The sequence below is a fragment of the Micromesistius poutassou genome (genome assembly GCF_964030765.1).
Source record: "Micromesistius poutassou genome assembly, chromosome: 14".
Classification (NCBI taxonomy): domain Eukaryota; kingdom Metazoa; phylum Chordata; class Actinopteri; order Gadiformes; family Gadidae; genus Micromesistius; species Micromesistius poutassou.
Genome location: NC_140284.1, coordinates 8,256,962 through 8,329,050, shown reverse-complemented (window position 1 = coordinate 8,329,050; position 72,089 = coordinate 8,256,962). Strand labels below are relative to the sequence as shown.

At 44.0% G+C, this 72,089-nt stretch overlaps 1 protein-coding gene across 1 annotated transcript; it reads right to left on the bottom strand.

Annotated features, from left to right (window-relative positions):
* Positions 1 to 15,309: 15,309 nt before the first annotated feature.
* Positions 15,310 to 65,043, bottom strand: LOC311358807 (contactin-associated protein-like 5; the record flags this gene model as incomplete). The annotated part of the gene is made up of 24 exons (XM_084478920.1): positions 15,310 to 15,503; positions 16,174 to 16,254; positions 17,156 to 17,359; positions 18,342 to 18,429; positions 19,335 to 19,468; positions 22,271 to 22,495; positions 24,020 to 24,259; positions 27,271 to 27,489; positions 28,838 to 29,008; positions 29,714 to 29,841; positions 30,743 to 30,899; positions 33,205 to 33,405; positions 36,014 to 36,133; positions 37,886 to 37,992; positions 39,630 to 39,792; positions 40,148 to 40,291; positions 45,763 to 46,042; positions 47,184 to 47,327; positions 48,132 to 48,316; positions 48,943 to 49,155; positions 52,803 to 52,950; positions 58,874 to 59,067; positions 64,620 to 64,730; positions 65,037 to 65,043. 24 exons carry the CDS (start codon positions 65,041 to 65,043, stop codon positions 15,310 to 15,312), a joined length of 3,858 nt encoding a protein of 1,285 aa, XP_084335046.1.
* Between the last annotated feature and the right edge of the window lie 7,046 nt (positions 65,044 to 72,089).

Here is a 72,089-nt window from a genome sequence, read left to right as displayed (position 1 = left end):
AATAGGGCTGTGAATAATTCACGACAAGCAGGAAACGGCTCGTGTTCCTAGCCCGACACACACACACACACACACACACTAAACATGGCCACACACACTACTCACAGCCATACACACACACACACGGCTGCACACACAAACACACGGTTGCACACACATGCATACACGCACACACTACACATGGCCACACACACACACACACACACAAAAAATGTTGCTGCCAACCACCTCCTTAAATAACCCTTGCGAGATCACAGACAAAACAACAAAGGAGAAGCGCTATAGGCCTATTCTTTGACACGCAGGTGAGTTCCCACAATAGATGTAATTACTTTACAATCTGGATATTTCCCGAGGGTTCTGCTGAGAAAAACTTACTAAAAGTGCCAGAGCACTTTGTGAGCCACGTATAATTTGCTCCCAAGGTTATTTCGCCCGAGCAACTACATCTTGGTTTTGGAGCATCCGGAGGTTAAAAGCGAGACAGAACAGCAGCATGTAGCCTAATAGAGTGATTGTGTGTGTCTGCCTGGATGCGGGTTGATCCAGGAATCACATTTATACAGAATCATTTGCAGGCCCTGGTGCTGAGAAAACATTATTAACAGTTCAGGTTCATTACTCAGGCTCTGTTAGCTCTGCCTGGTAAGACTACTAAGCAAGATGAGTCGAGAATATCAAGCTTGCTCTGTAGACAGACCGGTAGGGGGAAGAAGCAATGTCACAGCAATCAACAGGGCTAATCTTGTTAATTAGAATTCATCTAACCGCCCTCGCCATACTGCTCTATTAAATAATGTCTTAATATGATTAGAATTATATTCAGGGTTTTGCATGTGCGGGGAGCGGTGGGGCGCGGGTGGATGGGGCTGGCCGAGCTGCGGTGAGCGCGTGCTGTTATGTCTGAAGTGTGCAGCAGATGGAGCTCTTGTTGTCTGTGTGAAAACGCAGTAAGTGCGTGGCCATGAGAATGTTTGGATGGCAGGCAAGGTAACGGAGGTCAGACTTTAGAAGGTAAGAAAAAAAATAAAAAAGCAAGATCAGAAAGAAAGTACAGCATTTCTTGTATTGTAACAAGAGTAGTTTGAGTTTTGACTCTAATGTCGGTTACAGAGCAAGGGGCAAAAGCAGTGCCATGAGCAGAAGAGTAATACAATGTTTCAAAGCCCTCATGTTGAGTGCTTCGAGCCAATGTGCGCGCTGCATTAAAAACATAACAAGATTGAGATGTCAAACCGTTTTTTTTTCCGTCCACCGAATGTGTCGGCCAACAACGTCTTGTTGCGTCCATTCACCAAGAGTCTGGAGGGGCTGTTAATACTTTAATGCTACACAACATCAACCAAAAAAAAAAACTATAACAAAAGTCTTGCTAGCTTGAGAAACATGACAAATTGTGTTGTTTTTCATGTTGTTGCAGTCTGATGTGACGGCAGCGTTCTCTGTCATATCTCCTGACAGGTCATATAATAGTGTTATTGATAATCTGTCAGCCCGGGACCCTTTAGACGTTGCTGTGGCCGGCGGTGATATGTGACTGATAGGACCCTCGTGTGTGACATGTAATGCAGTGTGGGTTGGGGATCGCATAACATCAGGCTTTCAACAGGAAATGGAACCTTGTGTAATCCTCAGTAGGAACACCCAGCTTGGGGTTCTTTATTCAGATGATATTCAAATTATAGCAACAACCCAGCTTTTTACTTCCATCACCTCAACCGGCAGGAATCGAATGGTGTTTTATGGTATTCTCCCGAAGACTTTCTTCTGTTTAACCAGTAGTAGGAGTCGACGGAAGCACTAAAATAAAAAAAAGGAATATAAATCAGCGGAGGAAGGTTAGACCTTGTCAATCAAACAGCAACAACAGTGTAAGTATAGTGTCTGCACCGGGAGTCTGAGTCCGCTTCCGAGATTGGGCAATAGTTAGTAATAATGTTGTGAAAAACCTTCGTCCTTCAGTTTGAGTACCTCCTTTGAGTCAGACTGAAGAAACAAACCTCCTTTTTCCAGCCACGTGTATCCATCTTTGTGTCATGCCTCCAGATCTTGGAGGCATGACACAAGTATTTTTATTTGGTATTTATATATACACAGCCGTCCACCCACCTAGCCCTCTCATCCTCTGGCTGCACCCCTCTATACCTCCCACCACCAAATCAATGATTTAAGTTTTCCGTCGCTGCCTGCGTCTTGAACCAGGCCCCCCATGAATGATTGAGGTGCCTGAAATGCGGTGTTCCCTTCCACTGTATGGGCGCATTAGGTGGCATTGGTTTTCTGCCCCGGTTGTGGGTCGTGCACTGTGGGGATGTGGCCGGCCAGCGGACAGATCCAGGGCTCCCTGGTTTAGCTCAGCAGGGACCCAGCAGTCCGCCTACAGGGGGCTGTGGGATAAAGGTGGCTTGCTCCCTTTGTGCCCAACACCAAAGTGCATGTGCATAGGAGCTCTCAAAGTGCCATTGAGCCACCCGGTGCACTCAATGCGCTTGGTCCCTTTTTTTGCTTTGGACAAAAAGCGAAAAAAGTAAATAGCTACAGTGAACCCAGAACCCCGCTCTATATTGTTGTTCTTTGGCTGTCTGAAGTTGCACATTGTCACAGGAGGAGTAATACGCTAGTATTCTGTGAAAGGATACCGGACTGTGTGAAAAGAAACCAATTCTTATTATTTTTGCTCTATCTTCCCGTCTGTCTTCATGCTTTCTTTCCTTGTTTTCCATTTCAATTCCATTTCAAAATCCACTGTAGGTATGCAAGGATGTTTACCCTTGTTTTTGGTTGTTTGTTGAACTAGCAAAACCACAGGGACTGCTTGTTACATAAGCTTGCCCGTGTTTGTGGCCGTTTGTGATCTGCCTCCCTACCCTATGTAGTACCCATGTCTTGAACATCTACTAATTAATGCATGGTAATCTAGACTTTCAGAGGGGAATTTGCATTCAGAAGGCCTTGATCAATATACGGATGACAACAATGTGAGTGGATGGAAATTTCCCTCATTATCTTGTGACGGATATAAATGATGCTGTGTGGCAAATTAAGTTATTTCCTTATATTTACCTTGCACCCCCTCCCCCCCCATGTTATTAGCTCCTCTCAAACTTGAGAAGCAATAACATTGCCAGATGAGTGATTATATATATATATATATATATATATATATATATAAATGATGGCGGTTCTGCACGTATATATATATATATATATATATATATTTTTTTTTTTTTAAGAGACCTTAAAAAGCCTGCTCGAAGGTGCATTCAGGGCTCTCTTGGCTTGGGTGCAAGGAGAGTCCAGCCGTTGTGGCTGTGCCACCCGATTATCTTTTAGTTATTTTACAGAAAGATACTTTATGTTTGATTAAAAGTGCCTTTGTGGCTTAACAACCCAGAGAATCGCGTGCTGTTTGAAGGAAGGCGGGTTCACTCCCTGAGCCAGGTTGCCACATATGGTGGAGAATGCGGGCAACTCGACCAAGCTACGGACAATTTTTGGGAGCGAACGCCGATGCCGCCAGAGACGAAGCAGCCAGAGATGATGCCGCCAGAGACGAAGCAGCGAGAGACGCAGCTGGAGACGAGGCCGCGGGAGACGAGGCCGCAGGAGACGAGCCAGGCCGGCAGCAGAAGCAGCTACGCTACACAACGTGCAGAACCGCCACTCCTCCAAGAGGCCACCCGAGGCTTCAGCAATGGGTGGAGGAGTGTGGCAACCCGGCCCGTGACAATCAACGTGATGCAGAGCACCTCGGGCCCAAAGGAGAGCAGACCTTAAAAAGCCTGCTCAAAGGTGCATTCAGGGCTCTCTTGGCTTGGGTGCAAGGAGAGTCCAGCCGTTGTGGCTGTGCCACCCGATTATCTTTAAGTTCTTTTACAGAAATATACTTTGTTTGATTAAAAGTGCCTTTGTGGCTTAACAACCCAGAGAATCGCGTGCTGTTTGAAGGAAGGCGAGTTCACGCCCTGAGCCGGGTTGCCACAATATATACATGTAATCATTCATATGTGTGTGTGTATGTGTATTTTTATATGTGTGTGTATATATATATATATATATATGGTGATTATATTTCTAGAGAGAGAGAGAGAGAGGTGATTGGCATACTACAGACCTTAACCAGAGAGACACACCAACACCTGGATTTCGGTTAAGATACCTATCTATTAGCCCCTGCAAACTATGTCAGCTCCACATTTCACCCAGAAGTTTTACCCTGGAATGCATTTCAATAGAGGGGCAAATTGCATCTTATCTAATATATTTAATGTGTTTTCATCTCAGGTGATATCGAATACAAAATATTATAGGCATTGCATCGCCGGAATTTCACTCATGCTAGAATTGGCAATGTATCAAAAGACTATTGAGTTACACCCACATACAGACGCATACATTGGCGTGATCCCATGCGTGCACAGACACACACACACACACACACACACACACACAAAGATGCACACATCACATGCACAAAAATCACATGCACACACAGACGTATGCACACACACACACACACATTTGAAAATCAATATCAGATGAATAGCTTTGACATCCAACACTGCATCTCATTAGAACATTGTCTCTGAGTCAATACAATGTCACGCCGCATTCTATTTTTTATTTGCTTTGGCTGCTATGTCTGGAAAAGAATTCAACAAACCACGGTGCTACGGTGGCAGCAGATGCTAATGTGGAGGATGTGAAAACAAGAGGATGCTACGTGGGCTATATTTGTCCACCATATCGACGGCGTCTTTTGTCTTTTCCTGACTATCCGCGGCGAATCGAAGGCACAGAGGTTACACGTGTGGCGTGCGAGATCAGAACAGATGCTTCCCTCCACGCCGGCCTTTTCTCCTCAGGGCGGAACCGACGGCGAGGGGGGGGGGCTAAAAATACCTGAGCATAACTGATAGCCCCCACTCTAGTGGGCACAGGTGTCTCTATCACTGTGTCACACCTCCAGCTGTGAGAAAAGAGGCGGGTGTGCTGTTGTGCATGTGTCTTTGCGGTAGGTGGTGTGTGTGGGGGGGGTGACGATAACAAAGGCGATGGGTGGTACTTAATGTAATGGACTGCATCGCAGTGACCAGGCAGCCCGTAACCTGATATGTGATGGTTGTTGTTTAGTCGTCGCCAACCTCCATAATCAGCCGCTGTCGTCCACTTCCACCCCCCCCCCCCCCCCCCTCTCATCCTCCCGGCCTCCATTAAGTGAACATATTTGTTCGACACCGATGTAGAAGCAAAAAAATTATGAACAGAGGGATAATTACTTTGCCTCTCTCATCTGAAATTGCCTGGCCGATTCCCAACCGCTAATAGCACGGCGCCATTTTCTTATTTTTCCAAAAATCAAATGGAGCTGTTGAAAATGATAAACAATGCAATGAGGCTGAGCGTCAACGTGATGGATAGCGTGGCGGTCTTCGTGGTGCATTAATGGCGCCGGGATTTAATCAGATGCCATTTTCAAAAAACACCCAAGTGCAAAAAACAATTAGTCCCACGCGGTGGAGGGAACCATCTGCACTGAGCCTGCAGATGGCAAGTCTCGCGAGACGCTACAGTGCTCAATAAAATATACTACACAAGGCGTGTTGGAAACAGCTTTGCCAATTAACTTACCAGTTACTAATGTCAGACAGTCGCTGCCACTTTACATCACACTGTCATCTATCAGCTATTCTTCTCAAATGTCTGTCCACCACTTTTTCTTTCTCAACACATATCTTTAAATACATATTTTAACTCAACTGGTTTCAGAATTATTATAAAATTACGACAAAGTCGGCCTATTTGAGGTACAGTCGTATGCGTGGTTGTTGTTTCGATGGTCAACAGTGACTGTCTGTTCTCTGGTATAAGAGAAGCGGCCTGTGATAAAATAACTGTAATCTGGAGGCACGACACTGTTTGATCTCCCACTCAGATAGAGAGACCCTCAAAGTGATTCATTACTCTAATTGCTTCTGGATAGACAAATTGAATTAATAACGCTTTTGCATCCTTCTCCCTTTTAACTTTTAACTTTTAATGATTATTTTTGATTATATCGTCTAGGCCCACTGAAACAGGGGGAGACGTTGTGGAAAATATATTGCTGTACAAAAGCAGAGTCAGGGAGCTTCAGGGTAGATGTATGATCCTGTCTTGGAATACAAACAATGTTTACTGTTGAATGTATACTATTCTCTACTAGAACACCATATATACAAACAATATGCTCTCCTAGTATATTGGATATACTAGTAGAGTACATTTTTGGTTTGAATCCAAGACAAGGTCAGATAACTGCCCTTGTCCACTGTATTATATATAGTCGCTGTTGTTTTTTTTATTTATTATTATTTTTTTTATTCTGAATCAAAGTGTCCACAATACAAGAAAACCATAATCTAAATGGACTGCAGACAAAATGTGTGCCTCACATCACCCATTCATGCACACATTGTGAATACACACACACACACACACACACACACACACACACACACACACACACACACACACACACACACACACACACACACACACACACACACACACACACACACACACACACACACACACAGAGAACAACAGTGGTGTCAACCATGCAAGGAACCAGCCAGCTCGCCAGTGAGTTGTCTGGCTCAGGGACACCTCAATACTAAGCTAGGAGGAGCCATGGATCAAACCAACAACCTCCCAGTTACCAGACAACCAGTTTCACCTCCTGAGCTACTGCTTAATTCAATATTATCAGCTATTCTCTCGAAATACATATGGGTATTGCATGTGCATGCTTTGTGTGTGTGTGTGTGTTGTATGTGTTTGTGTGTGTTTGTTTGTCTGTGTGTGGTTTATTTTTATGGTTTGTGTGTGTGGTATGTATGTGTGGTTTGGGTGTGTGTGTGTGTGTGTGTGTGTGTGTGTGTGTGTGTGTGTGTGTGTGTGTGTGTGTGTGTGTGTAGCTGTGTGGGCTTGAAAAGGGCAGACCCTGTCCCGGGCCTGATGGATGCAGAGTAACTCCACGAGGGCGGTGTAAATCTGAACTGGGATTGATCGGGTGAAGGGGCCACGGCAGCAGCATGACCAGGGAACACACGCCTTCTCTGCTACAGTAGCTCTTACACGCACTCCCAGGCCCTCGCTGGGCCCCTGCTCATATACGGTATCACTGCAGTCTGAAGCCCTGTTGCAATACACACCCTATGGAAATTGAAAATAAAATTATCAAGCTAATGTGCTTTGATTGTACATTCTAATGGATTGTTTATTTGTCAAGAATTGTCTTGAAACTCAATTGTGTCTGCATACTGTGTTTGTGAGTGTGTTTGTGCGTGTCTGTGTGTGCGTGAAAAGTGCGTGTGCGTGCGTGTGTGTGTGTGTGTGTGTGTGTGTGTGTGTGTGCATGTCTACAGTTCTAAGGACAGAACAGCTGTCATAACGGTACGGACATTAGGTGCAATTAGTACTTGAAGTCTCTGAAAGTGTAATTATTAGGCGTCATGATCACTTAGAGATGGCTTCTGGGCACCAGACCGTTTACCTTTTAGCAACCCTGTGACCTTTCAATTACGTTTACGCATAGCTTAACATGGCTTCAAGTACACATGTTTTGACTGGACTCTCTATGCAACTGCAATGTTCCTACAGCCCAGTACTCTGGTAATGAATAGATGGATTTGTGGGGAGTGTGGATAACATGGATGTGCCGATTTTTCGCTTTGCTAATAGGGAAAGAAAAGACAATTACATGAGAAGTTTCAAGCTTGGATAAAGTCACACGCAAATGCCCACGTGTGTGGGCACGTACGTACACACACACACACACACACACACACACACACAAATACATGAAAAACATAGTCAATTGCTCTAAATTAGATCTATTAGTATCTCACCTCAAGAAGAGGATAATTAGCAAATAGGTCCAACTATGTAATTATCACCATTATGGAATTGTGTGTTTGTGTGTGTGGTTGTGTGTGTGTGTGCGTTGGATGGGAGTAGGCATTGAATCAGAGTTTTAGAGAGAGAGTGAGCGAGTGAGAGACATCCATTAACTTAAAAAAAGACCATCATTAAACTCCACGACTGCTTTTATGACAAGCACGTCACAGCAGCTGTGCAAGCCCTTCAACGCATTCATACCTACTCACCCCCCCCCCCCCCCCCCATGCTCGTGTTCCAGTTTCACGAATCATAAAATAAAAAAGTCTACTTTCCATAACTCCCTGCTTTAGATTCCAACCAGCATCCCCTGATAAGCCCAGTGCCTCTCACACAGCCAGGCCTCCCTGCACTCCGAGCCCCCCAGCCAGTAGGGGTGGAGGTGCTGTGGGAGGACAGAGTACTAACCAGGGGTCTACCGCCATCTGGTCAGGGGAAGCAAGCCAGGAACCAGAGCTGGGAGGGACGGGGGAGGACCGACACGGGAGAAACCAGTGTGCTCAATTGTTTGTGTGGGACTCTGTGGGTCTGTTTGGGAGGATGAGTGATGGAGGGGAGCTGCTTTATGAGGGTGTAGCCCCAATACGTGCATTAAGTCACCCGTTTCTTTGGGTTATTGCTCCTCCAGGTTCCTTGTTCCTTGTTCTCAGAAATGAAAAGGAGTGCCGTCCCTTTGTGTGTTTCGTGTTTTGATTACATTCAGATAATTTGTTGTATATATAAGTGTCGGCAAAATGTTGCAGTAATTTACAAAGTGAGATACCGTCCATGTTTGTTCGTTTATTTATGAACATAGGGTCATATTCCTTTATATGATTAATGCATACCTCGTGATAGTGTCGCCATAGCGATGATAGTGTCACCACAATGACTTCTTCATGTTCCAGATACACAACACTGAACCATATCATTATCCTCAGACATGTAGGCCTGGCTTTATCTTCTGCGCTTCATATGCTAATGTCTATGCATTAGCACGCGGGGTTCACCACATTCAGTTTAATGAGCTATTCAATGAGTTATTCATAGAAGTTCATATTAATACTTAATACAGAAGCATTTCAAGCTCTGCATTGCACTGGAAAACTTTCACAAGGCTGCACCGTGTTCATAACTTATGTTATAATTGTTAATTGCAGAGAAGGAAAAAAAATAAAAAATGAAAGAGATAATCATTTGAGTGGGGGATGAATTGATTGTCACACACTTCTTTGATAGCAAGCTGGAAGACAACAAGCCTCAGTCTGACACTCACATGGACAACACTGTTTCATGCTGCATGTCTTTGTTGCAGCAGAAGTCCTTGCTCCTGCTTGCCCCTAATGCTGGGAGAGAGGCTGGCAGTTCAGCCTTCTTCCTTGTGTACGCTGCACATAAGTCATATGTGGTGTGCCCAATCTAACACAATCACACTCATCATATTTCTCCTATGCTTCTTTGTTGTGTGAAGAAAACGTGTGTGTGTGTTTGTGTGTGAAAGAATGTGTGTGTGAAAGAATGTGTGTGTGTGTGTGTGTGCAAAAGATAATGTGTGTGTGTGTGTTTGTGAGAATGAGAGGGATATACTGAGTGTGAGGATGGGAGAGAGAGAGAGAGACACAAACAGGCATACAGAGAGAGAAATTAAATACGTGGCAGGCGACCATCAGTAACTAAATAGGCAGCTGTAAATCAATCTCAATTGATTGAAAATTAACACTCGCTTTGAGGTCGTCACTTACAGTAAGTGTAAATTATATTATTATAGTCATTATGTTACGATTACTGCCGCCTTCATGCCCGATCCATAGTCACAAATTCATATTTCCTGTCCGCTATGATCGCTAGTAAGGTTAAACAAAGTGATCCTGAATCTAATGTCATGTCGACAAACCAATACAATGGCTTCAAGTTTCAAAGGATTGAGAAAATGAGATGTAGTTACGGTTTTCATCACGAGAGTTCAAACATTTAAGGGACCACATTCTCATCATCACTTAATAATGAGTTAAGTTAAATTATACAGCACTTTGCATGTGTGGACAACTTCCATACGTAGTAATACATTTGTATATGACATGAAAACCAAAAATGAAAAACAAAAAAAGAGCCAAAGCTATTTTTGTTTAAATATTGATACTTCTGCTCTTTTGAAGAGATTTGTTACTTGATTACTTAACCATAAATTGATCATTATGTATTGCATTAACAATGCATGAGGTTATGTTCACCCTCTGCTGCTAGAATGTTGGTTGTGTTGACTGAAATGTGTGTTGTCAGTCTCCATGACCTTATAGCTGCTGCATCTTGAGTTGCTGTCTGATCCTGCCTCACCCATTAGAGCGAGACCAAGCAGCCAAACAGCCTTTCCGAATAATGACTCATAACAAGGTAAATGAAAATGGAAACACTGACCATTCAATTCATACTTAAGTCCAGCTATAATACCCTCTGCACAACTAGAACAAAAAAGCCAGGAATATTTAAAGAAAGAACAATAAACAACGACTGAGACACAAAAAACAAAGAAAAGAGATACAGGAACATATAGATCTTTACATAGAGAAACTCAAAGGTCGGCCCAGATTGAATATACAGTCATAGATAATACACTTTCAATTGAATACAAGATATGTCAACATGATAGTAGCAGTAATTTATCAAAAACACTGACGGAGGACTTGCAATTATAAGAACACAGCTAAAATAGTTTGATTCGTACTTCATAGTACTGGTGAGTGAAGGTCATGGTTTAGAGTGAAGTGCTTCACTTCTGCCTGTATGTGTCCATTCAGGCATAAGTAGGTCCTGAACCTTGGGAGTAGACTTCTACTATCCCAGAAACCAGGCCGAGAAATAACTCAAACGTTCCAACTGGTTTTAAGAAAAAAAAATCAAAGTGCTTCCATGGAAGAAATCACAATTCTTAATTATTTATCCCAATGTTTTTCCGGTGGTTTTAGGCTTATTCTATTGGTCAAATAGAATGTGTGATTGAAGTAATAAGTGTGAACTAACGGTAATTTAAACTAAGGTAATTTGGAGTTAACTAATGGTCTGGTAATCAATTACTAATGTTGTTCATCCTTAATTATGGTGATCATGTTAATCAATGTAATAGTGTTCATGTTAGCTAAGGAATTCATTTATACATAATTCAATATGGTTCAGGTTATCTTGTGTGATACCTCATAGAAGTTTTGAAAAATGTGAAAAAAAAATACACATAGCTTTCCTTCCAGGAAACTGTACCAGGTTTGTATTTGAACACAGTCGGATATAAAAAACTACCAGCCTCATTCTTTCGTTATGGGTTGGTGCGATAGATCAAAACCTCAGAGAACTGAAGAATAGTAGAGTTGGAAGAGTAAGAAACAGTACTGGTACCGTTCCCCAAAGGCTGTATTGTTCCGTACTGTTCACTGAGTGCACGGCTAATGACTCTGGGGTTATACATATTGATTTTAAGGGGTGTTCTTGTTCCAAGATCTCACAGTTTCACTCGGTCATGTATATAATTGGTACAAAGTAAGCTGTGTAACATTACTCAAAAACTTTTTTCACACAGGTTATTTTTGTGTTTGTATGTGTATGTGTGTGTATGTGTATTTGTGTGTGTGAGTGTGTGTGTGTGTGTGTGTGTGCGGAAAGTTGGATAGCTTACAAACCAGGTCATGTACAATAAAGAATAAGGTTGAAATATGTTAGAGAAACTCTAGCGCATCACATGGAATGGTCTGAAATCAACATGAAGCCTTGCTGCTGGCCGAGCCAATGGAATTACTTCGCACAAACATGACAGAGACACCTCTCATTACAGCGGCCACATTTATACCAGCGGTGGATAATGGCAGCAATTTAGACGGCCATCTTTCAGACCACCATTTACAAATCATTCCCGCTGCTTTTAATCCCAAAGAAAAACAAAGGTGCTTATCTCTTCTCGTTGTCAGTGTGTGCTGTGAAACACCTCTGTGTCCTATTTGGTTGGGATTTAACAGAAATCGGGTAGCTCAGAACACCACTTGTGTGGCACTTGGTGCTTTCTGCAGGAGAGGAGGAAGAAAGCCCAAAAGAGAATCGAGTGTCTCCCGAATTTAAGACACTTTGAACCGCCATCATGTTTATTTATGTAACGAATCCAGTTTGCTATTGAACGTCTCACCTCATTAGAGACATTCATACGCCACTAGTACATGTCAACCACGCCATACGGGCTGGATTTGCTGGGAGCAAATTAGGTTGGTTTGTTGGTAGAAGCCAAGATTCGTATGAGCAACCTCCATTTACTAGCAAAACGCCTCCAAATTGCCAGCCCCCCAGAGCCGAGTAACGGACACATAGTGTTGGTAGCACTTAATATCCATGGCAGTGTGTATCGCATAATTGAAATACTGGTCTGAAATACAAAGCGAGGCCAGCAGGCTAATTTACAGCATGCAGTTTTTACTATTAATCGTAAATGATTTAGCCCTCCGATTATCCGACTATCCAACTGTTTCTATTGCCATTAAAAACATGTCCAGCATGCACACCAAATAATTAGTTTTCATCTTTTCCTATTAATGGCCTATAAACGCTGCATTATTAACGTGATGTTACACAAGTTCATTTGAGAAAGCCAGAGTTTCTCTGACCTTCCTGACATCTAGGACGATGAATAATGAGCGGGTGCTGGGCTGGGTTTCACAACTCGGGTGTGTCGGTAAAAGGAATTAAGACCACATAAGCAGTAAAATGATTTTAACATTCATTTCAAAGTGAGAAGATTTCATCTTTTCACATGGATGACATGATAGATGGTACGTGACAGACATGCCCATTGTGTGACATGGTTGCAGAAAGAGGAGAACCACATTTTTTAGGGTGTCACCAAATGAAAAAAATTGTAGGAAATGGGTACCTTGAGCACCGCTAGGGAATAAGGAATGAGGGGGCAAGTCATAGTGTCAATGAGAAGCATGCAAACTTCTGTGGCCAGCCCAGCCAAGGGATGCCAGTTAAAAACACCACAACAGAGGTTTTGGTTGAAGACGTGTTGCATATTTCCCCCAGAGGTAAGACTGGATTGAGGGCAAAGTGGTTGGACCATTAAGCACAAAAATAACAAACATTAACAATCCTTTTGCTTGTACAGGTCAAAGAGCTTTTCAGCAAAATATCCCCACGGGTATACACACAAACACACACGCACACACAAACACACGCACGGGCGCACGCACACACACACACCTTAGCAAGTCCGAAGTAAGACCATATGAAAGTTTGTTACAAGGCATCTAAGAATATCATCACTTTTATTAATAAATTAAACATCTATACAAGATACCCTTGATACTTCAGCTATACAAATCATTAAGAAGGATCGGTGTCCACATGATGTTACCTAGTTCAAAATAAAATAACAATACAAATCTGAGAATTGAGTATTAATTTCATGTATACTGGAGCTCTTGGAAAGTAATATACCGGGAGTTGAAGACATACTTAGATACAAGAACGTGCACATCTAGGGTTGTTAAGGCACGTGCCTAAACCAGCTTGTGCCCCCTTTACTTATTTCCTAATTTGAAATGATTTCCCTACATAGGTAGGGATCTACATCTTCTTAGTTTAGTTTCCTTATAATGTGTGCTTGTATGATAACATAACACAGGCATGTTCTTTCAATCATGAATTATTAAGACTAATTCATAATTCATTCAACAAAACTATTTAATTGGAAATTAAAGAATTTGATCTTTGAACCTCGCCTTTGTTCAAGGCTTAAAGTTGTTGTTTTTTGTTTTCACACTGCATTCCCACACTTGTAGGCAAAGTACTTGAAAATATATCAGCGAAGAGTTTTGCAGATCTTTTCCGGCTGCTGCCTTTAATTTTGCGGGAATCGTTTTAGTATAAAAAAAGCCCAAACACTTGTTTTGCAAACAACAATAACAAAATAATAAAACATGTGATTTAGAGAGGTTGTGTTAATAGGGAAAATGGTGAGAGGTATTTTAGAAACCTTTTACCCCAAGAATTCCAGTAATTCTATGCTTCCTTTAAAAAATAGGTGAATATTCTAACACATTCGATTTGTCAGCACATTGGTGTGGTTTGGTTCTACGTTGCAATTACAGATATCTAGAAGAAATATCTAAGCTATCTACCAGTTGAGCCGACTTACTCATAGAACTGCCACTGTGCTTCACAAATCATCCAATGAGAATACTCAGAAAGGATATAAGAAGCGACGGAACACTGTGATCAAGGATGACACTGGAGATGTGACAGGCATTAAAGTATGAGGACGTGAGCAGAGAAGAGGGTGCGGAGCAGAGCGGTCCATTCAGTTGATAGACCTAATCAGTGGATAACAGAGTTGATTGATTCATAAAACACTGATGAATGCAGAAAGGATTTTGTCTATGTTTGGTTGAAATTGATGCAATCCGTGATTGGCGAACTTCAGTTGAGATGCTTCTCTACTGGGTTCGTTCAGTAAATAAATATGCGCACTTCCCGGTGAGTCATGTTTCGGTTGCCAAATAAACAACACATCAAACAACTCAACTGAAGGGGCCTGATTGTGTCTGTGGGTGGCTGTATTGGATATTTATTTAAAAACCGCTGGTGACAGCTTTCATAGAAATGAAGAGGTCAAAAGTATGATATCTTTCTCTTCGTAAATGTAGTGCAGTGAAAGTAATGTTGTTTTTTCTCCACAAAAAATCCCAGATACTTGTAAAACTGACTTATTTACAGCAATCGAGTGAGCAAATGCAGCCGGTCACTGTCCACCACTGAAAAGCATCAACACATTCCCTAGCTATGTATGGAATGACATAAGCTCCCCTTGATGTCACCAGGATCGCCACTAATGACAGAAAATAAATAAATAAATACAAAAGAAACCTGAAGGCAACTTAGGCACTCTTACAGTAGGCAGTTCTGGTCCCTCCAAAACCCCCCCAACGATCACAACACACTGCTAAAATAAGCTCTGACGTCTTCACCCATTGGCCTAGTCTACAATACCCCCCCCCCCCCCCCACATGTAGTCTTTGTGGTGGTCCACGGGGGGGGGGGGGGTTTCCTCCTACCCTTTGGACCGCTACTGGCAACATGTTGTCGCCGTTGGTTTTGTCGTGATGTTGTGCACATCTAGGAGGCGTGGAGGAGACTCTGCTGTCTGTCTGGGGGACGTGCCCCCCCCCCCCCCTCAAGGTCCACGACACGCTGGAGGAACACTGTCGCTTTTTATGTCTGTGTGTGCATTGGGGGGCGAGAGAGAGAGCGAGAGAGAGAGAGAGAGAGAGAGAGAGAGAGAGAGAGAGAGAGAGGGCGAGAGAGAGAGAGGGCGAGAGAGTAAGTATCTGGTACCCCGCCCCCCCCCCCCCCCCCCCGTCATATGTAGTACTCCTTCATGTTATCCCTGACGCCGGCGCCGTGGAGGTGCAGCTCGGTGCGGTAGGCCGTCTCCAGGGCCTGGCGGTTCTCCTTCTCCTGGAGGCTCCTCCGCTCCGCCCGCCGCTGGTACAGGAAGCGGCTGAGCAGCGCCAGCGCACACAGCGCCACGAAGACTGCCGCCGTCACCACACCTGGGGAGAGGGGGGGCGGGGGGGGGGGAGGGGGGTGGATGTCAGCGGACGGTGGGGAGGGATGAGGGAGGATGGGGGGGGGGGGCAGGGTGGATAATTGCTGCGGTGATCAGGTTTGATATTTCCTTGTTCCCGGTATACTTAATTCAACAATGCAATTGAAGCCCATCAAGGAGGGCCCACTTGATTGCGGGTGCTAATTAGTTTATTTGTGCTACGTGCAAACCGAAAACAGTCGTTATTTTAAATTTCTCAGCGGGTAAAAGAAAATATCCAAAACAACAAACAACACGTAAGGAAATAGTGCAAATAATTATAATTACATGTGTAAGTGCTAATTAAACAAAACAGAAATAAAAAACGTGGGGAGTAAACAAAAAAATTAAAATAAGGTGGATTCGAGACGGAGACGCCGAAATCAAACAAATCACAGAGACAGCTGGGGCCCGAATCAAATGGACTGGCAGAGAGTGAGTGAGGCAGGTGGGGAGACGGAGAGCCACACACACACACACCCACGCGAACACACACACACACACACACACACACGCACGGACACACACACATACGCTCGCACTTGCACGCACGCACGCATACACACGCGTGCACACACACACACACACGCACGCACGCACAACACACACACACACACACACACACACACACACACCTCCTATTACAGCGGAGTCATCGGGGGTGGCAGCGGTGTCACTGCGTTGCTCCTTATCTTCCTTCTCCTCGGCAGCTTGATCTAGGAATGAAGAGGAGAGAAACAGGCTCATTCATTAACTCCCAGTAATGAGCAAATGAGCCGTTCGTCTAGTCGGGGATATTGGTTTTGTTGTGCGACGGGGAGGGGACGGGGGTTTGGATGGGGAGGGTGGGTGTCTGTGGTTGGGGGTTGGGGGAGGTGGGGGAAGGGAGTGGGGCTTGCGGTGGCAGATAATGCTGTTGCGTTCACATACTGTCGTCGCGGGCGATAAACAAAACTTCCATTACAGAGGGACGCGGCTGGTTCCATTACTGTCGCAGACTTGTTGCCGATTCCGACCGCAGAGAGAGAGAGAGAGGTAATAGTGGTGCCTGAAGCTGTTTGGCTGCCAAAAAACAACAACAACTAAATACAACTCTAAAACACAGCCTCAGAAACAATTGATCTATTTCTCTCTCTCTCTCTGTGTTTCGGTAATGGAGGCCACAGACGGAGGCCACAGACAGAGCCCGAGTTTCTAACAGGCTGAGAGAGGGTCGCGAGTTGTAGCTCTACCTTAACGCAATTTCCGTTCTCTTACTTCCTCTGAGTCCGAGTGTGCCATATAACAGTCAACGGAGTGAGGAGAACACCAAATGTGACGAGAAGCACAACAACAACAAAGACACAGAGAATAAATATTTCATATATTTCGGACCGCAAATGTGAAAAAGCAATATCCGGAACTGATAACGGAAGTGAACATCCCTCTATCGGGAAAAAACCTGTGCCTCTCTCTGACCAAAACTAAAACCCATATCCCTGAAACAGATATAGGGTTAGGGTTAGCGCCTCTCTCCGAGGCACAGCCCGGAAGTCCCGCCCCCTCTCTCTCTCTCTTTCGGGCTCCTCGAAAGAAACGCCCACTGGAAGCTAGAGGGTCATGTTCATGGACCTTTACCCAGCAGAGAGTGGGAGGTGGCGGACTCGGCCAGCGCCACGCAGTTGGACTCCTCCAGGGCTCCGCGGATGCTGAGCAGCGAGCTGCCCCGGTGCAGCAGCGCCACCTTCAGGGGGGCCAGGTGGTTGAACTGCACCGACGACAGGCAGCCCACGAAGCCCCGCAGCCCCGCCTGACGCACCTCCCTGTGGAGCGGGTCCCTGCCTGGAGGACAGACAGACAGACAGACAGACAGACAGACAGGCAGGCAGAGAGACAGACAGGCAGGCAGAGAGACAGACAGACAGGCAGAGAGACAGATGGACAAGCAGAGAGATGAACAGACAGGCAGAGAGACAGATGGACAAGCAGAGATGAACAGACAGGCAGAGAGACAGACAGACAGGCAAAGAAACAGATGGGTAGAGAGACAGACAGAGAGGCGGAGAGACAGACAGACATATGGAGAGACAGGCAGACAGAGACAGACAAACAGATAGGCAGAGAGACAGGTGGAGAGACAGACATGCGAAGAGACAGACAGACAGATGGAGAGACAGGCAGGCAGAGAGACAGAGATAGACACGCAGGCAGAGAGACAGACAAGCAGAGAATGAGAGACCGACAGGCAGAGACAGAAAAACATACAGGCAGACGAAGAGACAGATAGGCAGGCAGAGAATTAGAGATGCAAGACACAAATATAAACAATAATTGTTTTTCGTTTAGCATGAATTACAATCCAAGACGTTTAGAGCAATATGGCCATCTTCTTTGCCAAGCAAAGAGAGTATTGTTGTTTTTTTTGGCTCCGCAAGCAACGATGTATGCTCCATACAAACGAATGCTAAAATAAACCGCCTTTTTTCTCTGCTGCATCAAATAGGTTTCCATAGCAACAGCCATGAGAACGATAAAGACAATTATCCCTTGGTATGGATGGCAACGTCCTTTAATATTTAGCTGAATAATAATTAGAAGGATTTGTAATGCATTGATTAACGTACACAATCAAAACCAAAAAGTAGAGAGAGAGAGAGAGAGAAAGAGAGAGAAAAAATATGTGTGATTCTTCAACATGTCTTGTCTATGTCTATGATTACCAGCTATTGACTCAAATCATCAGCTCATTATTTTAATAATAGTCATAATAACCAGCTGAGCAGCAGATCGTGGTGTGGCTGTTTCTCACGGCGCGGGGGCTTACCGGTGACTTTGCCCAATGTCAAGGATCTGATTAGGATCAACTGTGCATCAGATGACAGGGTGTACTTTCTGTGGATGTCCTGGTCGATCTGGTTGAGTGGAAAGTAATCAAATAATAAGCCGGTTACAAGAAATCCAACCCACGGCTGCTGGTGCCTTTCAATACATTATAGATTCAGTATTATGTTCTACGCCTCCCCCCCCACCCCCCCCCCCCCCCCTGCTACAAAACGCTACGTTCACAGGACCATCCTGTAAAGTGCTTCCATTCCTCGACTTCCGCGCTGAAACGGCGGCTCCGGTGCACACCTCCTAATGGGGCTGAGGAGCCCGTCTCGGTACTACTAAAACAACGGCAATTTGGACCTGAATGGACATTTATTGAGAGTCGTTTTTCTTCTGTTTAATGTGATTTATTTTGCCCCTCGCTTTTAGTTGGATTCACTCTATTCACTCAAAAAAAGAGAAAGTAAATAAATGTACCTCCCGCAAAATGATACGTGTGGGTGCTTACGGCAGGATACATGTGTAGGAGTCTGATTTTCCTTCTCATGACTGGCCCCTTTGGCCAGTAGGTGAACTACAGTCTGCTCAAGCTAGCTCATTCAGAGCACTGGAGTGTGAGCTCGGTGGGTTGAGAACAATAACAATCATAAACTAATGTAAATTATAATCATAAATAAACACACACACTTAAAAGTTATCCAAGAATATACCTTTTAGTAATTATCCACGCTTAGACTTCACTTCATTCCTTTTTACCGGTAAAACCTTTGTGGATTAAATAAAATAGAAACCAGCCCACAGGCTTTTGCACTCAACGGAGAGAGTCGGGGAAGGTCTCATGTTTGAAGTTCAATTATAAACTGTTCACATATTGGAAGTTTGGCAGCGATTTATGAATTATTATGTAATTATCCTGCAAGTAGTCCCTTTAATTATAACCATAGTATGATATTATAGTATAGCAGCGTTGTGTAACAACATGGTTCACCTGGACGTAGACATCCTTGGCCTCTCTGTGAATCCTTATTTTGTGAAGGCGCCCATCGGCTAAATTCTGGCGGATGGGAACAAACACATCTGGGTCCTGGTCGGCTAGGAGGTGGTACCAGAGCTGCAGGCTCCCTGGAGACACACAAACACACCCAAGCATTAACAACTATATGTTTATTTGATACACATAACACACAAACATGTGCATTTGGCCATCCCTTTTTTCCAATCTTCAATATTCAATTCAAATAAATTTTAAAGCAGCAGACTCGAGTCTGATGCAGTGATAATGAAGTGAGAATCCTCTTTCAGCACCATCACCTTGGTTAACAATGCATGTACCCTCCTACAGAGAGGCCCATGGATGGGAAAACACTCACCCGTCGACTTGAGCTGCAGAAGTCAAGAGTAAGGAACAGACAGGGTGAACACAAACACATGTGTGTGTGTGTGTGTGTGTGTGTGTGTGTGTATGTGTGTTTGTGTGGCCACCTGTGTGTGTTAATATAAATATATTGAACCTATGAACTTAACTCCCACAATTGCCTTACAGGATATATTAATAATATTTCCATCCTGGATCTCTTTGCTCTGATGCAGAATATGTCAATATGCACTGAGTGTCCCACCCACACAAACACTGGCGGATCACAGCGAGAAAGGCTTTGCATTATCAAGTGGAGATGGGTCAATATTACAGTCAGGGATCTGTTGGCAGAGGGCTTTGTGCTGTGTTTCGCACAGAGTCCTGAGTGTGCCACCGAGGAGAAAGATTACCGTGGATGAAGAGTCGCTAGGCAGACAACTCAATATTTACCAAGGCCTGGACTCACGCCCGCCTTCCAGTCAGAGGCGGCCGGGCGGAAAGAGAGGCGGCGACAGACGCTGGGGACGGGGGGGGTGGGGGGAGGGCGTATGACTGCTACGCTCCATTGACACTCAGGGTCCGAGACGCACGGGGGACGGGGAAGCAAGGAGTTCGGGGCGGCGGGTCTGATGGGAACGCGTCCGACCGTTTGGGGTGCCGGAGAAAATCCATGTTCCGACAAAGCTCGGGTCAGCGAACAGTCAAACGGCGGTACCTGAACGGGGTTTTGTTTTTTTAACGGGTGGGCTGAAAAGAACAATATATTATCGTAGCCCGTCTCCCTTGATGGGAACTGGAGCTGCCTTGTTTGATTTTCTTTAATTAGATGCTTCCCCAGACAGCGGCATGTTGTTCTCGGATGTGATTGGCGTTCGTGGGACTTTGAACAAACCTCCAACCTAATTCCTAGTTTGTTCAACACATAATTCCCATGCACCGAAGTGGATACTGTACCAAAAGTTTTGTCATTTTTTTTGGGTTATTATTCAGTCGGGGGGGGGGGGGCGGGGGGCTTATGCATAAGCTCAGATGTCTCAGATCAGCCCTCTGAGACTGAATTAATTAATAACAACACATTCATAAAATGAAAAAAAAAAAAAAAAAAAAGGAAAATGTAGCATTGACTATTCTTTGGCTCTGTTTTACTCATATACGTAATATGGGAATTGAGCATAATATGAGGAATTGGCTGGCTTATTCAAAGCGCCTAAGGCTCTGTGTGACATATTGGGACACCTAAAGGACAAACATTGCGCTACACCTGGGAGCTGCACAGATAACACGGCGTGTGATGTACATGCTAAGGAGCGCAGTGGGGACCGCCATAATAACCATGCAGCCCATGTTTCCCCAACCAACAGACATGAATGAAACGGACAGGCTGTTGTTTACCCGCATAATCACTGAGCCAAGCACTGCAGGGCTTTAAAAGCCTGCGTCAGTAACACGAGAATCTGACTCTGTGCGATCCAGACACACACTATGAATTAACCTTGATGTCCTGCTGCAGTCTGGGGGGGGGTAGAACGTACAAGCTACGAGGGAACGCTGTTCACCACGGGACGTGTACAACTCTGGATGCGGGATGGATCGAACTCTTTTGGGGGAACGGTCCGGAAAGGTCGGAAGGCATAAACACACTTAATGAACTCAAAGTGATTCATCGGGAACTCTTAGTTCACACATTTACCCAAGCACATCTGACTTAGTGAGTATGTTTGGTCTGACGAATGACCTCAACAAATAGGCCTTAATTACTTACTTAAAAAAAAACACCTAACAAAAGTTGAAAAACAAATAAATAAAATCAATGAATTAACTGATGTTTTATATGCATCAATACTTTCCAATGAACTGCCTGGATAACCATGGAACTGAGCAGCTTTATTGTGGATCATTTTCCCTGCCAATACAAACAGAAACCAGGATGGTTCAAATAATACATTTTACTTTTTGCTCTGTTCTTCTTCACTGTTCTTCAAAGCAGGGCTTATTCAAAGGGAACATTGGAGTCAGCATAATTCTACAAGCTGAAAAAGAAAGCCGGGACCAATTGTGCTTACACATAAAGCAATTTTCTCACAAATTCTCAAAATAAGGTAGAGACTTGAAGAATGCTGGCATTGTGTGCAGTCACAGGAAGGCGCCATATTGTTTTAGTAAGCTTTAGCAACATCTGCCACAGGTAATTAAGTCCACTGAATTTGAAGCTTGCTAGCAATAGAAACATGAATATAAATGAATACATAAATGTCCTTGTAGATCTCATTTCTGCAGTTTGATTTGAGTTAGTCTTAGTGGCTAACTTTAAGTCAGATTTAGAAGGTGGCTTTTGCAAAAAAAGCACCATTGAATCAAAGTTTCAATTCCATGGAGCGGGCAAGAAGAATATAAAACGTACAAAATGAGAACAAAATAAATGACAAAGGCAAGATGACATAAAGAAAAAACTAAAAAAATCGTCCACATGAAAGATGTGGAATCACATGAGAGTCCTGCTGTCTCCGACCAATCTGTCATCTTTCATCTGTGTGTGTGTGTGTGTGTGTGAGTGTGAGAGCGGGTACCGTTGGTGGCCAGGATGACGGCGATGTACTGCTGGCTGAAGGTGCTGACGCTCAGCAGCATTGCGGGCCGCTGGGAGGTGAGGAAGCTGAAGGCCACGTTCTCCCGGGCGTGGCTGCTCTCCCTGGACACGCTGGAGGCCTGCGAGCTCCGGTTCTGCATGACCGAGAAGGGCTCCTGGAAGGTGTAGGTGACCGAGGACTCGCTGTCAAAGGACACCGACACCTCTGTGTGGTGGTGGTGACAAAATGAGAAACATTAGAGGGAGCTGGCTTATGAACAAAAAAGCAATAGCAGTATCTGGGGTTCATCGCTCAGCTGATGTGAAAATATACAATTTTATCCCCCCGAATCGCAGTCACATGTCAGGAAGCTGCAGAGATGGTCTTAAGGCTCAGTTATGGTTCCATGTTGACGCAACGCAATGACCACGCAGTTGCTTCAACGCAGTCATGAACCTGTTTTGGTAATGCGTCGGGTTTACGTTAGCAGGCCAATCACAGCCCTTGCCGCTGCGTCTGCCTCGACGCAAGTTACAATTTTGGTGAGGCGCACGTCAGGCCCTAGTGGTGGACGCAAGGGTCCGCAAGGATGTAATGGGTCCGTAACAACTTCACTTCTCTCCGAAGGAAGAAGGTTTCATTCCTCATGTTGGGGGGCCTTTTTAAATGTATTTATAGTATATTTTTTCCAGACACAAAAGATCAGGGCGAATGGGGGATCAAAATCAGAATCCATTGTATCCGCGACATCTGATAGGTCCACCCCCACGGTAATGGGATTCTGGATGAGTGTGAAAGTCAAAGCTGGATCCTCCCTGCCACGGCAGGAAAGGCTCTTGTCGCAGCCCGTGTCTGCCACCACTCCCACTTTGAACATCTCCTCATATCCAACCTAAAGCACCTTTGATTTTAGATTTTATACATCTCCGATTTTATGGACTCCTTCCTTCGCCGCCGATGCGGTGAATGCCGAGGTGTACCGACCTGAAACTCGATTTGAGTTATATCAGGTGTCTCCCACTCTTCTTGGCTTTCTATGGGGCGGTAAATGATCCACTTTCTTTTTGTGAGTATCCCTGTCGAGGAACAACAGTGAAGCGAAGCACGCTGTTAATGGAGGAACACCCTGTTAGAACAGTCTCCAATGAAACCGTGCTAAAGGGGGCTCATCCTAAAGCAGGGCGCCATTCAAATGGGGATGAATGCACCAGCTGAGAGCGCCGGAAAGCGGTCGTCTCCCTGGGACTGATTGGAGTGAAGATGCAGTCAGAGGCGGTGCCGCATCTCTGCCTCAATTACCACCGAGCTGTTTCACCTCTGCAGGCAGATTCCCAAGATGCATGCCTAGCCTAACAAAACAAAACAAAAAAAACTCAAAAGCGAAGCTACAAGCACTTTTTACCAAGCTGGGGGGGGCGGGGGGGGGGGGTTGCATAAAACGTCTTACGGTGTTGTTCACACTGACAGACAACAAGTCAGGCGGTAAATGAAAATAAATACATTTTTCCACCCTGGGGAAAAACAATGCGTAATGGTGTCCATGGACATTTGCCTTACCTTCCTCATTTGTCAGCGGCCTGGCTTGTCAGGCCGAAGCCATTTAAATCTGGCCTGGCAAGAGCCAATTAGGTGGCAGTGGAGAGCGTGTGTGCTGTCTCATGCCGTGGCCCCTCTCAGTGCTACGTATAGGGGCCAGAGCGTCTAAGTCAGCGGGTTGGGAACCTAATGATGAGGCCGGACTTTGCCCACCTTCTCTGCAGGACGGGCCCCCGTAGGCAGACTGGGAGCAGTCGCACACGTAGCCGCTGCTTTTCTCGATGCACCTCCCCCTGTTGTGGCACAGGCTGCTGGAGCCGCTGCAGTAACCGGGGCAACCGGAGCTGACGCCCGGAGTCATCCTGGCCCTCTCCTCCAGGTTAAAGTGGACGCCGTTGATGGCGAGCGTTCGGATGCAGCCCAGGAAGCCCCTCTGCCTGGAGGCCGTTCCCCCTGCAGGAAGAGAGACCACCGTTAGTCGTCTTTAGAGGCCGGCGGCGCGGCGCTCCGTCTCTGCCAGGGCCGAGAAGCCCTCGCAGTGCGGGACTGAGATGAAGGCGTATACGAAGATGAACCTGACTCTGCGATGGTATTTCAGTGTGCTATCGTTGTTGAAGGCCTCCACGGAAAGGTAATACAGTCTTAATTTGATTTTGATCAAAATTTCTAATTGATCATTACCCAAGGTAGCTTAACAACAACACAATCTTGTTGTCAAGTGTCACATTGTAACCGCCTTGATTGCGGAACATTTGGTCAAAACCCAGACCTCATTGACGGCAGAGTAACATCTCCCTCGTATGACATTAACACAACCAAATTTGGTTTGTGGTGTTTGTGGAAACACAGTCAATTAATATGAGGAAAAACACATGTAATAGGTAGTAGGTGACAAACTGAGAGGCCAGGAGAGGTCAGAGAGCATTTAGGGAGAGGGAGAGAAAATTTAGAGGATAGAGAATATATATACATTTTGTATTTCAGTTATATTTGTGGAATTTTACTTATATTTTACTTAATTTGAATATTCCTCTCTGCTTCATTTTCCAACTGCATTGGCTATGTAAACATTTGTTTCCCATGCCAATAAAGCTTTTTTAAATTGAATTGAGAGTAAGAGTGAGAGAGCGAGAGGGAGAGATTGAGAGCGAGAGAGCGACTAGAGTGGTACCAGAGTACTGAGCCCTGGTACTTAAATACTCCTCAGGAAAACTTCATTGTTCCCAACATCCTCTGTTTTATAATTATTATAATATATTCATGTCTACAGCAGTTCCTCAACCCATCTATTTCTCATTCCAATGCTCAGTAGTAGTGCTGGCCCTGAGTGCAGCTTCAAGTGCCTTCAACATTTCTACTACCATTGAGTCTTTCTTTCTTCCTTCCTAGGAAATTATCCCTCGTTATAACGAAATGACATGTACAAGCCATGTGGAATACTGAAACCATCATACGCTGAAAAAACCTCCTCTTTGGGTTGAAACATTTGGTTAAAGATTTCTTTCCAAATGTATTTCAAATTGTTGCGTTATCTTTCAATCAAACATACTTATTCCTTTTCATTCTGGGGGTATGCCCTAGGTCCAAACCATATTTGGAACAGACACACATTTGCTTTAAAGGAACACTTCACCCATTTGCATTAAGCTTTGTATCGTTAGAAACCCAGTCATATTTTTGAATGGTCGTGCATCAATCCCTTATTTTTCCCTGAGATGGGAGAGATCCGTATCTACCTCTAGGCGCACACAGCTTTTGGCTGTGTTCTATATGATATTCTAGAACACTCCGGGAGCTCCGGCGGGAGTCCTGGAGCTCTTTATCTAAATAATATAATATAATATATAGATATCTATATAAAATACCGGTAATATATAATATCACGGCCAAAAGCTGTGTGTGCCTCCGGATGATATTATGAATCTTAAAGACTGCGTTGGGTTCTCCGACATCTCTGGTCCTTCCACATCAATCGGAAGTTGCGGTTCAATCTGGACTTCAGAGAGTCAAAGCCAAAGTTTCTTTCCCCCAATTCCTTCTCCACCATGGCCGAGATAACCCTCACTACGAGTCTTTACCTGTTGTGGAAGTACCAGAGACGTCCGAGAACCCGACGCAGTCTTTAATTCATTCATTCAATATCATCCAGAGGGGCACACAGCCTTTGGCCGTGATATTATATATTATATTATATAGATATATATATTATATATATATATATTATATAATATTATATATTATACAATGATATATTATTTAGCTATAGAGCTCTGGGAGTCCGCAAACGGTAACAATCACTTTCTCCTCCTGCTGCGATTCACTCTGGACTGCAGGGAGTGAACGCTGATTGGCTGTTATGTTACGTCACTCAGGGAGTGAACACTGATTGGCTGATACCCCTTCAAAAGCATTTATATAGAAATTAGAAGATTAAATTAACATACCGTGATATAATACAGTTACCGTCCATGCCTCAAATCATACTAAATTTTAGTCCATACCGTACAGCCCTAATTGGACTTCACTTGCAGAAACCTGATAGGCGGAGTTCTAGATCAGTGGGAGTGGCCTGCGTTGCTGTGCATTGTGGTGCTGATGTTACTATTCGACTACATATATGACCCACTTTCAATACAGATTCATGTTTCCACTGGTGAAATGCTCCTTTAAAGAAGTCAGAAATAGTAAGGCAGCAATTCCTGTCTTGAAATAAAACAATTCTGAATCCTTGTCCACTGGAAGTGTATAAAGTTACAAATGTGCTTGCTGCATGCTATTTGATGTAGTTAATTCAGCCAGACTGATTGACTTAGTTACACCTCACCTTCTCTGACTGAATATTGAATACTTGTGTGGCATAGACAACATGACATTTACAGCCTAAATGGCTCTCTGGAATCTAAGCAAATAAAAATTAAATTCAACCACGTTTTGTCCAAACCAACAGGAACTCAAGCAGTGGCCCCCGCTGCAAAGCCCACACATCGATCTTTGAAGCAGAAGCATTCCCTGCAATTGCTCAGCTCACCGTCCTCCTGGCTAGCTACCTCCAACTCTCTTTTATGTGCTTGGCTTATTGGTTCTTCTGTCTACAAGTGACTCCACATCCACAATATAATAACATAATAATACTTTATATGCTCTGTGTCTACAGTTTTGTTTGTCTGCCACAGGTTTTTATACACTTTGCTTAATGCGGTGTGGCTGAGACGTTTCATCTGCTTGTGTGATGTGTGCGCCCACTTATGCGACTGCGTCGGCTTTATATCATTATTTTCCCAACCGTTTCACATTGACGCTCACCTTTCCATTTCAGGCAGGGGGGGAGGGGGGGGGAGTGTCGCACTTAAAAACCCGCCACATTTGGCGATATCACGGCCGTTAACCGCGACAGCCATTCACGTACTGAATCAAAGTCGGCATGGGAACAAGAGTGTGGCTGTGGAGGGAGGCCCACTGCTCACCCACAAACAGCTGGCTGTTGAGCTGCAGGCGGACGTGTGCGTCGGCCGGCGCCTCCAGGAAGCGCAGGGGCAGCTGGTCCACCTGCAGCGAGGCCTCCTGCACGCCGCGCTCCGCCCGCACGTAGTGCCACTGCCGGTCGTTCAGGGGCACGTGGGACTTGACGGTCAGCACCACCGGCCCGTTGCCCACGTCGAAGGAGAAGGCCACCGCCGACGGGGCTGGTGAAAGGAGGAGGGGGGGGGGGAGATGGAGGTGGTGCGACACAACGGATCAGACTTTTGATTCATAATCTGAAATTGGACAGAAAGCAAGTTCAAATCGGGGTAAACAGGGCGTTTCACTTTATTTTGCTTCGTTGATGTCTTCGTCAATCGTGTCGCTGAAGGCAAGGATCTGAAGGCGCGCAATTGGCTGATTGCGGACACAAACTCGGCCGGCACTAGTGACGTTAGAGAGACAAGCTGAAACCTCCTGTCCTTTGAGCTTGTCTGCCGTCAGACTTAAGATATTAATCTCAAGTCTGTGAGAGCAGGAGTGATTAAACGTGACCCTGGCCTTTTGTTTTTCGCAGTTTCTACTATATAATGTAACCCCCGTCCCCATAATGCAACATGATACAACGACGACCCCGGAAAAGGATTTATGAAGCCCTGGGAAGACAGCTCGTCAATAGCTCACATTGTCCCTTCAGCTATGGAGTGCTGAGGTAATTCATTATGGCACCTGATATTAAAGACTTTGTGTTTCCCTGTGATTGATGCGTGAGGGCCCTGTGTGTATCAATGTGTAGAGCTGTGATTATTTAACCAGTATTAACTAACCAATTTGTTGCCCATCCATATGTCAGACATTATCAAAATTATATTTATGATATTTGTTACATTTTCTTCCCTGACTGATACAAAATATAGTTTCCTGGTTTTTACAAGTCTCGTGGTTTTGTTGCCAAATCTGTCAGACAGTTCTAGCAAATGTAAATTAATGTCCAAAGCAAGTAAATACGATTTCTCACACAGTTTTTTAAATTCCTTAGAATGACACACAGATAATAAGGGCCTACATTGCATTGCCACAACAATGCTTATTTCTATTATTCCTCTTTCAATAAATGCATCAAAGGAGTTTCTTATCAATCCTAGCTTCTTCATCTTTCTCCGGTATTCAGCAGGAATCCCAACTTGATTACATAGTCGGTGGAGAGAAGTTCCTGCATTCCGCGCGGCGTGTGTGACAGCTTGAGAATATGCTGTTGGCTTTGTCATTAGGATTGCATCACGCTGTGTAGAACGGATGGTCACATTCCGCCGGAATTGAATTATCACCTATGGCTGGAATTTCCCCCTGAAAAGAAAAATAAAGGGAAAAAAAAGATAGCTGACAGATTTAAGGTTTGTGTCTGCATGTGAAGGAATATTGTGAGTGCCCCTCTCTGAACGTAGCTGTCAACAGCCCGGCCAATCTCCCCGGAATAGCTTTTCTTTTCTTTTTTACGTTTTGCCGCTACATGGCGCGTGTTGAAGTTCCGACAGCCTGGCTGCGTCAGTGCAGTGAACCCCCCGTACTCACAGCTGAGCTCCACTCGGATGAAGTCCTTGAGGCCCAGGTTCTCCAGGAAGACCCCCGAGGGGGCGCTGGTCTTGAAGTAGAAGGAGATGTCGGAGCCCAGCTCTGCCTGGAGGGTGGGGAAGTGGAGGTAGGAGGACTCCTGGTAGAAGGAGGCCGCGTTCCACGTCGACTCTGCGACAGAAGATGTCAATGTAAAACAAAAATTCAAAGGTAGGTAAGACGGGACGAGATGAGGTGAAAATATAATTTATTAAGGGAGGAAGGGAGGAATTAAATGCACACTTAACAATAGAATTGCCTCACGTAATGGCAAAATAAATAAATAAAGTCAATTTTCACATCCATGCAGTTTGGTTGTTCATCCGCTGTCTGAAAGCTCCCCCCTGCGCCGCGCCCCACCCCCCAAACCCCTGAACAGCAGGGGGTGTCAGACACTTTCTGTGACACAGCCGAATGAAAAGATGGAAATGTCAAAGACTCTTTGTGAGGGTACCACCGTTCCAGCCCTGGATCACAGGCTCATGGTGAACACCGATGGTAATGGAGGGTGTCAAAATAAGGGCACATGTGAATATGTGAGATTGAAAAAAACAAGAACCTGATCAAATCCCCGAATTAATAATAAGTACAAAAGGAGATAAGCTCATTAAATGTGCTTCGGGTGAAAGGGCTGCCTGTCATCCTCAAACATCGATGGCAGACTCAAGGGAGGTGGAGGAGGTGGAGCAGGGGGAGGGCGGAGGACAAAGGGAAGACAGCAATTGAGTCTTGGAAACAAAAAGAAGAAACAGAATGGCAACGGGAAGAAAAACAGAAAAATCGAAGAAATCAGAGCGCATGTTTACAATTTCATGAACAACAAAAGTGATCACCTACTGTCGCCATAACAACGCAAGGCGCCCACGCGGTACACAGCCTCGGAGCCGGTGCGGTTGGTGTCTCCGATCACAATCTGGCTCACGGGCAGGTGGTCTTTGTAGGAGAGGACTCCCGTGTCATTAGACCTGTATCGCCCGAGGGCAGGGGGGAGAGAAGAGATGCTTCCTGAGTTCCTTTGCATTAACTGGAACACACACAGAGTAAACACAGAGGGAGCTATAGATCACGACGCTGACACGCGCCTCAGGACATGTATGTTAATCGGGCTGGCTTTCAAAAGCATGGGAGGGAGGATTACCCAGAGAGAACGTGACGCGGGGAAGAACAACTTCATAATCCAGTACAATGTATATATTTCTTGACAGTCGTGTTGCTGTGACTTCCTCTGACCTTTTCGAAGTAGTGATGCATTTCTCATCGTAACAAGTGACAATTCTGGCACTGTGCGCTTTTCTTTCTTTATTTGTGCGTTAAATTACAGTACTACCAACTCACACTTCATGTTTGGCATGCGGCTAGAGTGCCTTTAATGGGAGCAGAGCGGTAACACCAGTGAATTTCCACATGCCACACTCTGCTTGATTGTGACCGGCCATTCCCACACAGAAGTGCCTGCATTTCCACCAAACGGCGCAGGTGTTGACAGTTGCAAAAACAGACATTTTGTGTGTGTAGTGTGTGTAGTGTGTGCCTTTGTTTCAATGTGTTGGAATGTGGTCAAAGTACTTGTGTGCATGTGTTCTGCAAATTTGTTTATTTGTGTGTGTGTGTGCATGTATGAATGTGTGTGGGGTGTTTTGTATTTGTGTGCTTGTGTATTAGTGTGTGTATTTTCGTGTATAAGTGTATGTGTGTGTGGCTGTGTGTTAGTCTGTATTAGTGTGCGTGTGTGTCTGTGTGTGTGTGTGTGTGTGTGTTAGTGTTTGTGTGTGTGTCTGTGTGTGTGTGTGTGTGTTTGTTTGTGTGTGTGGTGTATGTGTGTGTGTGTGTGTGTGTGTGTGTGTGTGTGTGTGCACCATAACTGACCAGGAGCTAGTGGCGGCGTCGCAGTTACAGAAGTAGTTCATGTCCTGGCAGTTCTCCTGCAGGCCACAGGAGCACTGCTGCACCCCAGGCAGGAAGCCCCCCCAGTAGGTCCTCCTCTCCCCAGCCTGGTCCAGCCACCAGGACAACGGGGTGCCGTCTGCCACCAGCCACCAACACAAAACAGTCAGAGGGAGCGGCCGCCACGGCCCACTGGAGGTGCAGCTGTTAACTCCAATTCTTTATAAGATACAGCATTGGAGATATCATCAGGTCATATTCCAGTGCTCTACGCAGAACACAAGTGCATATTATGCATTTGTGTTCTGTGTAGAGCACTGCAGTTTGACGTGTCAAGGACCTCGCCCACTGCCCCCACAGCATCCATCGGCTCGGTGTGCCAGACCCGTTGGTGCTCCGTGGTTGTGGTCGGATTAAGTTGTCTGTTGTCCAATGGTTGCTGGTCGACTTCAGCCAAAAAGTCAGATGTGTTTGTTGGAGATGTGGGCGAGGACCTTGACAGGTCATATTCCAGTGCGCTACGCATAATACAGACTTGCATAATATAGGATTGAAGATAAGAGAAATAGATTATAGCTGCAAGGCCGGGGGAGACTGTGGTGAAGAATTGAACTATACGCACATTTATATAATATCATAAAACCCCAGAGTAAAAAAAAATCCTTGTGTCATTCGATGACTCATACGAAAAAATATGTTTCTACAGAAATAAGCAATCACGCACTCTTGTGTAGCCATTAAAAACATTTTGGCACAGCCAGAGAGCAAACTCAAAAAATAGAATAAGCAAAGAAACTAAATGATCTGCTAGCGGGACGTGATCATTATAGATGAAACAATTATGTTCCTGGGGAGCTCAGTAGGTAACGTCTAGGTATGGTCATTATGAAGACCCATGATGAACGGCACCGGACCCCAGGAGAATATTAATGCTGTCTGCACTCTCGGGTCCCCCGGTGATGTCAGATCTTTTTTAACCTTTTTTTTTTCTAAAGCCATCTTCCTTCTTTCTTCGCCGCTACCTGAGACCCTGCGATCGTCTCTGTACTTTGCTTAATTACACATCTTTCTGTGGAGGCAGCAGGTTGAGTGTAACCAGAACTAGGGGGGTCTATGGCTCTGCTGGCATCCATGACACGGTGTCTGTCAGTGTCAATAAGGGCCCGGTAATGCCAGTCAGACGTGGCTCATTACCGCCATGTCTGCCAAGCGCGGCTCCCATCATCTGTCAAGCAACATGACCCCTGCGTATAAGCGCTAGCGCCAGCTAGCAGGGGGGAAGAAGACCCTCGGCTAACTTCAAGCTGCACTCGACACAATTTGCCATGTGCTGTGATGCGGTTCTCTACCCATTTGTCATATGGGTATGCAGGCTTACTTCGGCCTCCATTTATTCCTGTTTTATGAAGTTGTTATGGATGGCTTCTTGGGGGATGTGGATAACAAATTATTCATGTTAAAATTAAAAGATTTGCATCGAGGCTACTTTCCAAACGGGCAGCTAGTGTGTGGTAGCGGCTATGGCGCTGTCTCTATTCTCCTTGAAACTCGAGCTCGTTCCGAACTTGCATAAGATTGATTATGATTAATAACAGGACATGAGGCCATCACATAACAAGGCACAGGGTGAGAATACGTCTTCCGAGCGTACATCTTCCGAGCCATTGGACCTTAACCGTGAGTGCTTTTTCTTGTACATCAAACTAGTGAGACTAATTACACCGTGTACACGCATTTATTCAAATAAAGAGTAGATGCTTAATAAGGAGAAGGGCTGGTGCGTGCCGAGCCCTCTCTGCAAAGTGATGAACAAGAGATTTTGAGCGTCGCTTATTGTTTTCCCTGTTCCTTAGGTCACCCATGCTCGATTAACAAAGACAACTGAACTCCAAGCGATCCGTGGATAGATTCCATACACTCAATAGTGCTATTAAAGGCTTCTGTGTGTGTGTGTGTGTGTGTGTGTGTGTGTGTGTGTGTGTGTGCGTGTGTGCGTGTGTGTGTGCGCGTGAGTGCACTCACGGGCGTTTCCCTTTGATCTGGTGTGATAATGAACTTGTTTGTTTGTGCACACGGAGCACTTAGGGAATGGTAGAACCCAGGGCTTCATGAATATTTCATGCTTTCGGGAGCAAATATGGTGTGGCTGGGATGTCGCGAGTTCCCCGAACAGTTCGGGAGGAATGTCGACCGCGCTGATTGGCGATTTGCGTACGCGTCAACGGCAACCCCCCCTCCCAACCCCCGAAAAAAACACCAACAACAACAACCGTAAATGAGAGCGGCAGAGAGCGAGAGATAACTGTAAAGTATTCCCTGGCTGGGGGGCCCTCTGGAAGTGGCAGATGAGTGATTCTCTGGAGTGGGTGTTTGTGCGTGAAGATGGAATAAGATGATGGAGATAAAGAATAAGACAAAATAATCCTTCGAACAGAGTGGATCACCTTTGATGTTGAAGAGCCGGGACTTCCTGCAGCGGTACGCCACTTCCTGTTGACACTGCTCGGAGCCCGTTACTATGGCGCGCAGCTGCTCCGGCGAGGCGCTGTAGTTGAAGCTCATGATGTAGGGCTTCTGGGGGGAGGAGCCCTGCACCCTCACTGGAGCACTGCTGCTGTGGTCCAGCACCGTCCACACCTTGTCCTCTAAACACACAGAGAGACAGAAACACAATCATAAACACACACACACACATATACAGTACACACAGGGTGCGATTTGTTGGGGGGGATGGGAGGGATAATTTATTATTTTTTTATTATTATTAAATGCTTCATGTCTTTTTAGTTTGCATTAAAGATGCATGTTCAACTGTTCGAAATGTAGGCAAATAGGGCCTACCATTAACTTAAAAAAAGAATTAGGCCTGTTTATTGCCTATTTTTTCATGATAAAAAAAAGAAAAAAACATCAACCCCCCCCCGCGTGTCAGTGTCGTGCATTGACATTGCACACCCATTCACATTAGCGGGAAGGCACAGCCATACACATTCAAGGTACATTCAGACACTAAACAACACACACCCTGTGCACATTCCCACACCACTGCCCGTAAAAAGCATTCAGGTTATCGATGGCCGTTTTTGTACGAATCGCTGCAATTTTAGTGCCCACGCGGCCTAATCAATGCACTCTTGTCCAGCCGCATTCGACTACTTTCACCCAAGACCAGCCGTACACAGGGGTCCTAGCGGTGCTGCGGTCATATCATGTTACGGGAGATAGAGGAAATATTGTTAAATCCTGCTTGGCCCCGACTAATCAAATTTCCAGAATTTGCTTTAACAGCGGCGCGGTGCCGTGGACGTGGAGTGGAGTTGCCGACTCACAGCTCCGGGGACCGGGAATGGGTTCCTGTCTCGAGTGCCATCTCGGTAGATTTACGTCACGATTTACCCCCCCCACCCCAACACTCTGCTTATGTGCATTTTTGGCTCCCCTATAGGCTTATGAAAGAGACACCCTCATCTAAAGAACATATCGAGGGAGGTGTGTGTGTGTGTGTGTTAATTTAAAGAGCACATCGAGGGAGGTGAGTGTGTGTGTGTGTGTGTGCGTGTGTGCGTGTGTGCGTGCGTGTGTGCGTGTGTGCGTGTGTGTGCGTGTGTGCCGTAGCCTTGCTCTGCCATTCCCCCTGGTCGGTGCCTGTGGAGAGCCCTATTCCTTAGTCCCCTGTCTCAACAGCAAGCAGAAGTGGTTGAACAAAGGTACAAGACGGATGGCTTTACAAATAAACCAATAAATCTCTCTTAAATCTGATGATCAGCCTGGGATTACCTGCGTTTTAGCAGGTGTGTCTAGCATTTTCCCACACACTACATCCACTCCAACATACACACACACACACACACACACACACACACAAACACTCAAACTCCACAACAACCCCCCCCCTGAAGCCCACTCCTGTTAACCCCTTCAGGTGGGCAGTTTTGCATGCTTAATTGAGGTGAGTGCTGATTAGCAACCCCCCCCCCACCCCTCCTACTTAGAATGCATTATGGGGGATTTGGTGTTTACCTAGCCTAAGAGAAAAATCCCACTCCACTTTGTGATTATTCACGTGCCTGCTTGTTGAGCTGAGAGTTGTTTACATCACTAATGGAGTCTTTAATTGAGGTCAACCTGAGGCCTCTCTGGCTGCCAGCTGACTGGGATTTGTGAGCAGGAACAGAAGGGAAACGCAGCATGGAGCTCCGCAGGGCTGCCAGAGAGGGACTCGGCTGGGAGCGCCTAGGTGTATATATATATATACGTATATATATATATATTCATATATATATTTATATGGGCGTGTGCTTGCCCATACGCTTTTTTTTCCTTACTATTTTTGCGCTGTCAAACAGAGAGATGAGGAGAATTTTCTACTCAATTTCTTTTCTTTTAGTGAGTCAACGAACAGCCAATTTCGTGCTCACCCTCAGGAATGATATCCAGGTGGATGATGAAATATATTGTCTTCGGAACAACTTCCTGGCGACAAAAGTTCAACGACTACTTTTTTCCGTGCGAGAGTGATTTTCTCAGACAGAACCCTGCATCTGTCCGTGTCACCAGGCGATGTGAGTGTAAAACTGCCTACCTCTCTCATTAAAATGGTTTGAAACTCTTTCTTCTCCCTTTTTTGCAGCCACCAACACACTTTTCTGTGTAAAGCGCCGTGGACGTTGCGGCATGAGTTGTGATCTCGCAGTAATGTACTCCCCTCTCTTGTCTTACCACTGAACAATGCACTTTCCCTGCACTTACCCAAAGTGCAAGCTCATCGTGTTTTTTTTTTATTTTGTATCTTGTGGTGTGTGTGTGTGCATTTGTGTGTGTGTGTGTGTGTGTGGGAAGGGGTCGGCTCGGAGCTGCGGTCTATTAACCATTGTACACAGCGCAATGACCTTTGTGTCCTTCTTTTTAAATGGATGGCTACATTTCTAGCACATGTGTGCACAACAAGCACATGCGCTTTTTCTACCACCAGGGAAAGACGTTTATGACAAGCGAATCAAAGAACCAGACTCCGGGGTGAAGCCTCGGCAGGAAGCGTATCGAATGGCCTTAACGATTCCCTACCCGACTGGCAGGGAGGAAAGCGGCAGCTGGCAGTTGTGGTGGGGTCGATGCGGCCTGATCTGTGAGGGACTCAACTCTCCTCCATCTCCTCCCCCCCAACCCCCAGCTCTCCACAGGGACTCCCCGCTGGGAGGAGAGGGGGGGGGGGGTCCGGGAGAGGTGACAAGCATGGAGAAGCCGTGAGCTCACCCGTCATGTTGCAGTAGACCCGTGCGGGCCCCAGAGGGCCGCTGCCGTCTGGATCAATGGAGTAGTAGCCCGAGGAGCTGCCTGTCAGTTTGTAGGCCTCGCAGGACGGCTCGTAGAGGGCTGAGGAGAGCACACAGCAGCGGAATGGAAATTAGTAGGGCCCGTGATACCGATTATCCTAAATAAAAATCGGGAAAAAGAAAATGGAATAAAGCTGGTGATTTGAACAGAAAAGCTCCTCCTTTGGTGAACGCAATGCTCCTCCGAATAAAGAATTCTTTATAGGATTTCATTTATTTATCATTTTCAGATGGATGTGGGTCTGCCTTGGTTTGATCTAGTTTCCGCTGAAGCATGGAAGGCCGGCCCACTTAGAGTAACGTAGATCTACGGTGTTCCAGACACTTAGCCCAGTAAAAGCCCCATAGGAGTTCAATGCGTGTAAGGATAAGCCTGATTGGTTTGTCTGTCTCTAGGGGTAGGTTTTACAAACAGATACGAAGGAGTCATTTCTAGAACTATAAAAACACACATTTCTTGTGCTTAGCCCTTCAAAAAGTAACAGTATTTTCAAAACCCGCCCGGGCCATTTTCTGAACGTTCATAGGTTCACATTGGGGAGGTTAATTTCTCCTAGAGGACTGGCTGTGGAAAAAAGGGAGTGGTGGGGGTCCAAAGACGAGGGATCAAGGATGACCCCTAATTATAAATCGCCCATGACCTGGAAGTATTTAGACTTTTGCGAGAAAAGGTCAAGTGTCCGTCCGGAGTACCGTGATGTCCGGAGTACCGTGAGTCTACGTCACTTGTGATTCAGTACTTTAAAGCACCGCGCTTGTCTTTAGATAAAGTTCTTAACAATAATTTGGTGATCATTTTTTAGTTACATTTCTTTTGTAAGCGGGGCTATGCGGCGAGAACTGAAAAGAATCAACAATAAACATTGTCAAGGGACTCTCAACGGCAGAGAGCGGCAGCATAAAGTGTCAAAGGAAATTCTGTATACTGGTAAACAACAGCTGCTAATAAACACTGTCCGCTCCTGAGCTCCGCTGTGCATAAAAAAAAGAACCAATAAATACCATAATGTCTGTTATCAAATGGGAAACGCAGAGAATAACCCACAGGCGAAAGTTCCATCCCAGACACATAATACCGTAAAGTTGTATAGAAAGGGGTCCTATTTTTAATTCATGAGGATCGTTTTTTTTTTTTTTGTCTTGCCTCTGACAAGCAAGGACAACGGCATCCGCCTGGATGTAAACAAGAAGTCTGTATTCTGGGGCAAGGGGAGCTTCAGAGGAGGTTTTTGAGCTCCACAGTGAATATCAAACAGGTACCAAAGGGGGGGGTTGAGGGTGTGTCTGTGGTGGGGAGCAGAGAGGATGGATGTTGGGGAGTGGAGGGGTGTGTGGGGAGGGAGGTTGACATGGCAGATGAGAAAACCCTCGACATGTCCTTCTGAACAAAATATTTTTTGTGGGGGGAAATGATCAGAGGAAAGAAATACCCAATAAAAAAAAAGCCGCAAAGAAAAAAAAAAAAAAGGTACAGAGACTACAAAAGGCATACATTAGGGTTGTGGACTGAAGGAAGCGATACTGGCCTGTTTATGAGCGAGCGCCACCGTGGAGAAAAAAACAATACAACACACTGCCCTGAATGATATTCAATGGCTCGGCGGTTACATAACGCACAAAGGGTTGGCAAAGGTAAATATGTGTGTGTGTGTGTGTGTGTGTGTGTGTGTGTGTGTGCTTATGTGTGCGTGCGTGTGTGCGTGCGTGTGTGTGTGTGTGGGGGTGGGCATGTGTGCTACTGCTTCTTGAGAGGAGCTGAGGGAAATAAAAGCCATAAGAGAATGCAGCTCACAGTTGTGGCAGGTGGCCCCTGTGTGTCCGGTTCCCGAGCAGTCACAGCGGAAGGCGCTCCAGGTCTGGGAGCACTGGCCCCCGTGTTCGCAATGGTTGGGCAGACATCTGGAACGAGGCGGGGTCAGGGGGGTGTGTGTGTGGGAGGGGCGACAGCAGGTAGGGTTTTTAATGCACAGGTTTCTGCTAAAGACACTTTTTTTCTTTCACGCTTGGCTTTCACTCGGCATATTAAATATGGCGGGGGAGGACGACTGAAGGAGAAGAGCAGAAGAAAGCAGCTATGGAAGAAATACGGCACATCGTATAATCGTAAATTTAATGGACGTTTTTCTTTACACACAGGCACACGGACGGACACGGAGAGATTTGTGTCTGCTCTGAGGTCGGCCGTGACCCCCACACTATCACACGACACGTTCAGTGTAAAATGCCCCGTTTACGGGATTCCGATGTCGGGGCGTTTTACGGACATCCCAGACCACACTGTCCTGATTAATAGTCCCTTCCTAAAGTCTCCTTGAATTTCACATAATTGCCGCCCTTTCAAGGCTGCATCTATAATTTCATACACTTTCATCTCTAACCCATTAATTGCAGCGGAGCGGCACGGCCTCAGTGAGGATAGGGTAGCAGGCGATGGTTTAATTACCATCCAGCCATTTCTATTGTTGTGTTCACCACGGCCCTCGCAGGTCATGAAATTACAGTAGCCGGCGCAGAGAAGTGCTCGCTACCCATAAATTGAGCCATGAAGTTTGATTGGACGGTGAGGAAAAGTAGATTAACTCTCATAAAGGTTAATCTTCCTGTCTTCTTAACAAAGCACAATGGTAGTCATTACTCAACGGAATGACACAGAACGGGGAAATTGAACATACATCAGAAAAACGGGAGAAAAAAACGGTCTTATAACAACCCATGCCTTTGTGGAGGTCTCCCCAAGCAAAAAGGGTGATATAGTAGGGTTTGTGATTGTTTTTTTCTGAGCCAAGTATCTCGTTACATTCAGAAATAACAACACACCTAACAACGAGGAGGAGGGGTTGTACAGCAGATGCTTCTTAAAGCAGGGACCACATGTTTGTGTTGATTGTTCCCCCTCCTGAAGGCAGGTCACTTTCCCCCACGGCTGGCGGCTTGTGGCTCATCCCTGCTTTGCTGCGCGCTTTCTCCTGACAGCCATTCCGAGTGAGGCGAACTGTGTGAACTTTGAGGCACACGGCATGTAGCTCTGACATGAGAGGAATTCCCCGAGCTAGCCGGATAACCTGAGCTTTCACTCCAGAGATCCAAGAGTTTTATTTAACAAATGCACAGCCAAACGCAGGATTGTTCTGAGCAATGTCATTCCTAACACAAGGCACGTTTCATCTTCGCAGTGAGGATAAAGTAGAATAAATACCCAATAAGAGTGAAAATGTAAAATACGAAAATATTTTTGTTAGTTATTTGAAAGCCCTCAAGCTAGCCGTTCTGTTTTGCAGGGGTTATGAGGGACAGGATGTCAAACGGAAAAGCTGCCTTAGCCTTAAGCTAACTATTATTCTCAATATTATTACACACAATTGAGAATTAATTGGAGACTCACGTCGGTCGACCTCTATTGGACGTGATGTTGAGACGGATTGCAAAGGGTTTCATCAACATTCGGTCGAGAGACATCCGTGTCACGTAAGCGTTGTGCATTTTGTCCTTCATTAAGCCACGACGCGCGTACCAGAGTTACGAAGTGCAAAAACTACCTGTCTCTGATGCTGCACGTGTCAAACTGCAGTGCATGGTAGCTCCCTAGGGTGCCCTGCTGGACGCGCAGCAGGTCCATCAGCACCCCGTTGATGTGGATGAGTCGCATGCACCCCTGGAAGGCGGGTGGCGTGGGGTGCCCACACCCCACAGAGGGACAACCTGGATGGGGGTGGAGCAGTAAGGGTGATGTCACACAAACCAAAGGGGCCTCTGGTTGTCGGTCGCACCTCCAGGGCCCTAACAGGTTGTATACTACGTACTGTAGAATCCTATTGCCACTTTTGACGCACTCAATAGAACGACTGCTTGAATGTTGCATTAAAGCCTCATTTATAGTCACTGTGTGCAAATTGTTGATCACCTCAATCATCTTTAAGTACAGACTTGAACTTACAAAGCTTCTCAGATATTAGCTTCTAAATCTTTCGATTTCTAAGAAAAGGCGGGGCAAGGATCAACGTTGGGATTTAATGGACTTCATCTGTTGAAGAAGGTGTTTGGACGATGGGCTGACCTCCAAGGTAGAAGTCTCCTTCTGCTTCCAGTTGTTGCCACGGCTCAATGGTGGATGCCGCCTCATCGTCCAGAGTCAGGCTGATCTGTTGATCCCGCGTGTCAAGGGTCACTGAATGCCAGAGGCCGTCGTTCACACTGTGACCTGAACGAAACACATCATGGACACATTGAAAGTCATTCAAATATGAAAAATGTTATGGAATTACAACTTGCAGTTTGATGAAAACCGTCTACTTCTGCATGAACTCAGTATGCTGGTTGAGTCACAAATGTTCCAGGATGTTCCAGGATGTTCCGGGATGGTTTCACGGTCATTCATTCAGATTTCCCATAGTAGAATCGACCGGTTGACCTAAGACGGCCTCTGCTCTGGCTTACTACACTGCACATGAGAGTCCAGACCGCCTCCGCCACGCCAACAACAACACCCCGCAATCAATTCAATTAGATCTCCTTAACACAGCAATATGCAAATCTACTGTGACACGCGCTGGCTCAGCCCAACACACCTCATAATTAATTCATTTCTTGAGCAAAAAAAAGTTGATTGTTGAGTTCATCATAACACGATGGCGCATCAAAATAACAAGCAGACACAAAGCACATAGGAGTCCTGCTGACGCTAACGCTCTCACGTTAAAGAAACGCAGGCGAGTGAAGGTGGCTCACACGTATCACACCGTGGAGAGAACCTCCCCTTTCCTCTGCCTCTAAATAAATAAAGAGGGGGATGTCACATCAGTCAGCGTTCGCTAAGCGCTCCCCAGAGAGCGCTAACAGCCACTAAACAGAGACTGTGTTTTTAACAGAGTCTCTCAGAAGCCAATGATGCTTGACATATAACCACGCGGGCGGGGCGCCCCCCCCCCACCCTCCCCAGAAGACCAGCTTGTGGTGCATACACACCACTCTCGGGGCAGACCTCTCTGTGGCGTTTTGATGTAGTAAGCGCCGCGGCTTAGCGTCCCCGGGGACTGAGTGTGGATTAGGACGCGTCCTCCTCTCCAATCACCAGTCGGGGTCATCCTTAGCAGACACAACACTGGAGCGGAGCGGAACTGGAGCAAAGCCTCGTGAATAAAACTATATTATACAACTTTTTGGCGGGTTTATATACTGTGTATATATATAGATATATACACCAAGAAGACATTGACAAATATACGTATGTATCTTGCGTAATGTCGAAATAATGAGGACAGCAGAATAGAGGCGGTCGCCGAGTCATTCTTGCCTCTGCTTTTATAACTCCCGGCTTATTTCCCCTGTGGTGCCATTATTGTGTTGGAGGGGCGATCATGTGACCTCCATGTGCCGACCTTTTGGAATTGTCCTCTCCTGCATGGCACGGGGTCTCATTATTTCACGCCTGCAATTGTGTATGGAATTACGTTCAATTCAATTAAACGAACAAGAAAAGTGCCACGACTGCAGATTACGGCTAATATGATAGAAAACAGCCGACTTGAGCCACGTCTACAGCAAGTGCAGCAATCAGCACTTCCCATACGTCCCTGTAATGCACCTAATTCCCTTTTTAGTCGTAGTATTCAAATCTTCCAATTAGCTAACGTTCACAAACAGCAGATCAATACACGTGGCATTTTCCAACCTAATCTAATCTTACACACTTGGCACTTTCTCTGTGTCACACTACTACTCTGACAATTGTAGTCTGTTGCAGTTTATGTTATTTGTTCATGTATGTTCAGGGATTTGTAATGTGTATCGCGCCCTGCTTCAAATTGAGTTTCCCTTGTGGGACAATAAAGTATAAAATAATCGGAACTGAACTGTACTTTAGTTGTTTCTGCAGATTTGACATCCCTATACCTAATATGTCCAGTAGTTTCATTTAATTGTGGGCAGATATATATCGAGAAACAGAATCAGAATCAAACAGAATCAACAGGTGTTGTGGAAATATTAATCATAACTATAATACACAATTATAAACCTTATATTAACCTTGTTTATATAATTACTAGTCAATCTAAAAGGAACTGTTTACATTCTCCTTGGACCTTCAGAGTTCAGATTTGCATTCCCACTGGAGCCACTGAGTCTGATACTGACTGCGGTTACATGGTCGGACTAGATCGACTTATCATGGATTAAGCCATATAACGATGGCCACTTTCCCCATAGTGTATTGCAAATCAACTTGGCCTCTCCCGCCAATCCTAAATGCTCCAGAATGGTCACTAGGGCTGGGCGATAAAATGATAACGATATGTATTGCGATAGACACGTAATCAATATCAATAGAAAATGCGTTCGATAGAAGGTTTCGATCATTTTTAATTTTTAATTTCGATAATCTGACCAATGCTCAGGCGCCGCGGCCAGCATTGGTCCATGACAGTACTGGACATATCTCCATGTCCCATTTCCCCCTTTGATGGCATTATCATTATTCTGTTTAATGTAGGCATTTTCATTATAACATGGATAGCAAGCATAACAACTAAATCACTAATAGGCGCTAATCGCTAGTTAGCGAACATGCTAACTAGCGATCTTTACAACATGGATGATGGTTCATGACAGTACTGGACATATCTCCATGTCCCAACAACAGTGACATCCATATGTTCCATGTTCTAGGGACTCCAGGTTGAAGATAAGCTTTAATCCACCTACCAAGTAATGCAATAGAGATCTCATGATCTCATCTCTTACGTTTACATTTAACACTGCAAATGTTTTTGAGCACTTTATAATTGATAATTGTTAAGTTTTCATTGTGATGTTCATTTTCATTCAGACTTATGTTTATATTTATTTGAGTTTTCCATGGTTGTGTTGACATTCCTTTTCCCTGTCTGCCTACAATCAGGGGAAGGTTAAGTTTAAAATAAAACTGTTTACGTTTATATTTTTCTCCTGGTCCTTAAATTTTTTTTTTTATCAATAATTATCGATATCGACCAATATGAAACACTTATATCGTGATACAGTTTTCAGCCATATCGCCCAGCCCTAATGGTCACTCCCACTTACCTTTGTTAACTGTATATTCCCTACCCACAATGCAAACATTTCCCTTTAGGAATCCTGTTCACCCATTGTCTCACTGAATGTATCCTTGGTAACTTTGCTGCCTGTACTTTCCCATGATCATGCTCTAATATTAAATCAAATATTTCGCTGGCCGACGTGTCCTAAAAAGAAGTTCCTCTTCATCAACAGGTCAATAGTCATGTTGTGCACTGGAAAACAATACAGACATGCGTGCTGAATTGCGCTGCGTGTATCACTGGCCGCTGTTTACCCTGGACGAGCTATGAATAGGAGTAGGATCCAAATCAATGTATCTTCCACACTGGTGCACCGAGACACTTAGCCGAGACATTTCATCAGGTCACGGCTCCTAAAACGAGTTAATTATTCAACAATGTCTTTTTTTTGGTATTTTTTCTTTACGGAATTGGAAAAAAGGGAATCGTTCATACAAAATAGTTAGAGCAACGGGCATAGGGGGGACACTGCTGAATCTGTTTGGGCTGCTGCTCATTAAAAGCCTGCAGTGTCATGTGTATGTGTTGGTGGACAAGCGCGGGTGGGGAGGCTGTGAGGATGTGACCCGGGGCTTGGGGAGGGGGCGGTGGGAGAGGTGGCGAGGCTGCTGACGGAAATCAACCATGCCGATTGGCTGTTCTTGTCATCCTTTCACTTGGAACTGTGAACAGGACTGAACTATTGAACCTCCGAGTGGTGTGTTCTCACTTGTAATAAATTTTGTTATGTAATTTGCGATTCTCACCATGCAATGGATGGGAATCGGTGGGATGGGAAAGGATGGGAAAGTATAGATATTTTGCTTCTTTCTTGGAAGCAATTAGGAAGATTCTACCAACGCAAATTAACTAAATAAAAGATGCTGACACAAAAACTGCTGTCATGACGACTGTAAATCATTTCTTAATGCAACTCTATTTCTATTTAATGATATGCAACATAATTGACTATATTTTCTTTATTTAAAGGTATATGCTGGAATGGGGGAGTTGAGTTGAGTTAGAGTAGCCTGTAGCTCCTGTTCATGTGAGGGGCAATATACTTTTAATTGCTTTCCAAAGATTTAGAATGTGTTCAGAAGAGTCAATTCAAAACGAGAACCAGTAACAAAACAACAACATTGCACTTTTCTACAAACACATTGGCCTTATAATTTGGCCTTATTTTAATGCAGAGACTATTCGGCTGCCTTTGATGTGTCGCTGACAGGTTACCCACCGCAAGGACTCCCCAGGCAAAAGCAGCTGATTTTACAAAAGCACAGTGCCAAAAACAGCACCATGTTTTCTGTGTGTTTGTTGACAAATACAATCTTGTTCTGTCGTTACTGGATCGTTTTGAAAAACAACTAACACATAGGAAATCTTTGGAAATTAAAAGTATATTCCCCTCATATAAACAGGAGCTAGGCTACTTTTATGCATGTTAATGGAAGCGGCTAACAGGAAGCAAATGCTAACCCAGTAAATTCCCCTTTGGACGCACAATGATTAATTTCATCTGAATCTGGGTAAAACAGGCAAGGGCCAATTTAGATATCTCGGCGTATCCCTTTAGGTAAACATTTAGATACCACAATTAACACGTTTAAAATAACCAAAAACTCTTCAGGGCAGGTGTGTGTGTGTGTGTGGTCCTTCGTACGTTGCCATGATTATTAAAGCACAACGTTCATTTTAGAGCAGTATTCAGCCGTTGAGACAAATCAGAACAGCATATGGGCATGTGTGTTGTTTATGAATGTTGATGAGGCAAGGCTGAGTTGAAGGGTTTTCTGGCTGTGATTGTCCTCTGCATCTTCATTTCCCTCTGTTCCTGCCTTCTGCTGTCCTTTCCATTCACAGTTGATTACATGTTTTATCTTTGGAAAAGCCAATTCCTTTGAAAGGCTGCCTACAGTGGATAACATATTTTTTCCACTAATCCCAATAGGATTATTATGATTGTTATTTCTTATTCTTGAGGTCAAAGGTGAATTACACTGCCAAGCAAAATGGTACACTCCCACGTTGAATGTGTCCTTTCACATTTGAGGTTGGATTGGGGGAATGGAGGGGGGCGGGGAAGGATGTGCAAAGTTGACCTTTCCTGCATGTTTCCTGTTTGGTTACCACGGTTCCTCAGACACAGAAGACAGACAGCCAGATGGACTTTATGCGGCCCATATTGCAGACAGGACATTTCCAGGTCATCAAGGGCAAGACGGGCATGTGTGTGGGCACATTTGTATTATGTGTTAATGGGTGTGTGTGTGTGTGTGTGTGTGTGTGTGTGTGTGTGTGTGTACGAGAGTGTGTGTTTGAGTTTGTATTTGTGTGTACGAGAGTCTTTGTGTCAGTTTGTATGTGTGTGTGTGTGTGTATGAGAGATTGTGTGTGAGTGTGAGTGTGTATGTGTGTGTATACGAGTGTGTGTGTGTGTGTGTGTGTGTGTGTGTGTGTACGAGAGTGTGTGTGTGTGTGTGTGTGTGTGTGTGTGTGTGTGTGTACGAGTGTGTGTGTGTGTGTGTGTACGAGAGTGTATGTGTGTGTGTGTGTGTGTGTGTGTGTGTGTGTGTGTGTGTGTGTGTGTGTGTGGCCTGGTTCCCCTCACCAGTAGAGACCTGGGACTTCTGCTGGGCAGAGGTGTGGAGGGTGAGACGCAGCCGGCTGCCGCTGATCTGCAGTTCCACTCTCTGGGGCTCCGGGGCCAGACGGACCGAGAGCAGCAGCCCGTCCGCGTTCCACGTCCGGAACTGAAAGCGCAGCGAGAAGCCCCCCTCCTCGCTGCCCGCCGCTGCCGCCGTTGCCGGGAGCGACAGGAAGCTGGCGCTGGAGCTCACGAAGGTGGTGGCCACCAGCTGGGGCTGGGAGCAGGAGAAGGTCACGTTTCCCTGGAGACCAGAAGGAGATGCGAGAGGTCCATGCTTTTGCTTATTTTACGCATACGCTCAGCAGAATCCTTAACAAGAGATGGCTGCTATCCGAAACCGGTGAAACAGTCGGTGACAGCAATAGGATTAAGATGTGATAGTCACATAGTTAGAATTTTCCATTGGGATGGGATGGGCCATGGGAGGCTGAGAGTACATGTTAATTAAAGGAAGGTGAATCGCAAGAATAAAAAAATAGAAAAAAGATTAGTTCAAGACAAGTCAAAAATCTGAAATTGTCATATTACTTACAACCAATCTCTTGGGGCAAAGAAAGCAACAAAAAAAACACCTTTAATTTTGAGTGAGACAAGGGTCATGCCAGGTACATGCGCCACAAAGACCAGCAATGTCAATTGAGGTCAGAATCCTATCAGCTGTCGTGCCTGCAAGGCAGTGAAGAGCAATCATGGCCCTTTTTTTTTACTCTCTCAATGTGATTCCCTATCCACTGCCTGGGGTTAGAATTCCACATTGAAATTCCATTACGGATTCCATCATTGCAGTCGGTGAGCAAAATTGGCCACTCTCGCCCCCACTCTCTCACTCTCTCTCTCTCCTTTCTCTTCTAAGTAGAGGCCTTTTAACATAGCAATCAGGGTTCTGGAGTGCAGAAGGGTGTCTGGGATGAAACGTGGCTCTTTGACCCTCTCTGATTCACGTGGACGGAAGAAGTAGCCACAAACAAAGCTCCCACACCAATAGGCCAGCACATAGCTGGCAAATTCTAATGACAACGTAGTTAGGATCAAATGCAATGTAATAACAAAGCCAAAATATTTTTTCCAGCCAATTTACCCTCCTTCCTAATTAGACAAAGCCCCCTCACACACACACACACACACTGCATCACGTGAGTAGTCTCATACACACCACCCCCCTAAATCCATTTAATTCTTGCTTCTGGTATAAATAGATATGTGCTAATGTGTGGGGACGGTCAAGGTTTTGGGGCAAAATGAGGAATCTGGAAAATGAGGACAATTAAAATAAGCTAGCTGTTCATAGCATTAAGAGGTAATTGACTCCCCTCCCGATTCCAAATGAGATGGCATGGCTTTCAGAAGCTAGGGGGATGTCTGGGGTAGAAGTGGGCTCTCACCACACTGTATATCTGGGGCTTGCGTCTCTTGGCCAGGTCGATGATGTTGATTCCGTTGTAGTACAGGTTCTCAATGCAGCCGTGGAAGTTCTTCCTGATGAAGGTGCCAGGCTTTCCGGGAAGGGGGATACCCCCGAAACTTAACTTGGGAAGAAAGGAGAATCAAGTGTTAATAATGCCGACTTTAACGCCGACTTCTTGTAGATCCACATCCGTCAAGCATACCATTGAGAAAACACTGCATACTACAGTGATGTTGATTTTTGTATTCTCATATAATATTTCTGAGCCATGTTATGCTAGAGTAAGTTGTTTAATTAAACAGCTTGGTTGAATACTCGATTTCCATTGGTAAATTACATAATTCTAAGGTCTATTATTTCTGAATCACAGACCTCTGCTATGAATAAATGACTGTCGCTATGTATGCAGTTATTGTACATTAGTAACAATTTTTTTTCCATGCAACTGCAAAGCAACGGCAAGAAGGACAACGTCACAGGACAGAAACATCTACATCAATATTCCCTGAGAACACATTCACCTTGTGTCACGTCACCATTAATAGAAATGTTCAGCTTAACGTGGATTATAAAACCCAGTAGGCAGATCTTAAGAAGACGAGAGTGTTAACCTTACAATGCACCCAAATCCAAACGTCGTCTTTTTACAGATTTAAAGAAATATACAAAAATAAAACTATTAATAATAAAAATAATAACAATCATTTTTCCTGGTTATATTTTGATTCAAATTGTTTAGTTATTTCTTAACTCTATGAAATAAGCATGACAAAGTGCAGTAATACTTGCATACTTTTCTTGCATACATTTCAAGCATACTTTAACAGCAATAATGGCTCACTGCACATTATCCCATACTTATAGCACAGGTAGGTATATCCTCATCGTCAAAGGTGTGATGTGTGTTTGCATCAGGGATCCACACCTCATAGTCGACCTCCAGGGAGTCCCCTTCTCCCTTGGTGCGGAAGTGCTGTGTGTGGGAGTCCACCGTGAGGTTGACCTGCTTGTTGAAGCGCTCGATGAGGACCGAGTGCCAGTGCTGGTCGTCCAGGAGGCTGCCCAGAGTGACTGCCACGCGCCCAGCGCTGGATCTCAGCCTCGTGTCGTCTGGAACGCGGCCGCGACAAAAGAAAGACGGATCATAAAGTCAACGTAACAATGTGTGAGGCCACCAAGTCAATGGAGCTCAGGTGCAGAGGTAATTGGAAAGGCAACAAAGAACATTGTATACAGACAAACACAGACAGACACACGTACACATAGACATAGACACACACACATACACATAGACATAGACAAAAAAATCACACATAGATTCTCAACCTTGGAATATTTATGTCACACACACACACATACAAACGTACAACAAATACACTCAGTGACTGCAGATGTACCCTGAAACATTTCAGTCACATAGCTATACACCATAGAGACATGTATAGTGAGATCTGTATTCCCTGCAGGAGATTGGAACGGCTGGAACAGATACTTAAAGACACATACACACACAGAAACACACAGAAGCACGCACAAACACAAACACATACAAACACACACACCAACAAAAAATGAACACACAGGGCTTATCCTCACACCACTTCGATGATAGTTGCCATAAAGGGGACTATCAATCAATCCTGTCATCCTACCGCTGGTCCCTGCTGGCCAGTTAACTGTGACCCCGCCTCCGCCCTCAGCCCTCCCAGGGTGCCCGCCCCCTCCCCAGCCCTCACCCCTCTCGTCCAGGTTGAGGTAGAGCGCCAGCCGGCCGCGGTGGAGCTCCAGGGTGATGTAGTCTCCCCTCTGGCCCTCCCCGTGCAGCAGCACCCCCTCGGCCTGCCGGCTCTTGAAGCGCAGGGAGACCACGTCCTTCACCGTGGACATGGACTTCTGGTTGAACCGGTAGAGCAGGGAGCTGCGGCCGTCAAAGCCCGCCACGTCCGACTCTGTAAGGTCAACCATGTTGTGATTTCCTGTTCAGCTGTGTTGAAAAGGAACATGAGCCTACAATAAAGATATACTTTTCATATTGATATGTTGACATCAGATGTAGAGCTTGAAGAGTTGTTCTTAACTATTTTCTTGTTTTTTTGTACGTATTGTAATACATTGTATTGTATTGCATTGTTTGTATTCTTGGCACCCCAAAACAAACCTCAATGTTTACTTGGGTCTCCTACAAGCTGAAAGGTTCTGGGTGCAATCTCCAATGTCCATAGTACGTAACCCGTAGGTATCCTGAAGCAATATGCCTTACGAATATTATGCTACGTAATCACTTGTATCTGAACTCATGTACTCACTGTAATTACCATTGGGTAAAACCATGTAAATAACTACAGATCAAATAGCATGGGTTCAGCACAGTATGTTTCAAGCACGTCCATGAGGGAACATTGTTGATAAATGCCACACTTGAGCTCTGGAGCCACCCAATGTTTATCTTCAGTATGCAAACAAGCGCCATGGAAAAAATGTGTAGAATGTCAAGCATACATCTTATTTATTTCCCTCCAAAAACATTTTTGACACATGACAGAGTCTATTGTTACATGATTGCAATACTTAGCATCCCCCGCCCCACCCAGTCTCTCCTTCAAACATTGCACCTATACACTTCCTGCTTGATTGCTTTGAGACTCAGTGATACGCCTTGACACAGAGCTGGGGACTGACATTTAAGTGTCATCGCAGGAAGCCGCAGACAGGATGCTACATTGACAGCGCAGGCATCCCTTGATCCTTCTCTTATTGTTTCACACAATGGAGGCTTACGCTTTATATCAGCTAATATATTAATAATAAACTGGATTTCATGAACAAATGCAGTTCCCTGTCGCTACAAGCACGTGGTACTGTCCCGGCCTTGGGGACAGTACATATTAAAAGGGTAATCGCACCGAGTTATTTCAGGTGCTGTGCCGTTTTGCACCCTAGTGGTTGGATTGTTTATTAACGGTATATTATGGTGGGCAAACAATGCAGGTGGTGGGGAATATTCAACCTAATGGATGACAATAATACATGTATTATGTATTAAGTCTCTGTGAAGGAATAACAGTTAGGTCTTATTTGAGTGTGAATAATATATGAAGAGAACACCTTGCTTGCCCTCGTTTATTTGTAGGTATCCAATCACCACAATGCTTTTATAAAATAATAATAGTAATTGTTTCCAAAACACCTTAGTTTCTGGTAGTTGCACCATGGTTTCCCCAAAAAGTTTTGCTCTCAATCTCTCAAGAACACCGAACACAAAACAAAAAGACACAAGAAATGGTTGTATTTTTCTTTCACACACACTCAGCTGTTGTGCTCAATCTGAACTCATCCCTGTATATCCCCAAGCAACGTGAGACCAGTTATCATTTTTGGAGATTTCTCCGTCTTGCCTACATATGATTCTGCCCTAGAGAGACACTCATACATAGATTCATGAATGTATGGATTGCTATTCTGTAATGCAACAGAATGAGAACTGCATATAAATTCTTCATCTTTCCCAGAGCATCTCTCTCCCTTCCACTCTGAACCCCCGGCCTTTTCCCCTTTTTTTCATCCCTAGCTGTGTCTCCATCTCTTTATCCCCTCTCTCAATCTCTTCCTCACTCACACACGTCTCTCTCGTTCCAGCTGTACTTTACCTCTGCACAGCTTGAGAAATGATTGAAGTCCCTATAGTATTACTACTCACTTGATGCCTGAATTCTATTCTATAGATAAAAAGATAACACAAATACAAATGTATCCCACTACTACAACTACTACTGCTACATTTATTACCAATACTATTAGTTATATTCATGTGCAATTCTATAATTAACTAAATTAAGACAATGTGGCTTTGATCAGATCCTTAATTTTGAACGGTAACATATGGTGTTTCTAAATGTGAGCCTTTTCTACTGTTTATCATTACATTAAAGGGAATTTAGTAGACGCTTTTATCCAAAGTGACTTACAACGGTTAATACACACCGACGGCGGAGTCAACCATGCAAGGCGACAGCCAGCTTGTCAGGAGCAGTTAGGGTTAAGTGTCTTGCTCAGAGACACATCGACACTAGGAGGAGCAGGAGATCTAACTAGCAACCTTCCGGTTACAAGTCAACCTGCTCTACCTCCTGAGCTAAGCCCCACCCACTCTGTTTATCATGCTACTCAAGCTATCAAGCAACTTAATGATATGTCTCCCATCGACGACTACTCTATACGTCAATCCTCTGCGGCTGTGTTCTTTCACTTGTCAATTAATGATGAAGCATGCAATGCCGAAAGGCCATTCGAGAGAGGTCTGGTGGGGTATTAAAAAGGCATCAAGGTAAAACGACCGCCGCCACCCTGCTAACTCAAGAAAGTGTCCTTCACAGGGCGGTAATTCTCCGGCCCATCCAGTTTAGTGCACTAGCACCTGCCATTAACCAGCTTGAATAATGACAGTCTTATCGCTTTTTTTTTTTTTTTTTTACCCCTCAGCTGTTCGCATAGGAAACAAAAAAGTTGTGTTATTGCTAGACTTAAGAACACCAATCTAAGCCATTTCTACTGTCAGTGTTGACCCTAACTCTAGCCCTAGGGGTACTTTGTAGTACTGCTAAGGGGCACGCTAACAAAATATTTTCTAAAAACATATATAGTATTTAAAAAATAAAGATTAATAGGTGAAGCACAAGCATCTGTTTCTTACTTATTTGCATTCATCTGTTGGTACCTCCTAAAAGTTTGTGCATATATTGGGGGTACTCCGATGAAAATACAATTAATTTGGAAGCCACTGTATATAGGCCTAGTAAAGCAAAGTACACCTTTATAAGACAGTAAGAATTATCATGCCTGAGGACAACTATGAAGAGCACAGATGGGAGGGACCCTTTACCGGCGTGAATGTCCTCAGTAAAAGTGCTAGGATACTACAACCGATGTCTGTGGGTCGTTCACAGGTGTTCTACGTAATTTAGTTTAAACATAAACTAGTTATAGCATAAGTTCTACTATGTCAGGGTTTACACATGAATTCAATCAAAATGGGTTAGGGAATTTTTGAAAAAAAATCTTACGTAGTGCTTGGTAGTAGTTACTTAATATTTACACCGACCCCTAAGCAGGTGTAAATGTTGTAAAAGGAGGTGGCTGGTGCCAAAACCAGTAGCACTGGGCCGTGGCGGTTAGAGCGTACTGCAGAAATCCTACTAGCTAATGTGGTTTTTAACAACACAAAGCTATTATAAAGTACACGAGTACAGCAGTACATCCTCTCTGCTCAAGCAAGTTGACCTCATCTTAGCTTGTTGTTAACAACTTGGTTGCCGTTAAGCTGAAGCGACAACAGCGGCTTCAGTTCAATTTAGCCATTCCTTTAACTTTTTTGTAGACAGAACTTTGGTATTGGAGGTACGACTGCATTCAGTAAACTGCAAGTTTGAGTGTAACTAGTGATAACTTGGGACTAAGTGCAAATAGCTGGTGCAACCCAGTAGAGACAGGCAAGGCAATGCATGGTGAAAACCTCGTTGTGCAGAGGTATGTGTGTGTTTGTGTGTGTGCTCCTACTAGTGTGGGTGCTGTAGCAGCTGTCAGGGCGGTGGAGACTCACTGTAGGCACAGCCGTACACCTCCACTCTGAGGCCCAGCCAGCCACTGGGGTTCCAGTCCAGAGGGAGCAGCCGCAGGAAACGTGTTCTGATGGAATGGGAGAGCTTGTTCTGCACCACAGCCTCAGAGTTCATGTTCCCAGGCAGCCTCTGCACAGAGAGAGAGAGAGAGAGAGAGAGAGAGAGAGAGAGAGAGAGAGAGAGAGAGAGAGAGAGAGAGAGAGAGAGAGAGAGAGAGACACACAAACACACACACAGAGACCAGAGAGAGAGATAAAGAGACAGAGAGAGGGGAATGGGAGAGAGCGAGAGAGATAAAACAACACAGATAGATTTACTAGCATTCCATGAACCCATTGGTGAGACCCACGATAAACAAGTTAAAAGCAAGCAACAAAAGCATGACAAATAAATTACATGGCAAAGGCTGACGTCATTCACACGTGTTCACCGTTTTATTTGATAAAAAGACATTAGAATCATTGAACGGTGCCAAAATATGACTCAATCTCCCCCTCAGTCCAGTAAAGGGAGGGATAATAAATAAATAAAAGTCCACTATGAGAGGAAGAAAGTGGAATACCCAAATAGAAAAAAAAGAAACAGGGTGGTTCAACATTCAGTCTCAGTCTTAGTGATGGAAATGACAAGCTCTGGGGGTGATATAGTGAGACGTCGTTATTCTTCTTCATCTGCCTCTCTCTGCATCGACATTCTGAACCGCAGTACCGGCCAGCGGATATAAATGTTGAGGAGTGGGAGAGAGAGAAGAGAAGAGAGAGAGAGACAGAGAGAGAGAGAGAGAGAGAGAGAGAGAGAGAGAGAGAGAGAGAGCGAGAGAGAGAGAGAGAGAGAGAGAGAGAGAGAGAGAGACGAAGGGAGCGATGGGAGAGATAGGAGGGAGGATGAGAACTGCTGGAGAATGAAAGAATGAGAGAAGCAGGAAAATAAAAAGATGCAGTGAGAGGGAGAGAGCGAGAGAGAGAAACAGAGAGAGAGAGAGAGACAAACCCCTCGATGACTGATGACCAGGGTCGTGTCATAACAGATCTCAGGGTGACGCGTCAAATCGATGAGGGCATGCATTAGAGAAAGTAACAGGAAGATAGATTGTGCAAGCAATACTGCTTTTGTAAATAGCTTCACAAAGTAAAGGAAGGACAATCATTTAAGCGCAGGCACTAGATGAGAAACCCCCCCCCCCCCCCCTCCAGACATACACACACACACACACACACACACCCACACACACATATTACAGGCAAACACACACACACACACACACACACACATAGACATACATGCAGTACAGTACTCAAAACAGTGGGATAAATTAATGAACGTCCTATATCTGAGCGGGAGCAACAAAACAGAAGGCGACGTTCCTATCCAAGGGAAAGGGAACTAGAAGGCACGGCGCAGCGTCTTTGCAGATAACGAAGGAGACAGACCCACACGCCGGCCATTATGGCTGTTACTGTGATTTATGCCCTGCGTTTTCCTATTTTGAGCCGTTTAAGTGGGGCCTGGTGGCTGAGCCTGTAAACGAGGTGCAAGCTAAGCACTTAGGGAAGGAGCTGGTTGGTACATACAGGCTGCAACGTGGGGGGGGGGGGGGGGGGTGGGTGCTGCCTTAGACATAGGGTAGGGGACTTTTGTTGCAGGCATGCATATTGCTTGAGTGTTTAGAGCCGCTAAGAGCATCGTCAATCAGGTGGGAAAAATAAGCCATACAAACAAAAGCAAAAAAAAAGTACTTAACTGTTAACCTCATCAAAAAACGGATATAACGGTTGAACCGTGTACACAGGTGCGTTTGATCTAAACAAGTCTGGGGGAATTAAACTCATAACAACTAGCCACAAGCTGTATATATTATACCTTATCCAACAACATCTCGGCCCTTGAATGTAATTAGTTTTAGACTAAGACAGAGGCTTTAACGAACACTGTCTGTGAACAAACATGTGTCTAATCCCTGGAAGAAAACGAACAAAACAAAGGTGTACAGACAACTGAAATTTGAACGCAGAAGGAACATGGGAAGTATAATTCAAATCGAACAGCGAGGGCTTCATGTCACGTCCGCCTGTTCGGCTAACCGAGCGAACATACTCCAGACTCCCAAATGTCATGAAGTGGCATGGCCACCGGCAATAGGCTACGCAGTCTAGTCAGTGGATCATCTCATTAGCTCACAGAGCGACAGAAGGCTCAGTAGCTGTCTGGGTCATTACCAGTACTGTGCGATATATATGCCTTCAGATTCTTCCTACCCAATCCCTGGATCCATGGCAAGGAAGACGCCGGGTGCTGCCACGTTTTAAACGCCATTTTCCCTGACTTGAGTAAAAAGACTGCAACAATACATCTCCTCAAATTACCTGGCTGGACTTGAGCCACAGGGCATCTGAGCTGCACCCCCCAGACCTCCCTCTGGGAACGGAGGGGGCCTGCAGGTTTGTCATTGTCCAGACAAACACTCCTAACCCCAAGGTGACATCATTATTTCCATTCGCCTATCTAGAATCTCACCCCCCTCCCTCTCCTACTCCCCCTTCATTAAGGCCTTTTTTTTGCACTTCCTCCCGCGTGGCGAGATCCCTTGAGCAAGCCTTGCATGCGTTGGTTTGTGACCTGCAATCAGCACATGCATCCGCAAATTAATTGGTGTATGAGTGTACAACGTCATGTGTTGCGTGGTATGCTAGGCGAGTAGGCAATGGAAGGAAAAAGCGAAACAACAAGGGGAACACAAACCAGTGGTGCAGTATATTCGGCATTGTCTTATGTGCTTGCCAATTAAATGGAGTCACTCACTGCTACGCCATATGCAGAAACTAGGCCAAAACATAGTTTAGCTATAGCCCGGCTGGAGCCCTAAAATCCTAGGTAGATGGAATGGAAGGTACAATTTGTTGAAGCAACTCAGTCTTTATTATTCTGACTATGTCTGCTTCTCTCATCAATAATTAATCTGTGAGAATAACCAAAATGATGAGAACAGCTCAAATGTTTCTCTCATTAGTGCTCATGCAAACAACGTTTATATTCATTGTTACTGGTCCCATAGCTATTAACCATGTCTAACATACCTGGAGAATTAACAAGCATCAAATCATGGATGTTTATTACAGCCAGAGGGGAATCAACACACTAGACAAACTGACATTGCATTACAATCTTATTAAACCTATCGTAGCAAGCAGCCAAAAGACCCCCTGCCTGGTCATTTTCCCTTGCCCTCCCTTTAAATGTGCAGGTTTTTACTCGTTATGAAGAGATGCCATGCCCACTAAATGTAATAGGGTAAATAAATCAGTGAAGCAGTTAGGTTCATGTTCAAAAGACTTTCAACATTTTTATTTGGGTTTTAAGTGTTTTCATAGCCTAAAAAAAAATCACACTGACAATAACATAATTCTATCTGAAGAAGAACAATGACAGGAAGGATTGGGGTTTAATCATGTTCTGGGTAGTCTTTCATTTCTCAAACAAAGTCCATATTTCATCATCTTACCAGCTATCCTTCAACAAGCTGCAGTATTTTTGGGGTCTTTTCTCTTTGGCTTTACATAATTAGGCCATTAACAGCTTACGAGGGAGTTTGTTGTTTCACACATCTCCCTGCAATCCCCCATTGTGCCTTTCTTGCAGATGCGTTGCCCATGGGTTCACAGACAACCAACCAAGTTCAGATTTGTAAAGGAAAAAATACTCATGTGCTCCCTACATAGATTAGAGACAGGGCACAATGGCAATATATATATATATATATATATATATATATATATATAGCAAATAGAGTAACTTCAGAAATTAAATAAAAGAACACTGTTGTGCATGTTCACATGCATTTGTGAAACCAGTACATTGATGTGCACACACGTACCAAAGACTGCATTCTTTTCATCTATCTACTTCCCCCCTCTATCCAATTTCCATTCTGCTACGCCTCCTGTCATGAAATAACAGTGAGGGCATATTTGCCATAACTGCGGGTTAGCATTCAAAGCGTCTAGCCGTCGTAGCAGCTGCTGTTCTCTCATTAGCCTCCTCAGTCCAGGTACAGGCGGAGAGCCATTACCTTTGAACTTCACTTGTTAGAATGCCAGACGGACGTCAATTAACATCTCCCAAAGGCCTGGGTTAAAGCTGTGGTTAGCCACCTTTGGAATGGGCTTCATCAGAAGTGTCTGGCTAATTAGCTGCCACTCATCCGACACCATCTTCCATGGGCCGCACTTTCAAACTGACAGCACAGTCAGTTTGGGTCTTGCAAGCATGTGTGTGCATATGTCCTCATTTATAACAACATCAAATAAACAGACAAGCCCTCTTACCTCCAATTAAATTGTTCAATCGAAGAAAGAGATGGTCTAGCTATCTATTTATCTATCTGACACAGACAGAAACAACAAACAACAAAGTTTTGTAATCTTGTAAAGCTACTGACAAACCACCCTTAAATTAGCTTTCAATACTTTAATTAAAAATGTTCCCTGGACCATATTATGTACAACATTTTCATTTTATTTTGCGACCAAAACATCTCAAGTTAATGTGCTGTGGCCGCATACAATTTGAAATAGATAATGGTATTCAGTAAAAGAAATTGTTAAAGGAAGTCTTTCACGTAAACCCAACACCTAGGGTAAATCAATCTACAATGTCATAGACATATCAATCAGTCTTCCACTTTTTAAAACATAAGATGGATGGAGGGTAAGATTGTGTCTTTTTGTTTGTTTTGATGGTGTTGAAATCCATTCCAATTTCAAATATTCTGTGTCTCTGGAGTTCTGTCTAACGCTCTCCTCCGGCCCTATCCAGGACTTCAGTTGGCTCTGAATGAACACATATAATAATGTGTAAAAGATAATGTTAAGAATAAAAAATAGTTGGCTCTTGTTGATGAAGAAATACATAAATAAATCCAACTCTCACGCTCCAGAAAGACAAGCAAATGTGCTTTGCTGTTGACAGAATGTTTGACTTGATCCACCATTCTTAACCTATGATGTACTGTAAATAATACATTTAAAAGATATGTGAAGGATAAATTAATAATTCAACATTTCACAAAGCACTGGATATCGCTGGATCACACACCCTTCTCTCAAGCACACTGCAAATGTTCTTAAAGGATGATCTAGCTCTACGTGTATAATCACTGCTTAGCAGGATTAATCCTGTGAAAAACCTAAAACAGTTTTCCAAATAATGACACCTACATTAGCATATTCCAATTTGAACTGATTCAAACCATTCCACAAACAATTTCTGACATAACTGGGGCGAACACAATAGGTCATAAAGAATTGATGGCACAAGCAACATCAGGCAGCGAAAGAAAAAACATGGTGTGTTTTTAGACATGGACTCAATTATGCACAGGCAGGCGAAAACACTACGACATCACACCAAAGAGACTGAAAGAGGCCTTTGCAGCAAAAGTGCCAGTCTTGCACTTAACAAATTCCACACCGAGAAATGTCAGACTCTGTGTGACATTGAGAGATGCTTTAACGGCTGAAGAAACAGATCTGAGTGTTACACGTCCAAAAAAACAAAAAGAAAAACACGTAAATGAGAAGCGGTGCCTAAGGACATCATAGAGAGCATTTATCTGTCATCACTACAGATAAGACCATATAGCAACAAAAAAAACAACTGATTTATTAAGGAAAAGTATGGCTGAGCTTAGGCCTGGGCAATAAAACAATTAATTACCGTATTGTGATAGACTTTTGATCAGTATCAATATAAAACATGTTCAATATATATCGATAAGAGACTGGACCACCAAATCTAGCAGCTGGGTTTGTTACACAAACACGGTTCCATACTTATTTACAATATTTGAGTGGAAGGTCATATTAAGTGTTAAACAGAAGTGTTTAAATCCAGCATGGTAATTCCTAGTCTTCTTAGGTCATTACAATGATCAATAGTTATCAATATCAATCAATATGATCAAGTTATATCGTGATATGTCTTTCAGCCATATCGCCCAGGCCTAGCTGAGCTACACCCGTCCCTACCGATATCATTATAGAAAGACAGGACTCACCCCGACGCCGTCCTCCTGCCGGTACTGTTTCCAGGCCCGGCCCGTGTCGCTGTAGAGGAGCATGTAGCTGCTGACCCAGTCCGAGCTGTCGTAGCGCCCCTGTGTGGCCACCGCCGTCACCTCCATCCTGTCCCTGAGGTCCAGCTGTAACCATGGCTGGCTGTCCGTGACCAAGGGAGACCAACCGCCGGCTCCTGGGGGGTCGAGAACAGGGAAATGTTCAATAAATAATCATTATTCAGTGATGGAGCTATTTCAATTCAAGGCAAAACTACCTGCGGCTGACAGACTAGTCCGTCAAGTCAAATTGTGGCTTATTGAATTACCATGATATTAAACAGTAAATGGAGCTTATGTTTTGTCATTTGTCACTTGAATTGACAGACTAGTCAGTAACCTTAACCCTGCCAGAATGAACTGCCTCGTCATAACGAGCACTGTCAAGAAATAAACAAAGGTAAACCCCAGGACCATCCTTACCTTGAAACTGAAGACAACTAATTGGCTACTAAATTAGTAGCCAATTACAATTTGACAAGACAAGCACACTTTTCGCAGATTAGGTTCGATTTGGAAACCTAATATGGCTAATTATGTAGCTCATTCTATATGATACGGCATATTGTTCTGGTCAGATTGTCAAAATAGTGTAAAACAACGTTTTAACAAGTCTCTTTTTTACGACAAAACTACAGCTAAATTTTAGCATGGCCCATGTAAATGTGAAGGGCTCCCAGGTATGTACACGAAAGGGAAAGCCATGTTTCACTGTGAAAGAGCTTAAAAATAATGGATGTATTTGATATGCAAAATGTAAGCATTTCGAGCAGAAGAAGCAAGGGCTGCACATGACATAGAAATTGGAATTGGGATGCACCGAAATGAAAATTCTTGGCCGAAACCAAAAACCAAAAATGAGGAAACCAAGGCCGAAAACCGAAACACTGAAATAAATTATTATGCCAATTATTAGTAGGCCTACCATTGCATTTATAGCTATGACTGTGTACTAACCTCACTAAAATCAAGGCATTGCAATTCAAAGAATAAATCAATTACAATTATTAAAAGTATAAAAATATTTATTTAGCACTGAAAAAACAACAACACCGTTTTCTGTTTTGCACTTTGCAGACGGTCCCTAAGCTCGTGGATGATAGCCGACAGCTCATAGAAGCTGTCGGCACTTTGCGGACGGTCCCTTAACTCGCGGCTGATAGCGGACAGCTCATAGAAGCTGTCTCATAGCGAGCCGTCGCTAAAGACGGCTCATTTGGATGAAAACAAGGTTGTAGCTGGTTCTCTAGATTACTACATTTAGCTAGAGGTGTCATTCGTTTGTTGGCGCAGAGGCGCTTATCCAGACAAGCGTGTAATGGCCGCGGTTTTTGTTTGCGTCATCACAATTTCCTGTTTCGGCCGTGTTGTTTCAGTGTTTCGGCCGAAAGACGAAAATGCGCTTTTGGGCCATTTTCGGTGGCCGAAATTTTCGGTGGCCGAAATTTTGGTGCATCCCTAATAGAAATAGGAATATTAATGTCCCTATTTGATGGCTGACATGTACGAATCATGCCATCATTTGAAAGCAAATATGAATTGCATTTCATTTTCATTAGCCATGTTCAAGTCTTTCATAAAGCCAAGTGTGCATATCAATGCATGTGTTTACATTGTCTACTGTCCTGCCAAGATTCAAGTAGAAGTTCAAGGTCCATTCTACATCTAACTGTCATGCAATGACACACATTTATGTCAAAATATAAATGTTGTGTTACAAATGGTAATTGCATTACCCATTTTGAAGAGTAAAATCTATTTTCAAATTACCAATCAACGTTTAATTCTCATGTTTTTCGTGGGACAAGGATGACATTCATGAGATCCCATGGAACCCGCCCTGTGTAAATGCCCTCCTGCCCTTCCTGTGTGACCACATCCAGCTAGGACAACATAAAAATATAGTCCTTCCATTGCATTTTCCTTAAAGTCTTAAAGTCAACAGTGCTGCCACTCAAACAGAGTAGTTGGCTGCGAAAGGAAGTGTTATAGTTATAGACAACAGTGAGACATAGTGTGTATGTTTGTGTGGGAGTGAGTGAGTGAGTGAGTGAGAGAGGGAGAGGGAGATAGTGCTAGAGTGAGCATGTGTCTAAGTTAGTCAGTAAATGAGTGAGTGAGTGAAGGAGTTAGAGAAACAGAGAGAGAGCAAGTGTGTTTGATGGTGACACATAGTGTGTATGGCAGAGTTAGAGAAAGTCAGTGAAAGTTAGAGACAGGAAAATAAAAGAGAAAAACAGAGAGAGTGAGAAAGAGATAATTATCATTAAATAATACAATTTATAAATATAATATCACTTATTTATTTGATTGATTTGTGTTCATGCATTTAATGATTCAATGATTTATATAATTTCCATTAATCCGTTTGGAATGCAAAAATGTGTGCAGGGCCAATAAAGCAAATACAATTGGAGATATATCAAGACAGAGTGATCGAGGGAGCGAGAGAGAGAGAGAGAGAGATAAAGAGGGAGAGAAGGCCCATAGAGAGAGCTGAAGATGAAGAAGGTTTGTAGCATTATAGACGGCGTGATGAAGGACAGGAAGCACAGCAGCACAGGTTGTTGGAGTGTTTTTATTACTGAGTGAATGCGCAGCACTATCCACAACCCATACTGTGGTAGTGCTCAAATCTTCTTTTAAAAACCAAACGTAACTGCTGAACTTCACTTGTTATCTTCACTCTGAAATCACTCTAAACTATACATACGCACAATTTCAAAAAATATACATCTTTATAAATAAATAGTTAGTAATAATAGTAATAAATAGTGAATTGTAAAATCAGATCATGTTATTGTTTTTACTCACAATTCCTATGACGGTAGGCTGTATCGTTGCCAGTGGGAACGCTTCTTTGAAGATTAGTATATCTTAAGTGTAATTGATTGTTATACTTTGCAGCCGCCTTAAAGTAGTGTGAGGAAATTAACATTTTCCATGTCAACAAGAATGAAGAAAAAAAAAAAAAAACACAATTTGATCAACGAGTCTGTTCAATTTGCGAATGTAGAAAAAAAAATACTTTTTCGGCTTGCCATAGTAACACTGCTATTCACTATTGTTTTTCATTATACATGCGTTCGTGCACTCCCACTGCCAGGAGAACCCAACGGGTTCACCGCCAGTCTGAGCAGAAGGGATATCCTCCCCTACAGCAACACCCCACCACCCCCACCTACCCTGAACAACATCTGCATATTTAAAATCGACATAGGGATGGCACAAGGGTCCGTCTTGGACACGGTGTACAACAACCAGCCAAATCGTCTGGGTTGGATCCCAAATGTCCCCAGTCTAAACGGTAATTATCTTAGGAGGACACAGGACAATAAGAAGCAGGCCAGAATTAGGAAGTCCTGCCCTGCTTCTTATTTATCTATCATACTGCATGTGTTGTAAATCGCCATGGATTAAAGCACCTTCTAAATGACAGGAAGAGATGGATGGCATTATGCTACATGTTGATCCTCAAAATGACATCCAAATGACAAACGTTCCCTTCTCTCCTGATTTAATTTGATTCATACCACATCTTGTGTGACTCTTTGGACGTGTTGAATGTCAAATGTAATCATCCGTAGCAAGTGGGATAATTATCCTTATCCTTCCCTTGAACTATCACAAATAATATTCAGTTTAGTTTTTTCCTAATGACAGGCATATATGATGGCATATCATACATCTCATCTATAGATAGATGAGATGTAATATGGAATAGTCCTTTTTAAATTGTAATATTTGCAGATAACATTATTTTTACTTTTGAATATATGAATATGAACGTGAGATTATATTTCAATCATGTCATGATTACTCTAACTAAAAAAACTAAAAAAACATGTATTGAAATAACAAAATAAGACATGCTTGCCGGTATGGCTGTGCCAATAATTGTCCTGCAAATACCATAATAATCAAAGCCATCACAACCCAAAGATTTCTTTGTCAAACTCCTTCTCTCTCCTTTCCTCAATGTAAGCACTATGTATTTACATGCTGCACTCACTGTTCCAAAGCAGGAGGGGGAGGGGAAAGGAGAGGAGAGGAGTGCTTGATTAGTACGTTTGTCTAGTTGATTAGGCCTATCTACATAGCTAGGAAAAAGCCACATTGTTGCTATACCTTCATAGCATATTTAAAAAACTCCAATCTGAATTCAGTCTATAAATGTGAACCTCAAAATGCTTTAATCAATCCTTAATAACGCCTATTTTAATCTATAGGATATTATTGACTAAATCAACAACTGGAGTGCCCACATTCTTTCTGTCTGTGCAGCTATAGCGGTGGGAGGTGAGGTTGCTACAATTCACCTGAACAGCGGACTTCTCCCCAACTTTGTGACCCTACTAACAGATAAGGCCTGGCCCTTAGACTTGACCTGGTTAGAGCTTCAGAGCTTCAGAGCTTCAAAGCAGCCTAAAAGCTTTCAAAGACCCACGGCTTCCATAGTATGAGAGTAGGCCTACTTTAACTCATCACAAGGCAAATAGTTGGTTTGAACATTTCACAGATTGCAATAAAAGGAAAAAACATCACTACATGTTATAAACATGTTTATAAATAACCATTTCATTATTAATAATATGTAGAGCATCTTGGTATATTTTGGCCTTGTTTAAACATTAAAATGCTTGCTCAATATGTTTTTTATTAAAAAACAGCCACTACAGCACATGGTTCAACCTGGTGACACGGTGATTTACGATGACGATCGTTCAGAGTCAGAATTTCGTGATCGGCACACATGCCAGCCTGTGCATTTTTATTTGAATGACGGCAGCATCATATTTCTACATATGCAATTGCTGTGAATCACAGCAATCGCATATGTAATACACCGATGCGCAAATTCACCAACGTTGACGTGTCATTTACACAGATCTTTTTTGCATACGGATAACCAAGCAGAGCCACTCTGACGAAAGTGGTATCCCCTAAAGGAGGTGTTTATTACACCATGGCTGCACACTGGGGACCGACGCCATGGGAGATGTCTCCGTCATGGAGGAAGCGACGCAGGCGGTGCCGAGGGCGAAGGGTTATACTGTTTGAATCAGCAGTGCACAGCAAAAAGCAGCAGGCTAAAAATTGCCCGAGGTCACAGCCGTCTTGCTATTCCCGCGTCTGTACCCACACATTAAATAGAGAGATCTTTACTTTCCCGTTTCCGATTAGGCACCAGATCTATATGACTCAAGGATATTTATTTGCCACTTGATGAGCACTTCATGTTTCAAGTGCTAGGAAATTGTCCCCCCCCCCTAAAAAAATACATTTTCATAGAGTTGGCGTTTCTTTGTTGATTATTGTCTTTCATTTGACTGCTGCTGTTTTTTGTAGTATTCATTTTAATTTTATTTTCTTTCCCCAGTATAGCTTACCATTCCCATGACCATATCTAAACACATTATCTGAAATAATCATAAGAGTGGTACCAAACCAGCCGATATACTTGTTTGTGTTAACCGTGCCTTGAGACCTTTGAACAACGTTATCTTTTAATGGCAGGATCAATTAGAATAATAATGAATAAAACCAAATGGAAATATATTTGTTAGATTTTCCATTGTCGCTAAAAAAATACATGAAATAGAACACTGATGTAACTTAGCTTCTTCAGCGTGTCTGGACTCTAAAGAGTGTTACTTGACAGATGAGGTGACTTCTGTAGTGGACTTACCTTCTCTTCTGTTGAGCTTGCCGTTGAAAGGTGCATTTCTGAGTGAGGACTGTGAAGAGCTCTGGAAGGAGGCTTGGGGTAACATGGACACCAGAGGACTGTTGCAATTATCTGTAATAAAGAAACAGGATGTTTATAATGGGTAAGATGTGAAATGAAAGACAGGGTGGCGGTGATGAAAGCCAAAATAAGCGATGCATGACTCGCATAGGCAATTTCCCTGCACAATTTTTTGGTGTGTAATTGTGCTATGTGATATAGAATTACTTAGTTGTATAATGCTGGGGACAAAATGTGCTCATTCTTTGGTCACCTTTTTTGTCTGCAAATGGTGCAATCTACAGAGCAGAGCTCTGAAGGGAGAGCTGTGGAGATAACAAGCCTGCCTCACTTAGCTACTTCGCAGGGTTCTCTAACAGTCCATTAGCTCGAGCAGAACACGGATGTCCTGCCGTGACTGTTTGTCAGTGCATGTATGGGTTCCGCACGCCTGTGTGTGTGTTTGTGTGTGTGTGTCCGCTAATATGTGTGTTCATTATTAATCCAGCGGTGGTGAGATTAGAGCACTTCCAGCACGCAAGAGGAGATTAAGAGGCCTGCAATCTCAGCCTGTCGCCCTCGCCCTCATATTCCCCTGATCCCGGCCCACCCGGCCCACAACAAGAGCAGTGGTTTCAGGGTGGACTTCTCCCTCCCTCCTCCCTCCACATCTTTCCCCCTGTTAGCCTCCGCAGAACATGCCACCTACTGCATGAGGGAGTGCTCCGCTCTGAAACGTCTCTTCCCCCACTTCATAATGAAAACTGGCATTGCCTTGATTTCAATTATGCTGGGGCTCTCTTCATCAGCACCGCTGCGCATTTCTCTCGGGTGCAGGAGAAGCATTTTGTTTTGGATGCATTCCACTTCAAGTCAAAGTTATTCAGAGCACATCTGTGGTGGCAATTGGCCATTCATCGAGGAGACAACAGCGCATTAGAATTGACAGCATAAGCTGATCTACTGTACTGAGCAAGCCTTCTTCCTGGGGCTCCCATCACATTCAAACCCTGTCCCTGTCCACCCTGTCCGATCAGTTGCTCTGAGATTTTTCTGATTTCCTGATTTTCAAGGGTGACTAAAGTGGATTGCGCTGTGTCTCTTAGGATTAAATCAGTGGTGGTAAATCTGTGGTGAAAATGCAGATTTTAAGGAATAAAAATCAAACACAATCAAACGGTTCACATCCGGTTTGCAGCATTGAAGTCTTGGTACACTCTCTCTCTCTCTCTCTCTCTCTCTCTCTCTCAGGACTGACCAATGTTCTTTTGAAATGGAGGTCAACAGCTGCCCCGTTGACCAATTGAACTTTTAACAGTTTCTCCCTAACTGCTTGCTGCTCCAGAATACCAGTAAATGTCAAAGCCTAGTCTACCATGGTGGCCAAAAAACAAAAAACACTAACAAATAACAAAAACTTGAGGCCTGGTTGATGGCTTCTCGGAGCTGTCTGAGGTTTACACCAATACTTGCGACAAATGAGACCTTGGATTGCCCTGAGAAGGAAAAACAAAGCCGTAACATTTTTTACGACAGGAGACATGTTCTAAAAGTGACGCGTGGATCATAACTCTCGATCCTTGTGAGCGCAAAAGACAATTTCTCCATGTGCCAAATGTGCATCTTATAAAACCGTGTTGTTGTTTACAGCCTCTATCTAGGCACTTGGTGGTGAGCCAAATGCTGGACTGTCAATCAGAAAGATTTATGGACGGGGAATGACTTGCCAGCAAAGCTGTGCTGCTCTGCTCAATGCCTCCTTGGCCTGCAGGATAATTGAAAATCCTCCCGAGCTATGAATGCAATCGGCCCATGGCGCCACTCTCTATGCAAAGTGCCAGCCCTTAAATCTGCCAAGTTACGCATGAGACTCAATGCATAGACCTACACACAAGAATACGAGTGAATGTCCGTGTTTAAACTTCTTTACTTATTTTAGAAAGGAAAAATCTGAAGCATGAGCATTGTTGAGGATTGAGCATTGTTTAAAAGATAAAAAACCCTCAGACTGAGTGACTTTGGAGAACATTCTGGGATGGCCTTCCCCTTAATGTGTTGCATCTCGGTAGCAAGTGTGAAGGCAGAATAGAACAATATCCTGAAACCCTTAGGAAGGCATAACACCGCCCGAGGTTATCAGTGATCCTGTTTGCGATAAAAATAAAAGTCACCCCCCATTCTGCTTTCTGCACCCTCCAAGGAGTGCCACCATGCAGTGATGCATAAAAAGATGGATGACCACAGGGTAATGTTTGGAACCAGGGCCAAGAACCCTTTTTAGCTGGTAAGATGCACATCGATTAAGAGTCGCAACGTGTTAAACAAGAAAAAAGACCTTCAACTTAGTCTGAAACAATTTACAATGTAGGAACAGAGTTTATTTTCCAATCCATCTGGACTGTGATTTGTTATTTGTTTTTAATAAAACAGGATTGTCTATATTTGTACATGCTAGTCACTACCACCACTACACCACCATGAGATGTCAGGTGTAAACATTCCACACTGACTTTTCTTGCATTCAAGCTTGAATATCAGCCACATAATATCCTTGTGTTTCAAGATATTTCCCATATGTGCTCCAATGCAACTGAAGGTACCTGATCTGTGAGTGTCAAGGATGTTAAGCTGTCTCCTGAGCCAACATCATGAGACATAAACAAGGCTCACCAGATAATAGGCTTGAAGTGGTTGATTGGTTATTTATTAGGGCGTCACCAGAAGCACAGAGTGACAATTTAATTGTATGCATACAGGGTGGCGCCAATTTATTTCACATTCAAATCAGAATAAAAAAAGCCACACCCAACGCTCTGTGTTGCGCTATCTGGTTGTCAGACAGCAGAGTGGATCAGACAGGTGTGATTAATATGTCTGGGAATCCAAGCTGCACAAGTAGAGCATGAAACTGCAGCATAGCTTAAATCTAAAGTACCTGCTGCAAAACCAACAAACCCTAATAGCACAAAAAACAACAAAAAAAAGACCTAGTTTACCAGTATGTTCTACCATTGAGTACCACCATGTTTGCTAAAAGGAATGCCTCCAACTGATCCCTTTTTGTTTTCTGATGAAATGGATGCGGATGTGTTCAGAGTGAACAATCATTTAAAGCAGCAATCCAGCAGACCCAGAGCTGAGTGCCAATAGTATGAAAGGGTGTAATGATAGCATTCAGCAACACGACGGCTCCAGACCTCCGGGTTATATTGATGAAAACTCATATGATACCTAGCATGGATAAATAGACCCTCTTTCTAGGGTCCAACAACTGCTGCTCAGCGATACCTAGAGAATATGCGAGGTATCAATTGACAATTAGCCCCAGATGCAGGCTAAATTCGAGGAAGCGCGGGTCAATACAAGTGATTGAGAAACACAGCCCGGTTACTGTAGCACTTCATTCCCAACAAGACCTCCAATTCAGTCAACAGGAAAGGAGAGCCTAGAGACTCCAGGTCTACAGAGTGAATGGGGTCTGATTTTAGGCCTTGTATATACTTTAACAACTACATATCGCAGTGAAGTTGTTCCATTTTAAATGTTCAATGTCAATTTAATCACGAGAGCGTTCTAAATCCGTCTGCAGTCTCCTCCCTCGGAAGTGAGGTGGCCCACATGTGAACCTTACCTTCACAAAGAGGGTGCCAATCACCCTATCACTATGCAAAAAAGCCAGGGGTTGAAAGCTTATTAGCCTTTGCTGAATATCAGGCCAGAGGACCGTGGCTCCTGTTAGTGGTGGAGTGACAGATTACTTTTAGCATCCAAGCCCAGATGGAGCTTCTGATACAGCTGTCCTCTCTGTTGCCCGAAGAAATGTCACACAAGTCAGTCACATTTAAATGCGGATAATTTCCCTGGCTGGCCTTTATTCAATTAGAGATAATCACTGGAGCACAATTCTGGCAACAGGTTGCAGACTATCATGCCGACCCGTGGGGTGGGGATAGATTCAAAGACAATGTGAGATCATCTTTACACGTCGCACGGTTATGGAACACGGGTAACCACGATCAATATGTGTTAAAGGACATTAGGATGTGTGGATCTTCCCTTTCATATGTCTGAGTTCCTGTTTTTATTACTTTCTCTTTTTCCTTGTACTTTTTTATTATGTGGCCATTTTTGAGAAGAATAATCTGTCTCAGTTGTTTGTATATGACTTAATGAGCTATAGATTATTAAAATCTTAATATATGACAAAGCATTATTAACTGTCCTGGTTAATAATACCACTAATTAGCTATTTTGAGGAAATCATCGCACTGCCATGCATCATATTGCTGTTTTCTCCCTGGCACGGTCAATAGACTGTGGGTGTTTTGAAATCCTTTAAAACCATTGCCAGTAACACCAAAAATAAACAGAGGATGAAACTTACGGACTACATTGCTATTTGAAGCATATTCATTGCATGGTATGGATCGGGAAGGGGTACCGCATTAGTTTGTGAGCTGTGCAATTGAAAATGGAAGGCCTATACCGGCGCCACATTCATCATAATAGATTTTTTTTGCCCTCCCAGGAGGTCCAGAATAAATTATTCCTCTAAATAGCCTTATATCGGGTGTCCATTATATTTTCTCCCATCTCCATGTTTTGGCACTCATTAGAACCGAGAAGTGATTTGTAAGCAGCACATCAAACCCACTGATTAACAGTAAGGTGATGAACTCTAATCGCTTGTCTTATTTCTCAAAGCAATTTACTTGGAAAATATATCAGAGCACATTATATGCCTACGCCTGAATGTGCTCGAGACTAGTGCCAAAACTAACTTGATGAATGTATCATTTGATTGACAATAAATTGATAACAATTAAATGACAATCAATGAATTTCTTTAGTAATGTATGAACAAACACAGTGGTCAATTTATAAGAATCAATGTGCTTGAGACTAGTGCGGAAACTAACTCGATGAATCGATCAGTGGATTGAAAATGAATTGGTTACAATTAATTGATCATCAATTAATGTTTTTAGTCATTTATTAAGACACACACTCACACACTACACATATTTTATCAGCTTATAGCCTTAGAAACACAAGAGTTTGTTTTTGGTTTATGTTCTGTTTCAGATAATTAAAACATGAATACTTTATTTTTTCTTGAACAGTCATCAGATAAGGCAAACTAATTTAAGTCATCCCTTTGAGCACTGTTAAATGGACATTGCCATTTGCTATTATTTATGTAGTTTAGGTGATTATTAATAATAGATGAACAATGTAAGTAATTGTTAGAGCCGATCAAATAATGAGGTTAGTCCATCCATCAGTAAGCCTGTTTGTCTGTCTATCTACCTAAATATTTATTTAAAGTAGATACAAGATACCAGATACAAGCACAATGTATTCTCACAGAAGGGGAACCATCCATTCACATTGCTTCTCTTTGCAGAACCTGTATTCCTCAGCTTATCTTCCAAAATACATGGCCTTGGAATTCGGTGCCTCCGGATCTTTGGATCAGACCCCATGTGTCTTAGTGGAGGAGATGTGTGCTGTGTGTTTAAAAGATAGGGATGGCGATATCTAAAGTGCCATCCAGCCCGCGGCTCTCTGCCTCATTTATTCCTTGATGAATGAATCAAGCCGCTATATCCCATGAATATGTCTGACAACAGTTGGAGTTTCTTAAGGGCCTACTTTACATTCATTAGCAGCATGAGAGAGAGCACCGTGGCCGACGACCTCCTAGGCACGTAGTGTGCTGTCGGCGGACAAGGGATGCCGGTGCAATACTCGCAAACCCGTGCTGCCGCTCCTATATGCATGCCAAAGCAGGGGATGGAGGGGGTCTGCTCTTACTGTGTCTGTTCACCGATCTAATGCGGACCATGAACATTTCACATGAATAAAACAAGCAATGGAAGAAGAAGACGCAGAAGGTTGCCCCCGGCCCGGCCCCGCTACAGCCCTCTACGCACACACACACCAACCTGTCAGGTTCTCACTTATGAAAGATAAATGCTCTGTGCGCCTCCTGTGAGGGAAATCACTGGTAGAGCAATATTCTTCCTGCAGACCCTGGGTGAAGTCCTGTCATATCAGGGAGTACCTGGATAATGAAAACCCCCTGCAGTTTTTACCCACTTAAGGCAGGTAACAAAAAATATGCCTTGTAGGGTAAGTACTTTTTAATGGTAAACCTGAAGTTGGTGCTGATTAAAATATGAAAGGGGAAGGCAAAACCCTTGCTGTTTTAGTACGACCTGACTCACTCCCAATCAGATGCAATTAAAACAAGACAGCGTGTTAAGGGGTATTCATTGCTGTACATCAATGAATAACTTCTGAAAGGCACTTAGAGTTCTTTTTAAAACGGGGATGGAAGAACAATAATGGAAGCTTTGCTGTCACTTAATATATATTGTTTTTTAAAGGTCTGTGACATGATTTGTTTGAGGCGTTGTAGTAGCTGCAGTTATATTTGCCACATGACACAGAAGCCACACACACCAGCCCTTGTTACATCTCCAGTATCTCTCACGTTCTTGCCCTCTCCCTGCTGTTTCTCTATGGTAAATATGAGAGCAGCCTCTTGCTCATCCTGGAGGAGCATCTTGCCATTTCATCTCAGCACAGCATTTCAATTCTGATCACTAGATACATTTGAGAACCACAGGAATGTCATAAATGAGTAATGCAGCTGTCAGTTTGGCTCACTTCATCTGCTTACAGCATGGGCATAAACTGTGTATAGCCCAACGTACCATAACAGTGTCATGCCCCCCCCCAGAGAAAGGTGTCAGCACAAACGTGGTTTAATGTTGTTATTCCATTAGGATAATGTCGGCCCACCAGTCCTGTATGAAGTTTTAAATACATTGCTGACTTCTGGCTGACTATGTGGTGTTCTTATCTTTTGAGTGGCTGGTGAATTCCAATGATGTATGATGTAAGTATACAGTCTGAAGGGAACACTTGAAAAGGAAAACAAAAATAAAGCTTTAATGTAACTAAGGAAAATGTGTAATTTGATGATAGAATAAGTTGATGTCTATAAAATCACATAATTAACACAAATACAAAAATTGGAGGAATATTGACTAACGAATATTGACTAACGTTAACATGGTTTCAGAAAAAGCAACAGACCTATGGCACGTAAATAGTTTGCAAAGGGGAAGTTTTGTTTTGAATGACATGAATTGAAGAAATGCGACCTCTAGTGATTGCGTGGGGGACATTATAGGAGGTACATTGAATATTATAGGTTCTAATATTATTGTAGCGCGCTGTAGACTACCTGCGCCCCAATATCGTATTCAGCACACCAGCGCAAAACAAATACTTCCCTCATTGAAACTGTCGACTCTGACACGACGACCAAAAAAGCTAAAGAAAAGGCTGTAGCCATGATATTGGAACCACGCGTTCCTCGCAAGTTGTTTTGAACGTAGCCAATATTGCCATTTTTAT